General features: G+C 44.8%; 1 protein-coding gene across 2 annotated transcripts; it reads left to right on the top strand.

The window, feature by feature from the left end:
- The first annotated feature begins 9976 nt into the window (after positions 1-9976).
- On the top strand, positions 9977-37807 carry RPS9 (ribosomal protein S9). 2 transcript variants are annotated; one of them, XM_040327600.1, is made up of 4 exons: positions 9977-10122; positions 10211-10333; positions 17278-17464; positions 37574-37807. In XM_040327600.1, the coding sequence occupies exons 1-4, from the start codon at positions 10026-10028 to the stop codon at positions 37749-37751; spliced, it is 585 nt and encodes a 194-aa protein (XP_040183534.1). In that variant the 5' UTR covers positions 9977-10025; the 3' UTR covers positions 37752-37807. The 2 variants fall into 2 exon arrangements, with proteins under 2 accessions (XP_040183534.1, XP_040183535.1); XM_040327601.1 differs by lacking the exon at positions 37574-37807 and adding an exon at positions 21332-21438.
- The last annotated feature ends 34282 nt before the right edge of the window (positions 37808-72089 follow it).

Below are 72089 nucleotides of genomic sequence, written 5' to 3' on the forward strand. Positions count from 1 at the left end.
AAAAAATCCTTTACAAACCCTTTAAAGCGGAGGTTCACCCAAAAATCAACTTTCTGCCATTAGATCCAGCATACTGCTGACATCTGCAGTGTGCTGTTTTTTTTTTTTTGTACTTATCGTTTTATCAGCCGTTGTTATCCGGCTCCGAGCAGAGATTTCTGCGGGGAATAGGCGTTCCTAAGCCCAGCGGATTTGATTGACGGGCTGCTAAAGCGCGTCACGCCTTCCGAAAATACCCGAAGTGACACTCGGGTGTTTAGGGCGCTATACGGCGCCTGCCGTGTAGCGCTGACTGCGCAGGCGCAGTAAACACCCGAGTGTCACTTCGGGTATTTTCAGAAGGCGTGACGCACTTTAGCAGCCCGTCAATCAACTCTGCTTGGCTTAGGAACGCCTATACCCAGAAGGAATCCCCGCTCGGAGCCGGATAACAACGGCTGATAAAACGATAAGTACAAAAAAAACCCAGCATACTGCAGATGTCATCAGTATGCTGGATCTAATGGCAGAAAGTTGATTTTTGGGTGAACCTCCTCTTTAAGATCCCAGGTTCCACTTTCTGTAGTATTGTCTATTTGTTTTTTGTTACATTAAAGTTAATTTCAAAATTAAAAAGGTAGAGATTGTGGAGGCCACATGTTTCCTGTGACAGTGGAGGTCCAGCTGAAGAGATTCACAATAAAGTTCAGTAAAAAAAAAAAAAAGTGGAATGGAGGCCACGTGCTTCCTGTCATCAAATGAGCTCCACTCTGCAGCCAGACTCCCTTGCTCCTGTTCCACCAGATTAGGCGACCCGTCAGAATTGGTAACGGAAGTGACATTCCGTCCCCGCCATCTTCGTACACCCTGCACTACTCCACAGTAATGATACACTAAAGAAGGGAGCAAGCAGACATCTTTTTACACCCACTGGAGTTTTGCATTCCAGTTATTTTTAACAGGAAACGGAGCATATATGATTAAATACTGTTTTTGGAATTCCGACGGACTGTTTAGATGTTACATTTTAAAAGCAGCGGCAAACCTTGCTGACCTCACATGTTGCTAATGTGATAGAACACCTCTGATTTTAAAATTCAACATCTAAACAGTCCGTCCGATTTACAAATACTCTATTTAATCATATAAGCTCTGTTTTGTGTTAAAAATAACTGTGAAATGCACCACTCTGGTGGGTGTAACAAGATGACCGCTTGCCCTCTTCTCGGTGTAGCGTTACTATGGAGGAGTGCGGGGTGTAGCAAGATGGCGGCGACAAACGTCACTTCCGTAACTAATTTTGACGGGTCGCTTAATCTGACGAAACCTCTTGGGAAAAACATTGCTGAGCTGCATAGGAAGTGACAAACCATAAGGCGTGGCCTCTTGTACATTATATTAAGCGAAGTTGCCGTCTTGCGCTTCCTTTTTCCTCGCCGTGGCTCGGTAGGTTTGGAGCATTGTGGCGGGTTTTGTTTGTGAGGGATTTCGCATTACGTAAAAAAAAAAATTGTGGTTCACTTCAACATATGCAGGCTGTTTCCAAACGTCTTTTTAGTGCCGTAAGCGTGAAGATTTTTTTTAGGCTGTTTCTGCCTGATGTTGAGCGTGCGGTCGCCATATTGGGGCCACTGCTTTCTGCACGCTGCGGCATGGAAGCTTATTATATCGTGTGTGTGTGTGTGAAAGCTGCTCTTGGTTGTCTGTCCCAGTTTTCCTTGTCTCAAGTGGCTCTGGCTCACTCCTATCTGCCAACTAACGGTAGATTTTCATGCTGGTTAGCTGCTGTAGCTTTTGGATACACTGTTTCTGGCCATATACTGACGACCCATTTGCTGCTGGACAGGTTTTATTTCTGCAGTATGAATGTTAATTTTTTTTATATTTCTTCAGGAAAAACCTTTTTAAAGCTTTGCAACACCTTTTTAAGCCGTCTGTCCTATTGCAGAGATTTCCCTCTCCTTCCTTTCCAGAAGCCAAACCATAAGTGAGGAAATCCTTGCAAATTAATGTCATTCCTTGGATGACCATATCTAGTGTGCCCCCCCCTTTTTTTTTTTTTAATGGTATTTTAACCATTTAAGGACCGGACCAATATGCTGCTACATGACCCAAGGGGTTTTTACAATTCGACTCTGCATCGCTTTAACAGACAATTGCGCGGTCGTGCGACGTGGCTCCCCAACAAAATTGGCGTCCTTTTTTCCCCACAAATAGAGCTTTCTTTTGGTGGTAACCTTTGTGATTTTTATTTTTTGCGCTATAAACAAAAATAGTGACAATTTTGAAAAAAAATGCAGTATTTTTTGCTATAATAAATATCCCCCAAAAAAATTATTTATATATATATATATATATTTTGACACATTTTTGGGACTATTGTCATTTTCACAGCAAAAAATGCATTTAAATTGCATTCTTTATTGTGAAAGTTGCAGTTCGGGAGTTAACCACAGGGGGCGCTTTAGGATTTGGTGTTCACTTATTTATTTTTTTCAACTGTAGGGGGGGTGTGGCTGTAGGAATGACGTCATCGATCGAGTCTCCCTATATAAGGATCACTCGATCGATGCAGCACCATAGTGAAGCATGGGGAAGCCGCGTTTGCATACGGCTCTCCCCGACGGAGCGGCTATAATCAAATAGTCGCGCAGTCGTCCCGGATCGCTCCCAGAGGGAACCCGACCCACGTCTAGGCAGGGACGTACAGGTACGCCAATGTGCCTGTACGTGCCATTCTGCCGATGTATATGTACATGCGGCGGTCGGGAAGTGGTTAAAATGTAGTTTATTTTTATTTTACTTTCAATGGTAAAATTGAGAAGTGTCAATCTCCCCAATGAGGATACAGACGGCAATACAAGCTTGACAGGTGTTCTAATCCCTCTCTACTTGATCGATTTTTAGTCAGCCACAAACACTGACTTTTAATAAGGACTCTTGCCTGTCCTAGGTACCTGCGATGTCGGCCCTTCCGAGGCCGCCTTCCTTACAATGTGTACATACCATTTTAGGGCTATTTTCACCCCGGTTTCCCCGCGGGAGTAGGCGTTCCTAATCACAGGCTGTGATTGACGTGCTTCCGACCGGCGCATACTGTGCGTCACGAGTTGCCGAACGTCGGTGCGGCTCTATACGGCGCCTGCGCACCGACGGTCGGTGACGGGCAGTATGCGCCGGTGTAGTGTCACCGTTTGCTCCCTATCGCAGAATGCAGCCTAAGTCACGTGGCTTCGAACTGCGCATGCGCAATGCGTTCCAACGCCAAATGCGATGTGTTTCAGGGGATTCACGACACTACCGTTCAGTGAACCCATCACAATTTGTGACGGAAGTGACGAAGCATACACAAAGCGGGGGAGGGGGGGGGCCGGAGAGAAAGACATACAGATGTAATGAGAACCATACAACCAGCGGGGAAAAGAGACATGCAGCTATAATGAGAACAATACACGGAGCGGGGGGAGAGATAGAGACATGCAGATACAGTATGGTTCTCATTACATCTGTATGTCTTTCTCTCCCCCCCCTCGTCATGGTTCCTCGTCACTTCCGTGACAAATTGTGATGGTTCACTGAAGGGTAGTGTCGTAAATCCCCTGGAACGCATCGCATTTTGCCGTTGGAACGTATTGCGCATGCGCAGTTCGACGCCACGTGACTTAGGCTGCATTCTGCGATAGGGAGCAGAATATGACACTGCACCGGTCGGAAGCACGTCAATCACAGCCTGTGATTAGGAACTCCCGCGGGAAAGGCGGGGGTGAAAATAGCCCTAAAATGGTATGTACGCAAGAAAAAAACAGCATACTGACGGTCTCATAGGTCGGCTCCATGCAATGTTAGAATTTTTTTTTTTAGGGTGAACACCCGCTTTAAAGAGGAAGCAAACTCAGAAGAAATATTCTCAGTAATCACATGACCACTATGTATAGAGTTTCTAAACTCGCCAGGATAAGAATTGGCATTCTAGGATCTTTCCTGCTGTTTCTGCAGCTTGGGGTGTGTGTATATATGTGTTGCAGTTGCCTTCTGATTCCAGCCTCATCTGTACTTCCACCATTTTTCTCTCTGAACAAGCCAGCATTTTGGGCATGCTCAGTAAAGATTAACCAAGCCTCGCTTTAGTATACTGTTACCATGATGTAGCTGGTCACATGGGGAGTTTCAAGAGCACTGATCTCGTGGGATTGTGATGCCGTGGAGCTCTACTATCAGACACGGCACATAGATGAATAGACTGGTGTCTTGCTGAGTGTGGTGTAAATAAGGGACAAAATGCGATTGCGCGAGTGACGTCACTAAAACGTATATATCAGCAATATCTCCCAAAAAGATCCGTTTGTGACACTTTTAAGCCTCCTACAAGTGATTGCTGGCAGCAGTGTCAGGTAAGCCAGCTGTGGAAGGGGCGTGTGTGCAGCTGCTAGGGTGTTTTGTCAGAATCGGTGACCCGGCCTTCGTATTCGGTAATGAAAGTGATGTTTCATCAGGACACCCCGATGCCCATCTTGGTACACCCTGCAGTCAGAATGTGGCAGTGCACATCTTGTTACACCCAGCCCATATAGCTTGGGCTGAGTGTAACAAGATGTCCGCAGTCGCTTACTGCGGTCGGGTGTATCAAGATGGGCGTCGCCGTGTTCTGATGACCTGCTGATTCTAACAGACCATGCACAGGCATTTGTCTTGCTAGCAATTGAATGATAATGTCTCTTATATGCCAATTGCCCATCAGTTCAGTATAATGGTGCTGCCTCATCAGTGCCACCCCGTCGGTGAGCCTTTTATAATGTCTTGAGTGAGTTCTTCATAATTATAAAAAGCCATCATTAGTCTGACAGAAGCTGGCCGTTCTGTCAGTGGCATGACTGAAAAGGTCTTCCGACTGGCACCCAATCGGCGCTCTCGGCCAATGGCTGAAATTGCTGACCAGTGTGTTCAGGGGGTGGTAGGTAGAAGAGCATAATAGTTCAGCAGGGAGATCGCTGTACTAACATCGGATCGTTGGTTTCTTTCAGCCCGCGTGGTTAAACAAAAGCTAGTGTACCAGGCTTTAGTCTGCTAGTGCATCTAACACTAACATCCCCAGAATGACTATGCTGCTGAGACTGATTGGCCATACAGTAGTAGTTTTTTTTTTTTTTTCTAAACCCTAACAGTGCTATAAATATGCATTGATTACTGTATAAATGTGACTGGCAGGGAAGGGGTTAACCACTAGGGGGCGGGGAAGGGGTTGAATGTGTAGCCTAGTGAGTGTTCTAACTGTAGGGAGGGGGGTGACTGGGGGAGGTGACCGATTTTGTCCCTATGTACAAGGGACACAGCATCGGTCTCCACTCCCTGACAGGACGTGGATCTCTGTTTACGCACAGAGATTACGGTCCTGCTCAGTTACTGGGCAATTGCCCGGCGGCCACCGGGCACACGCATTGTGTTCCCAGTAACGGGTATGGGTGCCCACGGCCTGCTGCGTGTGCCCCTAGTGGCTTTAAATGACAGGACATCATATGACGTCCTGTCAGAACAATGGAGTCTTCCGTCTGATGGCGTGCGGTTGACAAGTGGTTAATGGATGTGGTGGTTGTATTGGTTTTTATGTAACATGAGGAAATATCCAAAAAACGTGCAAACCATTGCACCTGTACAGTATGATTGCAGCCCAACTGCTACTTTGGACAGCTTAGTCTGTTAACCACTTAAGGACCAGCCCATGTACATATACGTCCACAATATGGCACGTACAGGCACATGGGCGTATAGGTACGTCCTCCCCTATTAGCGGGTGGGGGGTCCGATCGGGACCCCCCCCGCTACATGCGGAGGTCGGGTCCGCTCGGGGAGCGATCCGGGACCACGGCGCGGCTATTTGTTTATAGCCGCTCCGTCGCGATCGCTCCCCGGAGCTGAAGAACGAGGAGAGCCGTGTGTAAACACGGCTTCCCCGTCCTTCACTATGGCGGCGCATCGATCGCGTCATTCCCTTTATAGGGAAGACACGATCGATGACGTCATTCCTACAGCCACACCCCCAAACAGTTGTAAACACATACTAGGTGCACCCTAACTCCTACAGCGCCACCTGTGGTTAACTCCCAAACTGCAACTGTCATTTTCACAATAAAGAATGCAATTTAAATGCATTTTTTGCTGTGAAAATGACAATGGTCCCAAAAATGTGTCAAAATTGTCCGAAGTGTCCGCCATAATGTCGCAGTCACGAAAAAAATTGCTGATCGCCGCCATTAGTAGTAAAAAAAAAATAAAAAATAAAAATGCAATAAAACTATCCCCTATTTTGTAAACACTATAAATTTTGCGCAAACCAATCGATAAACGCTTATTGCGATTTTTTTTACTAAAAATAGGTAGAAGAATACGTATCGGCCTAAACTGAGGAAAAAAAATGTTTTTATATATGTTTTTGGGGGATATTTATTACAGCAAAAAGTAAAAAATATTGCTTTTTTTTCAAAATTGTCGCTCTATTTTTGTTTATAGCGCAAAAACTAAAAACCGCAGATGTGATCAAATACCACCAAAAGAAAGCTCTATTTGTGGGGAAAAAAGGACGCCAATTTTGTTTGGGAGCCACGTCGCACGACCGCGCAATTGTCTGTTAAAGCGACGCAGTCCCGAACTGTAAAAACACCTTGGGTCTTTAGGCTGCATATTGGTCCGGGGCTTAAGTGGTTAAAAGTAAGTTTGAAAATAGCAAGACTTTCTAGTTGGATCACCAGGTGAAAAATTGAATGAAACCAATGTGGCCAACACATCTAAGAATTGGTGAGCTGCAGTTTAACGACTTCCGGCTGACCGTCATATGACGTCCTTGACTTTGAGCGGCGATATCTGAACAATGCCTGCAGCTACAGGCATTCAGACTGTAGAGATTTCCAGCACTCCAGCTGGTCCCCAGAGTCTATGATCAGAGGCCCGGTGCAATTTTATGACGTTGCATCTGACCTCTGCGTTCAAATGGCGCTGCCTCAGCTGGGAAGCTGAGATCCATCTTTTTTTTTTTTTTTTTTTTAAGACTTCCCAGCCTAGAGGTGAGATGTGGGGGTCTTATTGACCCATATCTCACTGTAAAGAGGACCTGTCATGCTTATTCATATTACAAAGGATGTTTAAATCCCCCCTATGGGGATTTAAGTACTGAAGTTTGGTAAAGGAAGAGAAAGTAGTGGGATTATAACGGTGCTAAATTATTGAGATATCAACATAACTTTAATTATTTATAAAAATATCATGAAATATGAGACAAATTATTTAAAAACTTGTATATTGTTACAAACCTATTGGTTTTTCTGGGCAGTTGGAAATCCCAACTTGGAATATGCTGATGGTTGGGTAAGATGTTATTTCCCAATATATTTTGCCAAACATGGCTTCATCAGGGGTTACACTGACCAGAAATTAGACAGCCAGCTCTGTCGCCCCAGATAGGAACCACTTTGGTCCTGCCAAAATTGAAGGAATCAACATTCGACCCTACACAAGAGGTGCAGAGCCTCAATCCTGAATTCCAGAGCTGTGTAAGGGCAAAGCTCAGCCGTAGGGGGAGAAAAGAGGCCCAGTATGTCTGATAATGCAAACACTTGCGGAGACAGCCAGATAACCTGCGGTTTGAATCTCAAACCGCAGGTTTTTAACAGGAGTCTAGCGTGTCAAGTCAGCAAACCTATGTGCAAGGCAACTAGAGCTGTCCCAACAGGGACAGCTATACTCTAGTTGCCTTACACAGGTTTGCTGACTTGACACGCTAGACTCCTGTTAATAACCTGCGGTTTGAGTTTCAAACCCACAGGTTATCTGGCTGTCTCCGCGTGTTTGCAGTTGTAAAACATACTGGGCCGAAACCCCCCCCCCCCCCCCATGGCTGAGCTTTGCCCTTGCACAGCTCTGTAATTCTGGATTGGGGCTCTGCACCCACGACCATCCGCTTGGAAGAAAACCATCGGGCATTCAGGAAAAAGCTAAAGATCCACCTCTTCTGAAAGACCTGTACAACTCTGGATGCCAAGCGCCTTGAGGCGATTAAGTTCGCATTTGCTGCGCTATACAAGTTACTCACTCACCTCTTGTGTAGGGTCGTATGTTGATTCCTTCAATTTTGGCAGGACCAAGGTGGTTCCTATCTGGGTCGACAGAGCTGGCTGTCTAATTTCTGGTCAGTGTAACTTCTGATGAAGCCATGTTTGGCGAAATATATTGGGAAATAACATCTTGCCTGATATCAGCATATTCAAAGTTGTGATTTCCAGCAACCCAGAAAAACCAATATTAAATAATTTGTCATGAGATTTATACATTTCATGATATTTTTTTAAATTAAAATTGTTTCTCAATTTAGCACCGTTATAATCCCACTACTTTCTCTTCCTTTACATTATTTAATTGGGATGAGGTGCGCTTTTTCTTTCTCGAAACGACATGGATCCTCCACCTTTTGAGTACTGAAGTTTGGTGCCATGCAGCGAGCGTTTGCAATTTTGAAGCATGACATGTATCTAGTTACTTGGCGTAACATTTACATTATGCAACATAATTTGGGTGACTTTACAGTTTAAAACAATAAATAATGCTGTTGAAAAATTTCTGCACAAATACCATGCAAGTTGGTTGCAACGGGTGCCATTGTATTCTCTAGGGCCCGCGGACCAGTTATAAATGGCCCGCAGGGCAGAAGTAGGGGGAGCTGGCGCCATCTGGTGGTGAGCCGTTGGTATTACAAGTTATTACCACCAGATGTGAGCTGGCGCCATCTGGTGGTGGCGTTGGTATTACAAGTTGAGCATTACAAGTTAAACAGCAATTCTAATGTAATTTTACACTATTTTCACTGCCATCTTCTTCCCTCTAATTAGAACCCCCAAACATTATATATATTTTTTTATCCTAACACCCTAGAGAATAAAATGGCGATCGTTGCAATACTTTCTGTTACGCCGTATTTGCGCAGCGGTCTTACAAGCGCACTTTTTTTAATTAAAAAATAAGACAACAGTAAAGTTATCCCCATTTTTTTTTTTAATATTATGAAAGATAATGTTACGCCGAGTAAATTCATACCCAACATGTCAAAATTGCGTCCACTTGTGAAATGCCGACAAACTTTTTTACCCTTTAAAATCTTCATAGGCGATGTTTAAAAAAAAATCTACAGGTTGCATGTTTTAAGTTAGAGGAGGTCTAGTGCTAGAGGGTGTAACATGTTACAAATGCATCGGTCCCTATGATTTTTTTTTTTACATGTTTTAAAAAAATAAAAATACATTTCTTATACTGGTCTGTGCAGTGGATTTGCAGCCCAGATCCTCCTTCAGTCCCTCACTGGCTCTCCTGGCCCCTCCTGTCGAGTGCCCCCACAGCAAGCAGCTTGTTATGAGGGGCATTAGGGCTGGCTGCCCTGAGCACTGTGATATGTGGGGGGGGGGGGATTTGATTTTTAAGGGGGAATTGGGGGGGGAGGGGGTTGTGCTAGAAAAGGTAATATGGTAGAGGTGGGGGGGGGGGGGGCGGAGCGTGTGCCCATTCAGAGCACTTGTTTGGCCCTGACCCTTTCTCTCCTGATTGGCTGACGGCAGCAGATGTCAATGGTATTGATGCTGCCTGGAGTATTCCAGATGTTCAAGGCACTCATGCTCAGGTAAGAGTGGGGCCGAGGGAGGCTGTTGACTTTACAACCACTTTATATCAGCAGCTACAGAATTTGTTAGCTGCTTACTTAATTTTTTGGGGCAGACTGGCGCTTTTCTTTAACTGTCCTATAGCCAAAACATGAAGTAAGGGGGAAACCCTTGGGGCTTCTCAGGTTACCATTTGCCCCTCTACTTTTTGGGGGGACAACCCATAATTTGGTATATTCTTTTACATTTTGTTTCAATAATGGTAAGCCGGACAAAGAGGATGAACTTCTCTAATGGGGGTACAGACCGTGATAACCTATTGGTTGCCTTTAGTTATACCTTAAAAGTGCAGAAATTTATTTTGTCAGGCTTACCTTTTGTGGCTTTATTTTAACAGGTGGATAGCCTAAAATGCCTGTTGCCAGAAGTTGGGTGTGTCGAAAGACCTATGTCACTCCGCGACGTCCTTTTGAAAAGTCGCGGTTGGACCAGGAGTTGAAATTAATTGGTAATATTTAGTCCAAATCCCAATTTTTTTATTTTCTAGATGGTTCTTTTCAACTTGTGTGCTGATATATCGTCTTGTTTGTTTCTAGGTGAATATGGTCTGCGTAACAAGCGCGAGGTTTGGCGGGTGAAGTTCACCCTTGCAAAGATCCGTAAGGCTGCCAGAGAACTGCTTACTCTAGATGAGAAAGATCCTAAACGTTTGTTTGAAGGTTTGTTTGTAGTTCTACTATTCGATGATCCGACTTAAAGGGTCACTAAAATTATTTTTTTTTTTTTTTTATCTAAATGGCTTCCTTTATCTTACTGCAGTCCTGGTTTCATGTCCTCAATGTTCGTTTTTGCTCCGATTTTGCTGTAATTCTGTTCTGGACACTTTCTGGTTGTATGTTTCCTGATAACCATAGTACTGGGCGATTCTAGTTTCATTTTCCAAACCATCACTGCTCTATGGCTCTGTCTAGCACAGAGGCGGGATAACAAGCAAAAATGAAACTAGATGCAAAAACGAAACTAGAGGTACATTATATGATTGATTTTTTTATCTATTTTTAATCAATTTTAAAAGGAATCGGTTAACTTATGTCTCTTTACCATGTAAACAGTCATTTCGGCAAAAAAAAAAATTCCTTTACAACTCCTTTAAATTTTCTTAAATGCTGTGAGTGTAAACATCTTGAGTCATTTGTGCACTCCGGTCTTCTGCTGTCAATTTACTTTACGTCGTGGACTCTTATGCCTCATACACATGGTATGATTCAAATAAACAGTGTATAAATAAAATCCATAAAATATGTTCATCTATGAAATTGAAGATATAGGACCTCCACCGAAGTTTCAGTGTGCAGACACAGAAAAAAAACACGTTATTTGATATGTAATCAATGTAACGATATTTGTTCTGGTAAGCGGATTGTTTGCACGGTGGTGTGGTGTTTGTTCTTTGTCTGCACACTGAAACTTCAGTGGAGGTCCTATATCTTCAATTTCATTGAACATATATTTTATGGACTTTATTTATACAGTGTTTATTTGAATATACACTTTGTGGACTTTTATCACATATATTGTTTGGATTAATTTTCCATCTTATATTGAGCGCTGCACTATTGGATTATAATTTTGTTTGCTTATCTACATACTGCTAGCTTCTTTGTACTACGAGGAATTTTAGCTCTTGAACGCCACCCTTTGGGCTTATTCTGCAAATTTTGTGTTGGAGCATTGATTACAAACATGCGTGTTTGTACTTTCAACTTTTGTGTGAAGGATTTGTGTACTGATCATATGAAAATCTGATGTGTAGCTGTTGTCTGCCAAAAATCTATTGGCCTGTCATCCTTCATGGCTGAAAATTAAATAACAATTGTCTAAAGGAGCAATAAGAATTTAGGACAACAATCGGACCATGTACAAGGTTTAACCACTAGCCGACCAGCCACCGTCATTATACGGCGGCAGGTCGGCTCTCCTGGGCGAAAGGACGTATAGCTACGGGCTATCGTATAGCCGCCACTAGGGGGTGCGCGCCGCCGGAGGCGCGCGCGCTCGCCCCCGACTCCCGTGCGTGTGCCCGGCGGGCACACGCGATCGCTCGTTAGAGCGGGGACCGGGAGCTGTGTGTGTAAACACACAGCTCTCGGTCCTGTCAGCGGGGGAAATGCTGATTTTCTGTTCATACAATGTATGAACAGAAGATCAGTGTTTCCCCTAGTGAGGCCACCCCCCCCCCCCCCCCACAGTAAGAACACACAAGGGACCCCTTCCCCGCCCCCTAGTGTTAACCCCTTCACTGCCGGTGGCATTTTTATAGTAATCTAATGCATTTTTATAGCACTGATCACTATAAAAATGCCAATGGTCCCAAAAATTTGTCAGAAGTGTCCGCCATAATGTCGCAGTAACGAAAAAAAATCGCCGATCACCGCCATTACTAGTAAAAAAAATATATTAAAAATGCCATAAAAATACCCCCTATTTTGTAAACGCTATAACTTTTGCGCAAACCAATCAATAAACGCTTATTGCGATTTTTTTTTTACGAAAAATATGTAGAAGAATACGTATCGGCCTAAACTAAGGAGAAAATTTTTTTTTATATATTTTTGGGGGATATTTATTACAGCAAAATGTAAAAAATATTTTTTTTTTTTCAAAATTGTCGCTCTATTTTTGTTTATGGCGCAAAAAATAAAAACCGCAGAGGTGATCAAATACCACCAAAAGAAAGCTCTATTTGTGGGAAAAAAAGGACGCCAATTTTGTTTGGGAGCCACGTCGCACGACCGCGCAATTGTCAGTTAAAGCGTCGCAGTCCCGAATCGCAAAAAGTGCTCTGGTCTTTGACCAGCAATATGGTCCGGGGGTTAAGTAGTTAAGGAAACGCAGGACATAAGTTTTTTTTTTTTTTTTTTTTTTTTTTTTAACATTGGTTCCTATGGACCATGTTCACATCAATGCCTTTCTGTGCCTCTGCGTTTTTGGAAAGGGTCAGGGAATTTTTAAATGCAAAACACTGCTTTTTTTGGTACAATAGACTTCAAAGATGCTGCAGAACAGCATGTAGTGCTTTTTAGCGGGTCCCACTTCCAGGGCTCTGTGGTGCAGGAAGAAAGTTCCTCTTGGCAATCATCTGGGACATGTCACAGATCCCAGATGATTGCCCAGCTAGTGAGTGCACGGCTTTCGCATGTGCAGTGTGCCCAGCTGTGAAGCCACAGTGATCATGCCGGCGCAGCGAAAGGGAGTGGGGGTGGCACAGGGCATCGTCCGCCCCCCGCGGGTCGCTGGACCTTGGGACAGGTTGGTGTCTGATTAAAAAAAGTGGTTGTAAATTCTCCTAAGGCACTTTCACCTACAGGTAAGCCTAGATTAAGGCTTACCTGTTTGCAATATCTCCTTAAACCTACACGGTTTACGAGATATATGCAGAAAGGAATGCACAGTTGTCTATGGCACATGCACACTGTAGACAACTGCACAGGCGCACTAACCGTGCAGGGCTTGTGTGCTGTAGATGCCGGGAATAATGCCGCAAATCCGCACATGCGTGGGGATCTGCTGGTCCCGCGCACATGTGCGGGAGTGACATCATCGCCGCTCCTGCCAGCCACAATGGCGATAACGGGAAGAAATCTCAGAGGCTACACGGACGGGACCAAGGAGGACTTCTGGGGCTTTGTTCTCAGGTAAGTGACACATAATGAGCTAGTATGCTGTGCATACTAGCTCATTATGCCTTTCTCTTGCAGGGGCTTTTTAGAATAAAAACATTTAAGGGTTTGCTTCCTCTCCAAGTCAGCAGCTGCAGTACTTGTAGCTCAGCAGCTGCAGTACTTGTAGCTGCTGACTTTTATTTTTTTATTATTGGAACTCTGCTTTAATCTGCCCAACAAATCTGTCCAAATAAAGAAAAACGTGTTCAAAAGCACTGCAAAAATGCTCAAAACCAACATGCATGGGTGTGAATGGAGCCTTATCTTTAAACCTCTGGAAGGTTTTACCCCCTTATGACCAGACCTGTTTTTGCTACATGGCACGGCGCTACGCTAACTGACAATTGTGCAATTCTGTACGCAAATTAAATTTGTTTTTTCGCCACAAATGTATCTTTCTTTTGGTGCTATTTAATCACCTCTGCAGGGTTTTTTTTTTACGCTATAAACAGTGACAATTTGGGATTTTTTTTCCTGCTAATACATCCAATAAAAGTTAAAGCGGAGTTCCACGCTCTTTCACAACATAGCTTCATCCCCTGTACGTCTGTCCCCTTATGTTTTGGCATACATAAATTTTTTAAACTCACTGTTATGTTGTATTTCCTTTTTTATTCCCGCCGCGGCGGCAGCTGCCTCGGCGTCACCCACAGACCGCTATGCCTCCTGGGAGAATACATTGCAGAATTGCAGAGGAATCAGCGCGATGGCGGGGGGCGGCACCAGCCCAGCAGCTAAAAACAAACACCACCCAATGGTATGGGATCTGGGTGGGCTGCTACATGTATGTAGCCCCACCCACTTAAGCAGCCCATTCATTGGCTGATTGATATCTGCATGGCCCCCCCACGGGTCCCGCCCACCCCCGACATCACACTGACAGCTGGTCTCTGCATTCAGTTACATATAGTGTAACTGAAGCAGACCAATCAGCTGTGTGAAACTGCCAATCAGTGACACCAGCCAGTACCCGGGAGCACAGCACAGGGATGGTGGGAACCCCTCATAATGAGCACAGCAGGTGTACAGCCCCAGGAAGTCAGCACACTACAGGGATGGTGGGAACCCCTCGTAATGAGCACAGCATGTGTACAGCCCCAGGAAGTTGGCACAGTACAGGGATGGTGAGAACCCCTCATAATGAGCACAGCAGATACTATTCGTCTTTAAGCGTCCATCTTTTTAAAAATTTATCATAACGAATGTTGGTTATTGTTACGAAAAGTGAACGAAAATTCGTATTTCGTACGAATCCGTCAAAATGCGAAAATAACGGCTAATGCAAAACGGAACTAAACATGTCTAGTGTATAGATATAGATATAGATATAGATATAGATATAGATATAGATATAGATATAGATATAGATATAGATATAGATATATATATATATATATATATATATATATATATATATATATATATATATATATATTCTCTGCACATAAACAAATGATTTATATTTACTGGTTCCTGGAGGGAGGAGGAAAGGTTTGCATAGATAAGGGGCAGAAAGTTCCTCTTACCTCTGAAACCTATTGCATTGCTTGTGCAGCACTGAGCATGTGCGAGATCTGCAAGGCTGAAATCCAGGAAGTCATACAGTCTGGCTTCATGATGCCCACAGTCTATTTCTAGATTATAAACTATCTAAATGCTGTAACAACCTAACAAAACGGACCTTAGTTTACAGGCTAACTTTACTAGAATACATTAAGCTTGTGTATTACTGGGGTATTTATATTTAAAACATGAAATTGTGGCCGGAGCTCCACTTTAAAGCGAGTTCACCCTAAAAAAAAAAATTTAACATTAGATTGATGCTCATTTTGTCTAGGGGAATCGGCTAGTTTTTTTAAAAACAAAGCAGTACTTACCGTTTTTAGAGAGCCATCTTTTCCGCCGCGGATATGGGCTGCGGGACTGGGCGTTCCTATCTGATTGACAGTCTTCCGAAAGGCTTCAGACGGTCGCATACATCGCGTCACGAGTAGCCGAACGTCGGTGCGGCTCTATACGGCGCCTGCGCACCGACGTTCGGCTACTTTCGGAAAATCGTTACGCGATGGATGCGACCGTCGGAAGCCTGTCGGAAGACTGTCAATCAAATAGGAACGCCCAGTCCCGCAGCCCATACCCGGAAGCGGCGGAGTAGATTGCTCTAAAATGGTAAGTACTGCTTCGTTTTTAAAAAAACTAGCTGATTCCCATAGACAAAACGAGCATGAATCTAATGTTAAAAATTTACATTTCTGGGTGAACCTCCACTTTAAGTCAGATTTCTTCATTGCCATTCTGCCTCTCATTGGGAACTATCAGCGGGTCCTGGTGGATCCACTGACTGGCTCACACTGTCCAAACACAGTGGGAGCGAGTGTGCTGCAGACCCAGAAGGGCTGAATGACACACAGGTACTTTCTGCTCAAGACATGTACATGGGGTGGTTGGCAAGCAGTTAAGTAGTTCTAGTGGCTGTGAAATGATGTGGTTACATAATTGGTCTCAGCCAAGTTGTTGTAAAGGTGAAAATAGAGATTTTCCTCTCCTGGCTTCTAATGTTGCTCTTAAGCAATTGTAAGAAACATAGAAAAGTGAATACAGACAGTGAAGTCTGCCCTCTTTTTGTTAAAGGAGTTGTAAAGGCAAAAGGTTTGTTTTATCTTGATGCATTCTAAAAAAAACTGTAACCGCCTCCTGAACACATGCCAGAGGTCCCTCTGTCCAGCAATGTTCAAGTGTCTGCAATCCAAGATGCAATCCAAGATTCCCCCTTTCTCATTGGTTGAGACAGCAGCGGTCAGCCAATCAAAGGCGAGGGCTGGGTCGGGGCTCTGTCTGAATGTACAGAGCTATGACTGGATCTAGGCTGCTCTGTGCAGTCAGCAGCTACAAACACCTTAAAAAGGACACTTGCCTGTTCTAGGCGCCTGTGATCTCGACCCCCCCCCCCCCCCCCCCCCCCCCCCCGAGACTGATCGCTCGATAGTGGCAGGTCCCGGTGCTGCCATCCTCACGGAAACGGGGCAGTGGAGCCTTGCGGCTTCACTGCCAGTTTCCAACTGCACATGCGCGAGTCGCCCAGCGCTTTATGAATGGGCGGCTGTTCTCTGGGATACAGTTCAGCGAGCCCCATTCCCCAGAAAACGAGAGGACAAGAATGAAGACCAGCCGCAGACTAGAAAGAGGCAGTTTAGAAAGATCTGCCATTTCTGGTAAGTAAATTTGTTTTTTTCATCTTGGAGCATTTTTTGGTTGTTTGGGGTGGACCTCCGCTTGAAGTGTAGTATTGAGTATGTATTCCATAAGGTTAAAGTGGTTGTAAACCCTAAAAAAAGCCCTGCAACACAAAGGCATAATAAGCTAATATGTATAGCATACTATTTTATGTATTACTTGCCTCAGATCGAAGCCCCCTTCTCCCCCGGCCGCCAACATCTCTCCCGGGGCTTCTGGGTATCGCGGCTCTGGGTAGCTACTGGTAAGTCTTAATATAGGCTTACCTGTAGCATAAAGTGGTTGTAAAGGGTTTACAACCACTGTAAAAACACAAGATGTGAGACAAATCGCGCTTTCACAAATCTGTAAGCCCCTCGCTGCAGCTGTCCTGCCGGCTCGTCTAGCAGTCTGAATGGCTATAAACTAGGATGTCTAGAAGTGACCAGGAAGTCTGTAACTATGCATGGACCGCATGGGTGGAAATTGGGTTACCAGAGGCAGCAGGTCTGGGATTGTGATGACAAGTGCAGGGTACATGCTCAGATCCAACAGCTTTCTATTGGCCAATTTAATAGAAAGGGAGCTGCATTAGGCAGAAGTCATGCATTTTGTTGCTTTACAGGTTCCTGCTCGGTGAGAACTTTAATTGAGGAATGTATATCCTAAACTTGTGTTGACTGTTTCTGCTCTATTCAAGACATTGGCTAAGGATTTTTCATTTTTAGGAAATGCCCTGCTAAGACGACTGGTGCGTATTGGTGTGTTGGATGAGGGAAAGATGAAGCTTGATTACATTCTGGGCTTAAAAATTGAAGATTTCTTGGAAAGGCGTCTCCAAACACAGGTCTTCAAGTTAGGTTTGGCAAAGTCAATTCACCATGCTCGTGTCCTAATCAGACAGAGGCATATCCGGTAAGTGTTTTATTTATTTTATCTTAATTTTTAATTTTTTTAACTAGACCTTTTAAACTGCTAATTTGTAGAATCCATAGTCAAATCTGCCCAAACAGGCAAGTTTGGCATAGTGTCCTTGATGCCCAAGACAAATGGGTGCTCCACCTCATTCTATACAGTCAAGTGACCGCATTATCTCACAGCTGGCAGTATGCACAAACCATAATGTGCCAAAATGTGTAAAAGTGAGGATGATTTAAAAAAAAAAAGCCATGTATATATTGACCTACAAGGCAAGTAACAGAATGAAATCCACATTTAATATGTCAAACTTTTTTTACTAGTGGTTGTAAAGGCTGATGGACACCCTAATGCATTCTATGGTTAAAAACCTTCAGTGGCCACCTCAGCCCCCCAATTAAGCCAGACCTGGGTCTCTCCCTCCTATCGGCTCAGATGCAGGAGAAATAGTCTCCCACTGCAGTCAATCACAGCCAGTAGGGCGGGAGCGTGGCTGAGCCAGTCTCATGGACACCTGAGCTGGCTTGGGAGCAAGCATGTACAAGTGCTCTGGGGGCACTTGGCAAGAAAGGGGGCCCTGAGAAGAGGCTGGGGCACTGCTACGTGCAAAACAATTGCAGAGTGGGCAAGTATAACATGTTTAAAAAAAAATCCTTTACAATTTGAGCTATAAATTCAAGGTACACTTGCACACTGTTAATGCTAAAAGTTGCTTGTTTTGACAAAGTGCACTTGTCCGCTCTGCAACAATAATTGCACAGCTGCCCCTTCACATCTTTGGTCCCCTGACAGCACTGTCTGCTCCTTCCTCTGAGTACACACGAAGCTGGCAGAACTCGGGGTAAGGGTTTAGAGAATATGGGCTTGAACAGGTAGTTTGAGCGGCTTTTGCCATAAAGCCTTAACATTTTTACTTTGCATTCCTTGCATATTAAGGTAAACACATGGGTGTTTTTTTTTGAGCCCTCATTCAATACAGTATTGTGCCTATCTTCAGCGACTCTCCCTTCACTTCCTTGTCTTGCAGGCTTTGTTGCGATATCCACACCACCCTTGTCTTTCAAACGCGACGCCTACTAGAGTCACTTTGAAACAAAAGTGGTGTGGATCTCGTTTGCACTAATAAGCTTGGGGCTCGTCTGGAATATTTCTGTGTAATTGTCATTTTAAAGAGGGAAAATTGCAGAACAAAATATGCACTTATCTGCTGTAACACTATGGTTTTTAAACTAACACTGGCCGAACTAGATTTTGCATTTCCTTAACGGGGTTGTAAAGGTACAATTTTTTTTTTTTTTTTTTTTTTTTCTCCCCTAAATGGCTTCCTTTACCTTAGTGCAGTCTTTTGCTTTTATATGTCTTTATTTTTCTAAGAAATCCTCACTTCCTGTTCTAACTCCACACAGTAATGTGAACAGGAAGTGAGGATTTCTCAGAAGAAATAAGGACATTTATAAGACAAATCGAAGGATGAGGTAAGTGAAGGACTGCACTAAGGTAAAGGAAGCTATTTAAAAAATATTTTTTACCTTTACAACCCCTTTAAGGATTGCAGTGCAATATTTTAAAAAGCCTTGTCCAAAAAAAATGTCTAAGGTTCTATTTCTTCCTTGTTCTGAAATGCTAAAAAATGCTCCACTGCCTGTCCTTGCCTAAAAACGTTACATGAGTTCTCTCGCCAATCGGTGCTATACCAGATATAGCTCTTCTCCCTTCATTCCTCTTCAAACAGCAGACTGAGAGCAGCAGGAGCCAAAGCCTGTTTGTCAAATTCTGTAAGGAGATAATGGGGAGGCATGATCGAGTCCTGCATTGTCCATGTATGCACACGGCCCATAACCCCCTAGCAGCTGGTTTATTGAAGTGACACTTGGATGCAACACAGTGCCATCACAAAGCAGTTCCTTACCTGATCTTCTGATGTCAATCAGAAGATCAGGTAAGGAACTGCTCTGTGCAAAAAAATTGCAGAGCCATTCAGTAGAACATCAAAGTTGTCTTTGAAGTAATGAGAAAATTGCTGAATAAAATTGATATTTGGCAGAATTTAAAAAAAAATAATTGCTTTGGTCAAAGGGTCAACAAATAAGGGAAGTGGTGGTAAAGGGGTTGTAAAAGTGTATATATATATATATATATATATATATATATATATATATATATATATATATATATATATATATATATATATATATATATATATATATATATATATATTTTTCACCTTAATGCATTCTATGCCAGTGTTTCTCAACTCCAGTCCTTAAGGCTCCCCAACAAGTCATGTTTTCAGGATTTCCCTCAGATGAAACTGCTGTGGTAATTACCTAGGCCGGGGATATGCAATTAGCGGACCTCCAGATGTTGCACAACTACAAATCCCATGAGGCATAGCAAGACTCTGACAGCCACAAACATAACACCCAGAGGCAGAAGCATGATGGGACTAGTTTTGCAACAGCTGGAGGTCCGCTAATTGTATATCCCTGACCTAGGCAGTGAAACTGATCAAATCACCTGTGCAAAATAATGGAAAGCCTGAAAACATGACCTGTTGGGGCGCCTTGAGGACTGAAGTTGAGAAACGCTGTTCTATGCATTAAGGTGAAAAAACATCTGTGGATTAGCGCCCCCCCTTTACTTATCTGACCCCTCAGAAGCACACCCGCAAGAACTCTTCACCATGCGAGCTCGCTTGCATTAAGGTGATGAGTTCTTGCGAGGGGGAGCCGAGACAGCTGCTGAGGGACCTCAGAAGACCAGGATCAGGGCCACACTTGGCAAAATGAGCTGTACCGTGGAAGCAAGTAGAACATGTTGTTAAAAAAAAAAAAAATCTTTACATACCCTTTTTTTACCCCCGATACCGGGGAATGGGCGTGCCTATGGAGACGGAGGATGATTGACGGCCGGCTCTGGCGCGTCACGCTTCTCCGGAAATAGCCGGAATAGGCATGGCTCTTCACGGCACCTGCGCATAGCCTGTGCGCAGGCGCCGAGAAGAGCCGAGACCTACTCCGGCTGTCTTCGGGGAGAGTGACGTGCCAGGGCCAGCCGTCAATCATCCTCCCTCTCCCTAGGCACGCCCATTCCCCGCGGGAGCCGAAATCTTTATCGTACAGGTACACAGTGAGTACGGGTGTAAAAAAATCGGGACAGGCATACTGTAGCTCGCGCTACAATGCCTGTCTCGATGGAAAAATGATGCAAGTGAGGGTAAACTACCGCTTTAAAGCTAATCTCAGCCACTATATGGACTAATCTTGTACATCTAGCTATACTCCCTGGGTGACAGTTAATTTTACCCTTTTAAAGTGGGGATTACTTTCTGGTGCATATGTGGAATGACAAGTGCAGCACACGTTAAGGGATGCAGCCAGCATGTGTGCCAGTGATGACCCGATTTCTCTACTCCTGTCACCACCAGCATCTCCTTTACCAAGAGCCAGCTTTCAGGCTGTGTAGACTGAATGGAAGGGCTCTTGGTATATGGTATTGTTGATCAGTTGACACTGATTAAATGTAGAGGTAATGAATATAATTTGTTAAATGTGGAATGTATGTATAAAAAGTAAAACATTTCCATGTAGATTTGAAGAAAAGTAGGCATGTACTGCAGGCCAGTAGGTAACAGGAAGCCCTATTGTGACTTCACAGGGCAGAGCAGTAATCTGAAGGGAGGACAATATGTCCTGCTTGGCCATGCTTTCTGGAGTGAATTGGGTTTTGGGATTTGTATGTGCCTGGAGTCCTTTAATTGTTGGCAATGTCCTTGTATATAGCATGTGAACATACAATCCTATAATTACCAGACCCTTGCTGATGGGTTTTGTCACCTATATTCTATGCTTTGATGTTTTATAGCACATGGACCAGTCTCTTGAAAATGAAGCTTGATTTAGCAAGGTCAATTTGGCTTTACCATACACCTTGTGAACTGCTAACCCTTACCTAAGTTCCACCGGCTGAGTCTTGCACATTAATTGGCGTGAAGCTTTTTTTCAGCAAGGTCAATTTGGCTCTGTCCATACACCTTGTGAAGAACTTTGTTTCAAAGGAGACACTTTTTTCTGCTCCTGATCATTTTTAGAAGGTAATGAGACTAATGGGGTTTCTTAACCACTTGCTTACTGGGCACATAAACCCCCTTCGTTTCCAGGCAAAATTTCAGCTTCCGGCACTGCGTCGCTTTAACTGACATTTGCGCGGTCGTGCGACGTGGCTCCCAAACTTGACGTCCTTTTTTCCCCACAAATAGAGCTTTATTTTGGTGGTATTTGATCACCTCTGCGGTTTTTATTTTTTGCGCTATAAACAAAAAAAGCGACAATTAAAAAAAAAAAAATATATATATACTTTTTTTACTTGTTGCTATAATAAATATCCCAATTTAAAAAAAAAAACTTTTTTTTTCTCAGTTAAGGCGGATACGTATTTTTGTAAATCGAAATAAGCGACATTTGCGCAAAAGTTATAGCGCCTACAAAATAAGGAACAGAATTATGATTTATTTTTACTAGTAATGGCGGCGATCTGCGATTTTTTATTTTTTTATTTTTTTTTATTGTGACTGCGATATTGCGGCGGACGTATCGGACACTTTCGACACAAATTTGGGATCATTCATTTATACAGCGATCAGTGCTATAAAAATGCACTAATTACTGTATAAATGAGACTGGCAGGGAAGGGGTTAACACTAGGGGATGAGGAAGGGGTTAAATGTGTAGCCTGGGTGTGTTCTGTGTGGGGGGAGGGGGGTGACTGGGGGAGGTGACCGATGCTGTCTCTATGTACAAGAGACACAGATCGGTCTCCTCCTCTAACAGCACGTGGAGCTCTGTGTTTACACACAGAGCTCCACGTCCCTGCTGTTACCGGCTGTGTCACCGACTATCGCGTGTACCCGGCTGACATCGCGGCCGCCAGGTACACGCATCGGGTCCCCAGCGATGCGGCGGCACAGTGTTTACCCGCTGCGCGCGTGGGTAATGCTTTTAAAAAGACGTCCAGTTGGCACTTGAGAGCCGCGCTGTTGATGTCTTTTGTCAATAGCGCGGGTCTCAAGTGGTTAAACCCTTTTACTGCCAGAGCTGTCTTTGTACATGTTTAAAAAAAAAATTAGGCCTAAAGATTACACAAAACCCCCAAACATATATTTTCTGTAATGTATAGAGAATAAAATGATGGTAGTTCCAATTTTTTGTCACACGATATTACCACAAAGGTCTAGAAAATGCATACATTTTAGGGCAAACAAATGCAATAAATTACCCATTTTTTTGGTAATAAGAGGTTGTACTAAGTGAAAATGCCCAACATGCCAAACCTTAAAGTTAAAGGTTCACCCTAAAAAGGATATTTTTAAAATTAGAGGTAGCATAGTAAGGGCATATACTTTTGGCAAGGTTTTTTTTTTTTTTCTCTCCGTACTTACCTTTAGATCCTGATGTTGTCCAGGGCTTCCGCGTTCTGATGACTCCGGGACTGGGCGTTCCTATCTCTGGCTCAGGCTTCCAATGCTTGCGGGACTGGGCGTTCCTATCCTTTCGTTGGATGATTGACGGCTTGTGAAACAGGTGACCTGCCGCACAACGCGTCACCAGATTTCCAGATATACCCTAGCTAAGAGTCGGCACTATACGGCGCCTGCGCCCGCCGTGTAGAGCTGACTGCGCAGGTGCCATGTAGTCCCGACTTGCAGCTCAGCTATTTCCCGACATCTGGTGCGACAGGTCACCTGTTTCACAAGCCGTCAATCATCCAACAAAAGGATAGAAACGCCCAGGCCTGCAGTCATCGGAACCCGGAAGCCCTGTAGAAAAACAGATTATAAAGGTATGTACAGAGCAAAAAAAATACGCCAAATGTAAATGCCCTTACTATGCTGGATCTAATGTAAATTTTTTTTTTTTTTATGCGCCTGTGAAATGGTGTCAAACTACAGTATCATGTGTTTTCAATAGGCAACACTTCAAAAGCCCTCTATAGGTATCCATTTAATTTTTATGAGAAGGCTTTGTGTTATATCTGTGCGCAAGCCTGAGAGAGCAATAATTCTAACGTGTCGCAACATGTCGTGTGAGGGAGAGGGCCTCAAATTTATTTTGGGTGGGGTGTAATGTGCCTGTGTAATATTTTTTTGGGGATATGCAGGGTCTAGGACAGGGGTGCCCAACCAGGGGCCACATGTGGCCCGCGGCTTCCAGCTTAGATTGCCAGTCGCTGACCCCTCATCAGTTTTGTGAATAAAGCCAGTGGTAGAGCAAGAAAGTGGCTGCAGAGCTGCACAAGTTGATTCCTGTATAGAGCTGGCTCCTGTCATGGGCAGAGTGATACCAAATGCATTCTGCCTGGGGACAGCAACAGCTGGTGATGCCTGAATTCAAGACTGTTATTAAAGGGAAGCTTATTACTAAAATCTGTCGCCTTCATTGAATCGTAGACTTATTACCTGTGGATTTGGCGCACTTTCAGAACATGCACCACACTTGCAGGAAAAAATGGACATCTATAGCAAAGTTCAGCTAACCCGCAGGAAAGCCACAGGTGCACTGTGCGGCATCCAGGGTGTGGGTAAACCGCAGCACATCAGTGTGAATGCAGCCTTGGGGCCCCTTTCACACGATTGTTCCAGTCCATTCGGACCCTACATTCACCTCTATGGAGCTGCAGATGTAAACAGACTTGTCTTGATTACAACTGCCTACCTTCAATCTGATCTGCTAATAAAACAGAAGGGGATCCGTCCCCTTTCATCTGGGAGGATGAGGTCCTGTAGAGTGGGCTTTGCTCTGCATATGCAGAGTGGACACAGACCAGTCATCCGCCCACTCTGCTCATTGTGGCCTGCGACCGGTTAACAAGTCGCTTAAGTGGCCCTCAGTCTTCAAAAGGTTGGGCACCCCTGGTCTAGGATATGCATGTCTCTCCTGTGCTCCACCAAATGTTTTGCAATGCATTGCAAAACATTATTTCCCAGCTGAGTTAGCTGGGGACGCGTAGAAGGAACGTCGGATGTCGCTTTCCGGGTCAAAGGAGGGCTGATGTGTGGCTTGTCCCTTTCAGCTGCCAGCACTCGCCATGGATCTCCTGGACTTGCAGATGGACAAGCAGAGCCCGGTAGTACAGTGGCAGTACCGAGGGGCGTAAGCAGTTGGGCTGCAGTGCCGCTGCACAAATGCTCTCAGCTGAAAGGCAAAAGTCTGCCTATCGGTTTCACACACAAGTCCAGTGGCTGCAGTCACCAGATTGTGTGCAATACCCTTGCTGTCAGGTCTGTATGGAACTGGCAGCAAAAGGGTTAAAGGATGAACTTACACTAACCTTTAGTAAGCCGAAGTACTTGCACACGGGCATTTAACCGATGGGTGCCAAAGCCATTTCTGACACGCCTCATGCATGGAAAATCTGCCTTTTTCTCTTCCGTTCATGGATGGACACAGCAGCCTTTGACTTTAGGGTTATATCCGCTTCCTTCCAGGAGAGTTAGGCAGAACAAAAGCACTTTAAGTGTTAACACTTTCCTCAGTGCAGCTCCTCCCAGGGGGCGTGGTTCCCCGGGTATAACCCACACCCTGCTCTAGCAGCTCCAGATTTTTTTCTGCCTGACAGAGGTCAGGCACTCTGGAGTCCTGTACTCTGGAGATTTTTTTCTTGCGATTTTTCTTTCTTCTTTTTTTTTTTTTTTTTGTTACTGCATTTTTGAATCCTGTGATTCTTCTATCAACAGCCGACTGGGTGACAGGCTGGGTATTAGACTCTTGTAGTCCCCCCCCATGTTCGGCTATCGAGCGTGTGCCGGCCCTCAGCTCTGGGTTGTCCACGACAGGCCCCATTGCTCCAGGGGTGGCCCGGGGAACTTCTTGTTCCAGGGCACACATATGACCAGCCTTTATGGCTTTGTCAGTGTGTCTGGCCGACAGCCATGCCGTTCTATGCGGACGTTGGTTTTGTCCGGGATACCACCAGCCGGTGATCGCAGGGCGTGCAAGTAGTGGCCTCTTGCTCAGGTAAGGTGGTATGGCTGGAACTTTCCCCTGGGAGGCGACTGAGGGTTTACCCTGCTTTCCTCTCTCCCTTTTTTCCTCTCCCTCCTTCCCAGTTTCTGGGTGACGGCCGTGAGGTGGGGTCCGCTTGGGGGGGCTCAGTTTGACCCAGGGGCTGCGACTGCTGTGGGTGCTGTTTTTATGCCTCTGTGCTGCCATGTGGGGGTCCCGTGGGCCTATGTATTGCTGTGTCACTGGGGCTTTACTGTACCTTTAAAAAAAAAAAAAAAAAAAAAAAACTTGGTTTTCGGGCGCCATTTTGCCGCTGGCGGCTGTATTATATGGCGCAGTAGTAATTGCGGCGGCCATTTTCTCAGAGCCCGCAGGCTGTTTTTTTGCAAGTCGGCGGCCATCTTGGTACAGCTCTTGGCCTCTTGTGCCTAGGATGGCGACGCTGATGGCTCATGCACATTTTCCTATTGATGGTGTGGCACAGGCAGCGTTTTTGGCTCTCTGCAGCGGCGGTGTGGTCGGACAGTGAGTCCTCCGGGGGGGGGGGGGGTGTTTCCCTGCTCTGTGGCGGCTGGGGATGTCCTGTGGAGCCTGGCAGTACTAGGGTGGCTGTTGCAGTGATTCTCACTGACATGCTGGATGTTAACCCTTAGTGTCCCTATTCCTGTGGCCTCCAGGGATGCTGTGATGGCAGTCCCAGAGGCGTTTGGGTCAGGATGGAAGTGATGGGGGAATATGGGGGGTTGCAAAGCGTCCCCCCCTCTGCCTCCCTCTGGGATTTTTTTTTTTTCTGACAAGGAATCAGGCCTCGCTGTGGCGTCCGGCTCTGGTTCCGTTTCTTTGTCAGTTACTGCTGGCCAAAGTCCACACGGACTGTGAGGATGGCCCTGTTTCAGGGTCAGCACATGATTGTGCTTTTGTTGGGGCTCTTGACACTGCGGTGTGTTACTCAAGCTATTGAGGATTCGGCGGAGGCATCAGAGGTGTCGGTACCTTTTGGGTTCAGGAAGCCGCCCCTGAGTAAGTGTTTGCCTTGTGTTCCATGTCTGGAAAATGTTGTGCAGGGAATGGGATCGGTCGCAGGAAATTTTTGCATACTTTGCGGTCCGTTCCCCCTTTTTTGAGGAGGATTTCCTGTTACAGGGTGTCTTCCCCCCCCCCCCCCCCCCGTGTCCAGGCTGGGTAGCTTGTTTTGGAACAAGGCTGCCACATTGCCTGTGGAAGGGGCTCCGCAGATAGGGGAGCTGTGGTCGCTCCATATTCACAGCAGGGGGGGGGGGGGTGAGACCGGTTTTGGCCGGGTCTCTGGTGTCGCAGACATTTACCGGATGGGCTGAGTCCCTGGTGCGGGAGCTAGAGGCACAGAATGCTTAGGAGACCTGCGTGGACCTGACCGACCAGTTGGTACCGGTCTGATATTTGTCTGTCGGCCCTTGATAGGCTCCCCTTGCTCTCCAGGGCCTCCGCGGTGATACTGCCCTGCCTTGTATGGCTAGAGGTCTGCGGACGGTCCTCTCAGTAGTCCCTGGTGGAATTACCCTGTGAGGGTGAATGACTTTTTGGGGTGTCCCTGTATGTCATAAAAGATGCCACAGGCGGTGTGAGCACTCTGCTCCCGCAATCTGGGAAGGGTAAGGTGCCTCGCTGTAGGCAAGGGCCCTCATTTACTATCCCTAAGCGGTTTTGTTTTCGCCCGCCAAGTGCAGGAGGAAAACATTTTCAGGGGGCTAAGACGTCTACTGAAGGACACAGGCGCCCCTGGTACCGCAAGCCCAACGAGCCTGCGGACAAGCCTGCTTCCGCATGAAGGTTTGCCCCCGCTCAAATCTCGGGTGGGGGACACGCTCTGCGTCTCGGAGGTCTCTTCTTTCCGACCGTTGGGTCTGCAAAGTATTTAGAAAGGTTTATTGTTTCAGAAGAAATGGACTTTCTAGGCACCAGTGGTTAACACAGAATAGTTATTTATTGATACAATCCCAAACATATGGGTTATTGAACCAACATCACAGTACATATTTTTAAAAATACATTTAAAAAAACACATGGATATTCATAGAATATTTCTATGATACTAAGACAATGAGAATAGATTTACTAAAACCAATAGAGGTCCACTAAGGACAGCAACGTGAGTTGATGACCAATGTAATTGTTAGACGTATTTTTGCATGAGCTCTACATGTTTCGCAGTTGAGTGCTTCTTCAGGAGCTATAGATTTTCTATGAAGGAAAAGATAGTAGACTATTATTGGTTTCCAATTCAGTATATTGTTAGGCATTTGTAGGTAACAAAAAATTATATCCAGTGTGCAGTAACGCACTATAACAAAAGAACATGCATCAATGACCAGGGTTGCCATAGCGCCACCAAGGGGACGGCACGAAAAGGGACCACATGCAGGAAGTGTAGGGACATACCACGTAATCTTCATACTGATAGAAAAGGTGGATCCATATAAAGGACTGAGACCACCATTACAGACGTGTTCTAAATTACTAGAGGTGCCATATAGTAAAAAAAAGGAAGATAACCGTAGCAATGAGAACAGGAATAGAGGTTACGCTAACACCCATAAACACTGATACGTGGTAGGAAGGCTTGTGTATAGAAACAGCATAACAGATGGCCAGGGCCAAAGAAAGATAAAATAGATTAAACCTACCATCCACAGTGATGGATGGGGTTAAATTTTAGATTTTAATTACGTAGACTGGATCAGGAGGTAGAATGTCCAGGCATCAAGGACGGTTTGAGTAGATGAGTCTAGTGAGGCCAATAAAACAATACTAGTAAGGGCTTCATATAGAGAGTTTTTCCAATCAGGGTAAAGGGAGAAGTAATAAGGCAAGTGAATATCATAGTGGAAAAATACATACCCAAATATATGCTGCAGCAGACACTAAGCTGGTCAAATTTGTAGGCATGTGATAGGTTGCAGGTGTAACCTGCATGCATAAAGGTGAGGAACGAGTCCCATAAGAGTAGGGAATAAAATTCCTTACAGGGAGAGACCAGAGATGCTGCGGTAAAACAGGAGGGTATCTAGTCAGAAAAAGTAGATGAGCATGTATTAAATGTAAATTTACTGCCTGTTTAGGAAACATAGATAGCATAAGGGTAAGTGGGGAGAGACCATCAGTGTACTTGCCAATAACCAGCCGTCATGCTGTTTAACAGGCCCTTAGCGTTGGGGAGGTAGCCTCTAAATGTTTGGACTGTCTGTCCCATTAAATATGCATGCCTCCGATCACGTGTGCGGATGGGACTTCCGCATCATGTGACCCGGCCGGGATCCCCGCGGACCAATCACCCTGCTTCGGGGTACAAGATTGAGTTTTTCTCTTGTCCACCAAACAGATTTTTTCCTCCACCCTCCGGTTTCTTCTGGATAGCCTGAAGGATCTGTCAGGTGCTGTCCAGGATCTTCTGGTCAGGGGAGTGATCGTGCCAGTTCCTCGATGGAACGGTTTCAGGGGTTTTACTCCAATCTGTTTGTAGTCCCCAAGAAGAAAGGGGTCCGTCCAATCCTGGACCTCAAGGCCCTCAATTGTTTTGTCAAGGTGCTTGGCATCGGCACCACGGGTTTTCACCAAGGTGCTCGCCCCGATACTAGCCCTGCTGAGCGAGGGACCTTCTCCTGCAAGCTTCTTCAGGCTCGGAATTAGAAAAGGACGTGTCTAAGTACCTACCCCCACATGGACCCGAGCTTTAATCCGTGCCTCTTTATATTCATATATAAATCCCAACCCTGTAAAGCAGGGATAAGCAATTAGCGGACCTCCAGATGTTGCCAAACTACAAGTCCCATGAGGCATAGCGAGACTCTGACAGCATCAAGCATGACTCCCAGAGGCAGAGGCATGATGGGACTTGTAGTTTGGCAACAGCTGGAGGTCCGCTAATTGCTTATCCCTGCTGTAAAGTGTCGAGTGCCTGTGAGTTAAATCTAAAAAAAAGAGGGGGGGGGAAGATAAAACCTTTAACTGCCTATAGACCCCTATACTATCCATCAGTCTTCCTTCCTCTCTCTTTCCCCCTCTCCCCCTCCCTCCAACATATTATGCATCAATAGATCTCTAGTTAAAGAAGCAGAATGAGGCCAATCCCAAACCTAGATAAGAGGAAAGGAGGAAGAAGAAACTGCAAAGTAGAATAGGAGCCCAAGAACCTTGAGTCACTCTCAAGCTAAACTTAAGGGTGGATGAGACAGTTTTTTTTTTTTTTTAAATGGGGTAGGGTAATATATGTATTGTAAGGTTTATATTTATGTGAATTATGTTTTTGTAATGATGCTGAACTGAAAATCAATAAGAGAATTATAAAAAGACATGTCTGTCACATGTCAGACTCTCCAAGAGTTCGGCTGGCTTCTGAATGTCAATATACTGGAGCTCCAAGGGATCAAGCTGTGCCTTGCCAGGTGGTCCCTGGATCTGCAGGGCCCACCGGTCAGGATCCAGTCTGATAATGCCACGGCCGTGGCATACGTCATTCATCAGTTCAGCTGCAGCGACTGAGGTCGCGCACACCTTGGGTGGGCCGAAAAAGGTCCGTTCCGGCTCTATCAGCCGTGTACATTCCGGGAGTACAGAATTGACTAGCCGATTACCTAAGTCGCCAAACTCTGGACCAAGGGGAGTGGTCGCTCCACCCGGAGGTGTTTCAGAGTCTGTGCCGAAAGTGGGGTACTCCAGACGTGGACCTTCTAGCGTCCCGTCTCAATCGAAAAGGTGCCACGGTTCGTGGCCAAGTCGGAGGACCTGTGGGCAGATGCGTTGGTGGCACCTTGGAGTCGCTATCGCCTAATTTACACCTTCCCTCCTCTGAAGCTTCTTCCTCGCCTGCTGCACAGAATGGAATCCGAAGGGATTCCAACAATCCTGATCGCCCCAGACTGGCAGCACCGCGTCTGGTGGCGGACGCTCCCTGGCGTCTACCCCTGAGAGAAGATCTTCTGTCGCAGGGTCCGATCTTCCACCCTGTTTTACGGTCGCTGGCTTTAACGGCGTGGCTGTTGAGCCAGGTACTGAAGGACTATCAGGCTCGGTGGTCTCTGCCATGCTGCGTGCACGGAAGGCTACTCCAAGTAGGATTTGCCATCATACGTGGAGGGCCTACATCTCTATGTGAGGAGATGGAGTGACACTCTCGTACTTGCGTGGTGTCCCGGGTTCTGCTGTTTTTACGGTCAGGGAGTGGATCAGGCTCTCGCCTTGAGTACAATTTAAGAGTCAGATTTCGCATCTCATTTTTTTTTTTTTTAAGGCCATTATCCGATTAGTTGATTAATCGAAACAATAATCGGCCAACTAATCGATTATGAAAATAATCGTTAGTTGCAGCCCTAGTCTGTACTGGCGGCCTTGTCCTGCAAGGCTCCCTACTTGGTCATCCATAAGGATAAGGTGGTGCTGCGTAAGCAGCCTTTTTTTCTCCCAAAGGTCGTTTCGGTCTTTCACATTAATAAGGACATTATGTTGCCATCTTCATGTCCTCAGCCGTAGAACCCGGAGGAGCTCTCTTTACATTCCCTGGATGTGGTTCGGGCCCTTGTGCTTTTCGGCTACGGCTCCGTTCCGGAAGTCAAGCTCACTGTTCGTGTCGGTGGCTGGTCCGAAGTAAGGTCTGGCAGTCCCGACAGGTTGTGCTTCAGGCCTATGCCCCGAAGGGGCGGGCGCCTCCCTTTCGGGTTACAGCGCATTCGACCAGGGCGATCGTTGCCTCTTGGGCTTTCCGGCATCAAGCCTCTGTACTACAAGTGTGTGTGTGGCAGCGACCTGGTCGTCAGTCCACACGTTTTCAAGATTTCACAAGGTTGATGTGAGTATCTTCTGATTGGTGTTGCAGGCGGCAGTTTAAGGTTGGAGTTCCTCCGTTGAGTAACTCCGGTTTTGTTAGGGGTGTAAGCTTGATTGCTGTGTTTTTCCCACCCCTCGACATTTTTGACACTGCTTGGGGACGTCCCTAAGGTCAAAGGCTGCTGTGTCGTCCATGAACAGAAGAGAAAATAGGATTTTTGTACTCGCCGTAAAATCCAATTCTCTGAGTTCATGGACGGACACAGCACCCACCCCTCCTTTGGTTTGTACTGCTTGTTACGAACTGGAGCTGCTAGAGCAGGGTGTGGGTTATACTTGGGGAACCACGCCCCCTGGGAGGAGCTGCACTGAGGAAAGTGTTAACACTTAAAGTGCTTTTGTTCTGCCTAAGGCTTTTTTTTCACACCTAGGCGTATATACGCCTGAAGCGCGACGCCGCAGCAGCCCCTAAGATGCTGGAGGGATGATTTTACATTGCCCTCTATGGAGATGGTTCACATCTCCACGCCGTACGCCTGCCGCCTGAAAACAAGTCCCGGACCTTTTTTTCAGGCGGCGTTCGGCATAGGAGATGTGGACCTGGGGGTAAGCTGCATTCACAATCGCAGCGTTTTGTCGCCGCAAATCGGGGTACAAAGCGCTGCAATTCGCGGGACAAAACGCCGCGATTAGGTACGCCAAGGTGTGAATGCAGCCTAACTCTCCTGGAAGGAAGCGGATATAACCCTAAGGTCAAAGGCTGCTGTTTTTACGGTGAGTACAAAAATCCTATTTTTTTTGCTAGAGAATTAGAACCTTTAAGCAGAAGTCCTAGAGCAGGGGTGTCAAACTGGCAGCCCTCCAGCTGTTGCAAAACTACAAGTCCCATGAGGCATTGCAAGGCTAACAGTTACAAGCATGACTCTCACCGGCAGAGGCATGATGGGACTTGTAGTTTCGGAACAGCTGGAGGGCCGCCAGTTTGACACCCCTGCCCTAGAGAATAAAACGGTGGATGTTGCAATTCTTTTCATACAATATTTGCGTGGCAGTTTTTCAAATACAATTTTTTTTTTTTTAAATACGTTCATGCACAAAAACATTTGGTAAAATGTTACACCGAATGCCTATGGAATAGTGACGCACTACAGTACTTGACAAATCTACATGGGTGACACTTTTAAAAAAGCCAGAGGGTACAGTTCAGAATTACAGGAGCTCTGGTGCTCTTCCTATGTTTGCAGCAGTACCTTGCATGTGGTTACGATCAACATTCACATATGCTCATGGGACCTATGTATGCGTTGGCAAATAAGGCACAGGTGCTTTTACTTTTCTCTGATCATCCATGGATGGACACGGCTCCTTAAATCTTGACAAGTGGGTTATGTTCCTGTTCAGAGTCCTCTCCTGTGAATAGGAACATGACCCACTTGTCAAGATTTAACCACTTAACCCCCGGACCATATTGCTGGTCAAAGACCAGAGCACTTTTTGCGATTCAGGACTGCGACGCTTTAACTGACAATTGCGCGGTCGTGCGACGTGGCTCCCAAACAAAATTGCCGTCCTTTTTTTCCCACAAATAGAGCTTTCTTTTGGTGGTATTTGATCACCTCTGCGGTTTTTATTTTTTGCGCTATAAACAAAAATAGAGCGACAATTTTGAAAAAAATTAATATTTTTTACTTTTTGCTATAATAAATATCCCCCAAAAATATATAAACCTTTTTTTTTCCTTAGTTTAGGCCGATACGTATTCTTCATATTTTTCGTAAAAAAAAATCGCAATAAGCGTTTATTGATTGGTTTGCGCAAAAGTTATAGCGTTTACAAAATAGGGGGTATTTTTATGGCATTTTTATTAATATATTTTTTTTACTAGTAATGGCGGCGATCAGCGATTTTTCTTTTTTATTATTTTTTTTTGTACTGCGACATTATGGCGGACACTTTTGACACATTTTTGGGACCATTGGCATTTTTATAGCGATCAGTGCTATAAAAATGCATTGGATTACTATAAAAATGCCACTGGCAGTGAAGGGGTTAAGTGTGTCCCTGTGTGTTATCTTACTGTGGGGGGGGGGGGGGGGCCTCACTAGGGGGAACACTGATCCTCTGTTCATACATTGTATGAACAGAAGATCAGCATTTCCCCTGCTGACAGGATCGAGAGCTGTGTGTTTACACACACAGCTCCCGGTCCCCGCTCTGTAACGAGCGATCGCGTTAATAAAAATACAACTTTTGCTTTTGCATAGGATGAACATCCCTTTTTGATGGCGGTGACGGGTACTCTTAAGCCCCAGATACCTCCTGCCCTTAAAGCATCTGATCAGATGCTGGTAATGGGCTTTATTGGAGCATTCCTCACTCAGTTCTGCCAGCTGATCATTGATATAAGTCCCAGGTGAAACAGGAGGAACGGCTTTCGTTGCATGGAAAGTGATCCAGTGGCTATATTGTCCCGGATTACTTAAAACAATTGCACATTGCTGGCTAAAAAGGATACTAGGTCATAACTGCAACTGTATAACCACTAAAAACTGATGTATGGGTACATCCTAAGGGGCAGAAAATGGTCAAACCTAATGTAAAATTTAGTGATTTAGTGATAAAAGTCCAGGCTACACCTAAATTTTCCCCAAAGGTGAAATTGTTGGGAATAGCCCATTCATTCCTTATGTATACAAACTGTAGAGCATAGGTGTCCGGCCCTCCAGGCTATTTCATGTGGCCCTCACACAGCTGCAGGAGAGCTCCAGTCCTTCTCGTCCTACTCCCGACCCTTACTGTCTGCTTTCAAGAAATGCATCCAGCTTCTTCCCAGCAGCATAAGGAGAGGGGGGGTGCACTGTGATGTAAGGGAGAGTGGGGGACTCCACTTCTGATGGTGGGGTGGCTCTTGACATCTAATGTAAAGGGGAGGGAATGCGCTAGACATCTAATCTTACAGATACAACCGGCCCTTTTAAGGGCAATCACAATGCTAATGCGGCCCACCATGAAATTTGAGTTCGACACCCCTGCTGTAGAGGCTATTCTAGAAGATATAGAAGGTGTCTTCCATCAAAGCCATAATGCACAGGCATATATTGCAATTTTTATACAGTGCAGCCTAAAAGTATTCACAGCGCTTTACTTTCCCACATTTTGTTACAGCCTTATTCCAAAATCTATTAATGTCTTCCATACCGCCTATTCTGGCACCTCCATGTAAAAATCATAATTTTTTTGCTAGAGAATTACTTGGAACCCTCAAACATTATAAATGTTTTAGCACACACCCTAGGGAAAAAAATGGCAGTCATTGCAACTTTTTATTGCACGATATTTGTTTTCATAAAATAAAACGGTAAAGTTGGCCCAATTTTTTTTTTTTTGTTTTTTTTGTGTGAAAGATGTTACGACAAGTAGATGCCTAAAATGTCAAGCTTTAAAATTGCGCACTTTAATGGAATGGGGCTAAAATTCAGTACTTAAAAAAAATCTCCATAGTCAACGCTTTTTTTCAGGTTACCAGTTTGGAGATGGATATCTGATGCCTGTAGAATTGTTGTGCACGCTCTAATACACGTGGCGATACCTCACATGTGTGGTTTGAACAATGTTCAAACCACACACACACTTGCGTGCGTGTTTGCTTCTTAGCGTGAGCTACTGGGGACAGGGGCATCTTAAAAAATAAACACTTTTTTTAAACTTTTATTCCTATTCCCTTGTAATAGGAATTGTTAGGGACAGGTCCTCTTTTTGGAGAGATGGACGGTCAAAACCCCCCCATCTCAAGCTGGAAAGCATGAGATCGGTAAAATTCACCAATCTCATGCTGACGGCTGCAGCTTGGTTTACTTAAGGGAACGTCACGCCTAGGCCATAGAGATGACTTGTGACCATATGGTCAGTGGAAATCTCTATCGTTGTGAACTAGTGCCGGACGATTCTTTCTCCGGGCCCCCGATGGCACGAGAGCTCAGAAGCATCGGGGGGGGGGCATCTCCCCTCCTGCCGCTCATAAAAACGATCAAGCGGCAGAACTGCCCATATGATCATTATCGTGCACAGAGTTACCGGCTAAAAAGATGGATATCTGTTGCCTGTATCAGATATTACACCCCCCCAAAAGTCCACCAGGGCATCGGCAGTAGGGAAGTGGTTAAATTCATTATTTTTCTCAAATACCCCATCACAAAGTTTGTTAAAATTATTAAAAATGGAAATTCTCATGTACATAAGTATTTACAGCCTTTCCATGACACAAAATTGAGCTGAGGTGCATCCTGTTTCCACTGATCATTCTTGATGATTCTACAACTTGGGAGTCCACCTGTGGGTTAATTCAGTTGATTAAACATGATTTGGAAAGGCACACAGCTGTCTATAGGCCCCACAGTCAACAGTGCATGTTGGAGCACAAACCATGCCACGAAGTCTAAGGAATTGTCTAACGCCATAACAGGATTGTATGGAGGCACATGTGGGGAAGGACACAGAAAAGCATTGAAGGTCCCACTGAGCACAGTGGCTTCCATCAGTAAATGAAATGAGTTTGGAACCACAAGGACTTCTAGAGTGGGCCACTTGGCCCAAATGAGTGATCGAGGGAGAAGGGCCTTGGTCAGGGAGGTGACAGAGCTCCTTTCAGAACAATCATCTCTGCAGCACTCCCACCAATCAGGCCTGTATAATAGAGTGGCCAGGCTGAAGCCACTCCTCAGTAAAAGACACTTGACAGCCTGTAAAGAAAATTTGGAGACAACTGCGCTAAGGTGAATCAAAATCGGATTAATAAGCGGCAATTAATTTGTGTATAAACAAAATAGTAATGGATAAAGGAGGATAATTGCGCTAAACCAAATCATAAAATTATATCAAACAAACAATTTAGGCATCTGCCCAAGTGCATGTGCTAAACATCTAAATTAACACTCTAAGATATAAACAATTATGTAAATCGCATAGAGTCAGGGGGCCCAAAGCCACCTAGCCCTACTAGGAAGTAGTATGTGAAAAACCCAGTGATAAATGCCACAAGTTACTGTGCAACAAAACACCACGGCCACAATAGTACTAATAAAAATAAACCACTGAAGTGGTAAGTGAAGTCCAAAACGAATAAATGAAAAATAAGTGGTAAGTCCAAATAGCAGAGAAGACACCCGTGTAAACTGCAGAAATGATGTTAGGCACCAGACGTGAATCCACCACCAATCATGCAGCTGCTTACCAGAAATCAAGGTCCTGCCGGACCACTATCGGCATATCTCTCAACCATAGATTTTAGATCAGCAGTGAATCCTCCACTGGCGCTAGAACCATGCCAGGCTCAACGATGGGTATAAAAGACAAAACAGAGCTCCACATAGCATAAAATCCAGGTGATTTATTTAAAACCAAAAATGTAACAGGTATACAACTCACATTTAGGTTGATAAAAACAGCATTTGGCCTGTAACGCCGGCCGGACGTATCCAGGAACAAAGCCACTCGTATGGAGTAATGAGGTGGATGGCATCCGCACGTCACTCGCTCCACCCGACACGTTTCGTGAAAGAATCACTTCGTCTCGGGGCACTTGACAGCCTGCCTGGTGTTTGCCAAAGGGCACCTGAAGGACATGTGCCATGAGAAAAAATTCTCTGTCTGATGAAACAAAGATTCAACTCTTTGGCCTTAATGGCAAGTGTCATATCTGGAGATAACCAGGCACTGCTCATCACCTGGCCCATACCATCCCTACAGTGAAGCATGGTCGTGGCAGCATCATGCTGTGTGGATAGGTTTTTCAGTGGCAGGAACTGGGAGACTATCCAGCGCACTCTGGAGCTCAAACTGAGGCAAAGGTTTGTCTTCTGACAGAACCCTAAGCCCACAGCCAAGATGACAAAGGATGAGGCCCCATTGGGGGATGAGGACTGAGGGGTCCGAGCCATTAGAGGAACCTTTTTGGCTATGGGACAACTCTGAACGACCTTGTGTGGCCCAGACTAACCCGATTGAACATTGGATAGATCTGAAAATGGCTGTGCAGACTTGTCCCATTCAACCTAATTGAGCTTGAGAGGTCCTGCAAAGAATGGGAGAAAGTGCCCAAAAATAGGTGTGCCAAGCTTGTAGCATCATACTCAGACTTGAGGCTATAATTGGCGCCAAAGCTTAATACATGTGTTTTATATAAAAAAAATGCAGTTTTCAAACATGTCATTATGCAGTATTTGTAGAATTTTGAGGTAAATAACTACCTTTTAATAAACCTAACTGGATCATGGACTATTTTGTGCTAAATTTTCGTTTATTTTTGTAGTGTTCGCAAGCAAGTAGTGAACATCCCATCGTTCATCGTGCGGCTGGATTCTCAGAAGCATATAGACTTCTCCCTACGTTCACCTTACGGTGGTGGACGTCCTGGCCGTGTGAAGAGAAAGAATGCCAAGAAAGGACAGGGAGGTGCTGGCGGAGGAGATGATGAGGAAGAAGATTAAACTTTGGCAATCCCTTTCATCTCGCTGAAAACCTTAATAAAACAGTTTTGAGTTAACAAGTGTCCAGTGATTTTATAGTTGCATAAAAAATAGGTAATGCTTCATAGAAATATTTCTTTATCTGAAACTAACTGCTTGGACTGCTTTAATGATTTGGTTATTTTGACAAGCACATTTTACCTGTTTGGGATTGTTTAAGTTTCATGCTTTGGGACACCTCAAGAGGGAGCAATGTATGATCTGAAATATGTTGGGTTTTAATAAATTTGGGACATTGGCTCAAGTGATAGGTTCACCTTTGGAACATGTTACAATTGCATGTTACATGGTCAGGTTGAAAAAAAGACAAGTCCATCCAGTTCAACCATAAAATAAATGAAAACAAATTGTACAATCCCATATACCCAATTCCAGCGGAAGGCAAAAACCCCAGCAGAGCATGATCTAATTTGCTACAGCAAAGCAAAAAATTCCTTTCTGATCTCTCTCCCCCCCCCCAAGAGGCAATCTGATTTATTTATTTTCCCGGATCAACTTTACATTATAAATGTTAGTACCCAGTTATATTATGTACATTTTAGGAAAGTATCCAAACCTTTCTTAAAGCAATCTACTGAGCTGGCCAGAACCACCTCTGGAGGGAGTCTGTTGCACATTTTCACAGATCTTACTGTGAAACCTTTCTGTATTTGGAGATAATTTGTTTTCCCTCTAGATTTAAACAGTGCCCCCTTGTGTTGACTGTAAAATGAATAACACCAAGTTCACTATATGGACCCCTTATATATTTGTACATGTTGATCATATCTCTATTATTGTCTTGAGAGTAAATTCAGTTCCTCCCTGATATCCTTTCTGAGAACTGGTGCCCAAAACTGAACTGCATATTCCAGATGAGGTCTTACTAATTTGTACAGGGGAAAATTATCTCAAGTCCATACCTCTAAATACAAGAAAGTACTTTGCTTGCTTTGGAAACCGCAGCTTGGCATTGCATGTTAAGCTTGTGATCTACCAAAACCCCCAGATCCTTCTCCACGGATTCCCCCAGTTGTACATCCCCCAGTATGTATGATGCAAACGGGTGGAATATGTAATGTTTCAGAATCTGCAGCCTTTGCCCCCCTCCCTGTGATGGCAGGCTAGGGATTTTCGCCCCTGCTTTTGCTTTTAAAACATGCCTGGTCCAGACGACAACATAATTCAATAGGTTTCTTGTGAATGAATGCCTACCATTGTAATGACAGCTTGTTTTTGGTGAGGTGCTTTCTTAATCTTTTTGATCTTGCTCTTCTCGGGTAACTGCCTGCCTGTACAAGCAGATGGCTATACTGAGTCTGTAGGAGCTGGACATTGATCCCATGATCTATTAATCATGGGTGCAATGCTGTCGGCCACCTTAACTTTTTTTTTTCTGCAGAATGCATTTATTTAAAAAAGTAAAAGTTCACCTCTTAACCTTGTCATCCACCTCCTTACTCGGCAGCATGTCTCGCCATTATACGACAGCGTTAAAGTGGTTGTAAACCCTTTACAACTACTTTAACCTACAGGTAAGCCTAGATTTAGGCTTGCCTGTAGGTGCAAGAAATATCTCCCAAAAGCGTGCTGCTACTAATGGCATCATGCGGTTAGTGGCGGCTCCCGCATGTATGGAAGTGACATCATTGCTGCTCCGGAGCAGCTATACCCGGAAGTCACGGGTATCATGGTGGCGTCGGAGGAGGTGAACGAGTGCTGCTGGGGGTTCGTTCTTGGGTAATGAGCTAGTATGCTATGCATACTAGCTCATTATGCCTTTGTCTTGCTGGTTGTCTTTGTTGTTTGACAAGAGGGTTTACTTCCTCTTTAACCATTTGACCACCAGGCACGTAAACCCCCTTAATGACCAGACCAATTTTCAGCTTTCGGTGCTCTCACATTTTGAATGACAATAACTCAGTCATACAACACTGTAACCAAATTTTTTCCCACAAATACAGCTTTCTTTTGGTGGTATTTGATCACCTCTGGTTTATTTTTTTCGCTATAAATGAAAGAACAAATTATAAAATGTTCTTCATTTCTATTATAACCTTTTGCAAAAATGTTTCTTCATAAATTTGGCCTAAAATGTATACTGCTACATATCTTTGGTAAAAAAAAAATATTGGTTGAGTGGGTGAAAGTTATAGGGTCTACAAGCTATGGTACCAATTACTGAAAATTGATCAATTTGATCACACCTGAAGTACTGACAGCCTCTCGTTTCTTGAGACCCTAACATGACAGAAAAGTACAAATACCCCCCAAATGACCCCTTTTTGGAAAGAAGACATTCCAATGTTTTTTGAAGTTGTCAATTCTTTCTTTGCAAAATCCCCAAGATTTTTTTTTTTGTTCACAAAATGTTGATATTAGCAGGTTATTTCTCAAACACAGCATATGCATACCAAAAATTACACCCCAAAACACATTCTGCTATTCCTCCCGAGTATGGCGATATCACATGTGTGAGACTTTTACATAATGTGGCCACATAGAGAGGCCTAACATGCAGGGAGCACCATCAGGCATTTTGGAACACCAGGCCAATTCTGACGTTCCTCTCCTACATGGAAAAATCATCATTTATTTGCTAGAAAATTACATAGAACCCCAAAACATTAAAAAAAAAAAAAAGCATATATAAAGCAAAGACCCTAGAGCAGGGGTGTCAAACTGGCGGCCCTCCAGCTGTTGCAAAACTACAAGTCCCATGAGGCATTGCAAGGCTAACAGTTACAAGCATGACTCTCACAGGCAGAGGCATGATGGGACTTGTAGTTTCGGAACAGCTGGAGGGCCGCCAGTTTGACACCCCTGCCCTAGAGAATACAGTGGCGGTCGTTGCAACTTTATATTGTGCACAGTATTTTCGCAGCAATTTTTTGAACGTGTTTTTTGGAAATAAAATGGTTTTGTGCTTTAAAAAAAAAAAATATATATTTAAGTTAGCCCAATGTTTTTGCATAATATGAAAGATGAAGTTACGCCGAGTCAATAGATACCCAACATGTCGCCCTTCAAAATTGCACACGCTTGTGGAATGGCGCCAAACTTCGCTACTTAAAAATCCCTATAGGTGACGCTTTAAATACTTTTGCAATAGTCACAGATCCAGCCACAGCGCTGCGGACACCCATGCTCCCCCCTCTTACACTGTACCGATTGGTACAGAGAGGAGGGAGGAACCGGCATCAAATGACGCTGTTTGTTTACATGTGATCGCTCCGTCATTGAACGGAGCGGTCACGTGGTAAATGGCCGCTATCAGCGGCCATTTACCGCGATCCGTGATGCGCTGGGTCCTCTGGACCCAGTGGTCGCGGACACTCCCGTGTGCGCGCTCTAAGGGGCGCGATTCTGGGAGGACGTCCCAGAGTTAAGGAAGCCGTATTTCGGCTACGAGGCGGTGGTTAAGTGTGGTACATCCAACTGTATTGGATGTGCAATACTCCTATAAATGACTCTGGCCTGATCCCTGCTACACACAGACCAGGGAGAGAACATTCATCATGTGCCTTGGGACTTTTTTGGTTAAAGATGAACTACACACTAACTGGCACTAATCCATCATTTATATTTTGACAACTAGAGCCAAGGTTCACACAGCAGCAGTACAGGAAACTGCATGTAAATTGGACAGGAATTGCACTGCATTCCTATTCAAATCACATGTGATTCTTTGCAGTGCAATTGGAATACATTCATTTGTATGAACTCAAATTGTACTGCGCAAACAAGTATTTGTAATTGGTATTGGCAAAACAAAGTATCAGTCCTCGTTCTAAAAATTCTAGTGTTGGTGCTTCCCCCCCCCCCCCTCTCTCTCTAAATACAGAAACGATGCTTTATTTCACATCATTATACAGTAGAAACAAAATGTATACAATTCCATCAAAAGAATCAACACAGGAGTGCACATAACGGCGTAATTATATCAGATTGTGGACATAACATGGAGCTGAAGCTCCTCGCCCAGACTAGCTGCCCCATCCTTGCCCCTTATGATGTGCATATATATATATATATATATATATATATATATATATATATACACAATTTTTTTTTTATTGCATCTTTTTTTTTTTTTACAAATTACATTTAAACAGGGCCGCCATCAGGGGGGTACAGGCAGTACACCTGTAAGGGGCCTGGAGGTCCACCCCCTTATATAAAAAAAATGTAATTTTTTATTAAAGGGACAATTTTTTTTTTTTGAAGACCCCGGATGGAAACCCCCCCCCCTTTTTTTTATTTTTTTATAAAAAAAAAAATTCTAATATTTTTTTTATTAAAGGGCCATTTTTTTTTTTTTTAAGGGTACGGGGACCTGGAGATCCCCAGGGCCCGGATGGAAACCCCCCTTTTTTTTATTTTTTTATAAAAAAAAATAATTCTAATATTTTTTTTATTGAAGGGCCAATTTTTTTTTATGGGTACGGGGGGCCCGGAGATCCCTGGGTGACAATCCCCCTTTTAAAAAAAAAAAAAATATATATATATATTATTATTATTAAAGGGCCCGGATGGCAACCCCCCCTTTTTTTTATAAAAAAAAAATATTTTTTTTATATTCTTTTTTTTTTTTATTAAAGGGCCCAGAGGTTTCTTTTTTTTTTTATTATTATTATTAAAGGTCCCAGATGGCAACCCCCCTTTTTTTGTAATTTTTTTTTTTTTTTATAAAAAAAATAATTGTGTGTGTGTGTATATATGTATGTGTGTATGTATATATATATATATATATATATATGTGTGTGTGTGTGTATATGTGTGTATATATATATATATATATATATATATAATTTATTTTTTAATAAAGGGCCCAGGATTCTATATATTTTTCTTTTTTTGTAACAATTTCAGGCGCAGCAGCACCCCGCCCCCCCCCCCCCCCCCCTGGTTCTCTGCTCCAGGGGGCCCATGCCAGAAGCTGTGTAAGGGGCCCCATAATTCCTGATGGCTGCCCTGCATTTAAAGACCAAAACCCAAACATAATGTTTTCACACTTATAGGAGGCAGCCCTCCCTGTATTTCAATCTCTACCCCGCATGTCTTCAAAGAAAAGGGATAAAAAAAATCTAAAGTGCTCTTCATGCTTACTTTCCATATTATATATGTCTACTGTTGTGAATATGTATTTAGTGATTTCAGAGTGAGAGGATATAAAGAAAAAAAACGGGGCATGGGGGAGGTAGTTTGAGAGGCTCCACCCTCCCCCCACCCCCCCCATAAGCCAACATACAATTTTTTTTTCATATATACACTCTTATAAATGTTTGTCCCGTATCACTTTTGGAGGTTGAGATCATGAGACATTTTTTTGATTTTTCCTTTTCTTATGCTTATTCCTCCTAATTTGATTGGAGGGTGGGATTGTATCTATCTGTTATCTATATATTTATATTTTTTATATTTTTATCTCCGGTGCATAATATTGCCATCTTGCCCATATTTTTCTGAATATCTCTTGTTGGTTTCTAATCTCATGCACCCATCTTTCTGCTTCCATTGTTACCTCCTACTTCCCTTTTCCATTGTTACCTCCTACTTCCCTTTTCCATTCCTCGAGCGTGGGGCATTTTACCTGTTTCCAGTACCTTGGTACTAGTTTCTTGGCTGCGTTTAATAAGTGTGGTACAACACTTCGTATAAGCTTTTAGTGATCCTGTAGTTCCATGGAACAAAAGATGCAGGGGTGTTGACTCTATAGGTATACTAGATATTTTTTGTAACTATGGGATGACTACTTCCGAAAAACCTCTTTTTTGGGCAGGACCACCAAATATGAATAAACAAGCCCCTATCTACATCCTCTCCAGCAGCGATTATCTGCTGTTGAGTATATTTGTTGATAGTCACATCGGGGTTCAGTACCAGCTACTCAAACTTTTATAACATTTCTTGTGTAGCTGAGCTTCTGTAAGTTAAATACTTTACAACAAAAACAAAAACTTCATAGAAGCAAAGTGAATGTATATTCCAGTTTTTTCCCTTTCTTTGAAAACAAATGTGGTGGTGTTCTGTCCACTAAGGACCAGTTTATACATTTGGGATAATAGATGGTTGGGTTTTGACATCTTCAGACAGTCTTAAATGTAGTGAGGGAGTTTACTGTTCTCACCTGGGGTTTTAGTTTATTGAAAAAAAAATCTCCATCCTGCTATTGCCATATCCCCTTGTGACATTACTAATTTAGACTGAGGCATTGGCACGCTCATTGGGGCATACCTTGAGCACATTGTATTCCCGTCTGTTTCCCATGGGCCCAACACTCCCCTTTCCTCACCTGGGGGGAACCATGGATACCCTCCTAATTGGGCCAATGGGGATGTTCTGGGCACATATTTACTGGTTTTATTCACTATCCCACACTGCCAGTATGTTTAATGTTAGAGGTGATGTCCGTTTCGATAGTCCCCTGGCCCTGGTTGGTATAAACTGCTCCCGCTAGATTCCTACCGGCCATGCTATCCTCTATTCATTGCAACCTAAGAATTTGTATGGGGAGTCATGACACCAATTTGTAATGCGTACCAGGGACATTGCTCTATAATACAGGCCTATATCTGGAAGCCCCATTTCCCCCCCTAATTTCTGTTCATTTGCTATTCTGGCATTTCCGTCTGCAAGTATTTGGCCAGTAACGGTGGTACATTTACTAGGTAATAATATGGATTTCTCCAAGTGTATTTTAAAGTTAGACATGTTCCCATACCTCTTTACTTCCTGCATTAATGCTGGTATTGATTCCTCTGGTTTTGAAAGGAAAAATAATAGATCATCTGCATATGCTGATACTTTATGCTCTCTAGTACCAATTCCCACCCCTGTTATTCCCTTATTTTTCCTTACTCTACATAATAATGGTTCCAGGGTAAGGGCAAATAATATAGGGGATAGGGTGCAACATTCAGAGCATTTCCTACCCTTCTAATTGACCTCACCCTTACCTACTCCCCACCGGCCTACTCTTACATAGCTATCGCCTCCTTCCCCCTTTTTTCAAATACATACCTCGATCAACACATATGACAACATAATATCAATCTACCATTCCAACATACACGTACTATAGTTCCATTAAATGGCCTTCACTTTGGGGGAGGACATTGATCTCAAAATTAGAGAAGCCTTCGATAAAAACGCCTCCCAACTCATTAACAAAGACGAAGAGATAAAAAACGGTTTCAAGGAGCACAAAAAACTAGTAACCAAGCACCTAAATAGGAAGTGAGATATCTCCTTAGAAACGTACATTGAACACAAAATTGTTCCTAGAGGCCTAAGAGACAGAATTGTCCCGGCAGAACATCTCCACAATGAAAGATTCCTTGTCAAGTGGAAAGACCTCTGTATCAACCATGGCCTTAATAGTTGAGGAGGAGAAAATCCAACTGGTTGAATTACGTGCCCAAATTGAAGAAAGTGCCAAGACTCTAGATCTATCAAAAGAGGAAGAAGAGTTCACTCGACAAAATGAAAATTTTAAAAAAGAGATAGAAAAGGCACAAAAAAATCTCAAAATAACCAAACAGTCTAAATATAGACGTGATCTTCTTGACTTCGAGAATGGCCAGGTATTTGACCTGACCATCCGAAGAGGTAGAAGCGGTTCGTCTAGAAGAGGTCGCGGCGCAGACTCTCGTAATAGAAGAGGCGGCTCTCCACCCGAACAAGGAGTAGAAAACCCACAACGTACAGTGACTTTTTAGAAAAGGAGGGGACATGTCCCCTTGCAGGGAGACCAGCAATCACAAAAAATATATGCAGAAACGAACCAAAGGGGGAAATCCCAAAAACGAGGGAAGACAGGCTACCGCACGAGGAGTCGGAATCAATGAACTCCAGAATCCCCAATATGACGTCTAGGGAGGACAGAAAGGTTGTTAACTTATCATCCTTTCCCCTTGAGCATAGGCACGTCCAACTATTACAACGGGGTCTATCTTTTTCTCCGACTTCAAATATGGAGGACTTCACGGTGTATAAGGACGTGGTCCTGTTCTTAAGGAAGGTTTTCTTTCGATCCCTGTATCAACAGGAGGATCTGGTAAACCCACAACTTGGACCAGATGACCAGCAGGCCTTGGAAATCCTCAACTCTCTGTTAGAGGAATCTGAGGATATTCAACCTGTCAGCCCTACATCTATACGACGTGTCAATCTCAACATTAGATCCACCAAAATGCCCCCACTTAACAAGAATCGCTGGCTAAACATCTTCCTTGAGGTAGTACAGAGAGATCTGGGGGAACTGCCCTGGCTAAACTATAGCCGGGACAACCTCTCCAAGATGGAACGTAAAGCCCTCTCGGAACTAAAGGAAGCCAAAAAGATAACTATTAAAAAGAGCGACAAGGGGGGTAACGTTGTCTTGATGGACAACGAGGATTATGAGATAGAAGTGAAACGTCTCTTGGGTGATCTTAATACCTACCGTAAACTGGAGCATGATCCCTTCCCGTGGGTAGTTGGAGAGCTCAACCACAAATTGGATAATGCCGTAGAGGCAGGACTCCTGCTGAAACGGGAATTTGACTATCTTTCGGTAGAAGATTATAATATCCCGACCTTCTACTGTATTCTAAAATTGCACAAGTCTCTCCAGAAACCCCCGGGGAGGCCTATCGTTTCGGCAATCAGGGGACCTATAGACAGAATTGGGGTGTATTTGGACTCTCTGTTGAAGGACATGGTCGGTAGTCTCGACTCATATGTCCAGGACACCGTGACGTTTTGTTTAAAATTGCCGACATCAAAGGAGATGAGGGGGCGTGGCTGATTGGAATCGATGTAGAGTCGCTCTACACCTCAATTCCTCATGACGTTGGAATCAATGCAGTGAGACTTTTTCTGGAGAAACATTTTCCACTTCTGGGGCCCCAGAACGAATTTCTCCTTGACCTCCTGGAGTTTGCCTTATCTCATAATTTGTTTCAATTTGCATCATCGTTTTACCAACAGATTAAAGGTACCTCCATGGGGGCGGCATGGGCTCCGGGGTATGCATGCCTTCACTTGGGCCTGTGGGAGGAGGAGGATGTATTCGTGTCCCCTATGTATCGCAGCCACGTACACACGTGGCTGCGATACATAGATGACGTGTTTGTCGTCTGGAAGGGTGACATTGAGAGCCTTCATCTGTTCATTGAATATTTAAATCTCAATGAACGTAACATCAGGCTTAAATACACGTTCAATAGATCCCAAATTTCCTTCCTAGACCTCAAAATTGGCCTAGAGGGTGGCAGGATTTCTACCTGTACCTTTAGGAAGGATACCGCTGCGAACACCCTGTTGCAGGCTGATAGCCACCATCCACAGTGGCAAAAAAACGGCATCCCAATGGGTGAGTTTGTCAGGATCAAGCGTAACTGTTCCGACCCTTCCATGTACTATAGGGAGGGCAGGGACCTTTATGCTAGATTCCGGGAAAGAGGCTACTCACACAAGCAAATTTGAAGCGCAAAAAAGAAAGTAGCCACACGCAGCAGGGAAAGCTTGCTCCTCAAACAAACACATAGAAGTAATGGGAGAAAAAACGGCGAACCTGGTTCAGTGAGGCTAATAACCACCTATGGGTCCCAATGGGACCAGGTCAGGAAAATTCTGGAAAACCATTGGGATATACTTACCAGCAACATAAATCTAGCTGCCATTGTAGGCAACAGGCCCAAAATGGTGGCCCGTAGAGCCAAAAACCTTGGGGGACCTGCTGGTCCAGTCAGAATACATAAGACAGCCTAATAAATCATGGCTGTCTGAGTACCCTCGTAGTCAGGGCATGTTTCCATGTAATGGGTGTCAAGTCTGCCCTTTTGTGGACAGAACACGCACCTTCATGGATGCCACCGGGACCAAAGAATACGAGATCAGAGATCTCATTAACTGTTCGTCTGAGTGGGTCATATATATGATTACCTGCCCTTGCCAGAAGATGTACATAGGCAAAACAAAAAGACAACTTAATGCGGAGTTCCGGCCACAATTTCACTTTTTAAATATAAATACCCCTGTAATACACAAGCTTAATTTATTCTAGTAAAGTTAGTCTGTAAACTAAGGTCCTTTTTGTTAGGTTGTTACAGCATTTAGACACTTTATAAAATATAAATTGACTGGGGCCATCTTAAGTGTGGGCATCATGAAGCCAGACTGTATGACTTCCTGGATTTCAGCCTTGCAGACCTCGCACATGCTCAGTGCTGCACAAGCAGTGTCAGATCAGGTTTCAGCACCTGTGCTGTCCAAGTCACATGATTCTTTGAGACTGGGGAGTGCACAGACTCCTGGAAAGTTACACCCACTACATTCCCAGGAGTCTGTGCGGTGTAGGTTAGGAAGCATTAAGCACCTAGGTGCAGGAAGTGGGAAGATTAACTATTCTGCCTAGCAACAACACTTTGAAGGCATCTAAAATTATTTATTTTTTTCGTAAAGGACTAATGACATTTTTTTAAAACTACTGATGTAATGTTATAATTATGGGTGGAACTCCACTTTAAAATCAGAATAGGAGAGCACTTGCGAGAGATAAGGAGAGAGAGGGACAGGGACAGAGAGGGGAAACAGGAAAGCCCAGTGGCACAACACTTCTTGGACTACATCTGCCCACTAGAAGAGGTGATTTTGACAGAATACTCCTCCAGAAAGAAAAATGGTGGATCTATACTCTCAAATCTCTCATGACACTGGGCATGAACACTGAACTTACCATGCAACCCTTTTTGGAGCAGTAGCTGTCACACCTACCGTTATTCCGTTATTCCTTAATTTTAATTTAATTTCATATTTAATTTTACCTTGAATCTAGTCTGCACGACTACATGTGGATGTCACCTGTCAATGTGACTGGTCCTGCCACTATGTGTAGGCTTACGGCTGCACCTGCATGCGGTAGATTCTTATGTAACTCACGTCTCAGGCAATTTATCCCCTCCTTTCCCCCTCCTCCTCTTTCCCTCTCCCCTTCCCTCTGTCCTGCTCTCTCTCCCCCCTCATTTCTCGTTGTTTACATTCCTATATTTGCATCATGTATTGAATTCAGGGTAATATCTGCCTGACACCATATGTATACACATAAATCTCCAGACAGATATATATATACATAATAATCTTTCTGACTTTATTACATGTTTTTTTCTGTGTTTTTTTCCGCTTATTCTGGCCTCCCTTTTCCAATTCTGTACATTTAACTTGGACCTACCCATTGTTAGGGTTTTCGTCTTCTTTAGGCAGTGAGACCCAAGTCTCTAGATTGGCATTTTACACTGACAGACATGTGTGTATATAGCTGCGTACCAACACACATATGTGGGAATTTTAAATATACAGGTGGTTCTCAAAAAATTAGCATATTGTGATAAAGTTCATTATTTTCTGTAATGTACTGATAAACATTAGACTTTCATATATTTTAGATTCATTACACACAACTGAAGTAGTTCAAGCCTTTTTATTGTTTTAATATTGATGATTTTGGCATACAGCTCATGAAAACCCAAAATTCCTATCTCAAAAAATTAGCATATTTCATCTGACCAATAAAAAGAAAAGTGTTTTTAATAAAAAAAAAGTCAACCTTCAAATAATTATGTTCAGTTATGCACTCAATACTTGGTCAGGAATCCTTTTGCAGAAATGACTGCTTCAATGCGGCGTGGCATGGAGGCAATCAGCCTGTGGCACTGCTGAGGTGTTATGGAGGCCCAGGATGCTTCGGTAGTGGCCTTAAGCTCATCCAGAGTGTTGGGTCTTGCGTCTCTCAACTTTCTCTTCCCAATATCCCACAGATTCTGGTCAGGAGAGTTGGCAGGCCAATTGAGCACAGTAATACCATTGTCAGTAAACCATTTACCAGTGGTTTTGGCATTGTGAGCAGGTGCCAGGTCGTGCTGAAAAATGAAATCTTCATCTCCATAAAGCTTTTCAGCAGATGGAAGCATTACGTGCTCCAAAATCTCCTGATAGCTAGCTGCATTCACCCTGCCCTTGATAAAACACAGTGGACCAACACCAGCAGCTGACATGGCACCCCAGACCATCACTGACTGTGGGTACTTGACACCGGACCTCAGGCATTTTGGCATTTCCCTCTCCCCAGTCTTCCTCCAGACTCTGGCACCTTGATTACCGAATGACATGCAAAATTAGCTTTCATCCGAAAAAAGTACTTTGGACCACTGAGCAACAGTCCAGTGTTGCTTCTCTGTAGCCCAGGTCAGGCGCTTCTGCCGCTGTTTCTGGTTCAAAAGTGGCTTGACCTGGGGAATGCGGCACCTGTAGCCCATTTTCTGCACACGCCTGTACACGGTGGCTCTGGATGTTTCTACTCCAGACTCAGTCCACTGCTTCCGCAGGTCCCCCAAGGTCTGGAATCGGTCCTTCTCCACAATCTTCCTCAGGGTCCGGTCACCTCTTCTTGTTGTGCAGCGTTTTCTGCCACACTTTTTCCTTCCCACAGACTTCCCACTGAGGTGCCTTGATACAGCACTCTGGGAACAGCCTATTCGTTCAGAAATTCCTTTCTGTGTCTTACCCTCTTGCTTGAGGGTGTCAATGATGGCCTTCTGGACAGCAGTCAGGTCGACAGTCTTACCCATGATTGCGGTTTGGAGTAATGAACCAGGCTGGGAGTTTTTAAAAGCCTCAGGAATCTTTTGCAGGTGTTTAGAGTTAATTAGTTGATTCAGATGATTAGGTTAAGAGCTCGTTTAGAGAACCTTTTCATGATATGCTAATTTTTTGAGATAGGAATTTGGGGTTTTCATGAGCTGTATGCCAAAATCATCAATATTAAAACAATAAAAAGGCTTGAACTACTTCAGTTGTGTGTAATGAATCTAAAATATATGAACGTCTAATGTTTATCAGTACATTACAGAAAATAATGAACTTTATCACAATATGCTAATTTTTTGAGAACCACCTGTACATATATTTTTCTCGTGTTGTCTATACTTTAACAGCTCTCATATATGCTTGTCCGTTGTCTGTAGCATTGTGCTCTGTGTTTTGTGTTGTTAAGAAATAGGGCCAGGTAACACATTCCAAGCACTATGGCCCAGATTCACAAAGCCTGGCATTTACTCTGCTCCGGCGCAGTGTAAATGAGTTACACTCTGCCAGAGTAAATGTGTCAGAGTTACCCTGATTCACAAAAGACCATGCACCTACTCCAGAGCGGTGCAGTGTGGTGTAAGTGCCATGGGGATGTGCACAATTTGCATAAAGCACGCCCTATTACTTAAGTCACAGCGTAAAGTTACGCCTGCCTGGAGTATCTCCACTGAGCATGTGCAGTACTACGCCAAGGCAGTGTAAATCTCCTGAGCATGCTCAGCAGTTAACTACATCAGTGTAAGTTACTCCGAGTCCGTTTAAGTGACTCTGAGTCGGCTTAAGTTATGCCGCGTCAGTGTAAAGTTACACCGAGTCAGCGTAAGTGGCAAATAGGATAGCGGGTGGGAAAACCTCTGGGTCTGACATGCCAAAGAGTTTTGAGCGAGGGGGATATTTTCACAAACTAGGCAGCTGTTGCACATCCCTCCTTATATGCTTTGCAACAATCACAGCAGCATTTGGCAAGATTGTAGCGATATGCAGTATTCAAATGTCAGGGTGCAGTCCTATGTTACATAGTGCACTGTCCCAGGTAGTGTGTGCCCAAAACACACATGGTTGTGCTAGAAATGACAAAAGTCTCACTTACGACATGACTTACCCCAGCTTTTGGTGGGGTATCTTTTGGGTGTAACTTTGACTTAAGTCATACTGGCGTAACTTACGTTGCTTTTGTGAATCAAGTGTAAGTCACAATTTGCATATTTGCATGTTAATATATGCCGGAATTTGCCAGTTACTCCGTGCCAGTGTAAGTCACTTACGCTGCACTTTTGGGGCCAGATTCACAAAGGTTAGCGGATCTTTAGATCCGTGTAACCTATGTGTTTTAAGATCCGCCCTCGCAAGTTTGTGAGGAAAGTGTCAAATTCACAACACACTTACCTCCAAACTTGCGACGGCGGATCCTAACTCCCCCGGCGGAATTCTAATTCCGCGGCTGGGGGAGTGTACTATTTAAATCAGGCGCGCTCCCGCGCCGATTTAAATACGCATGCGCCGTCCGGGGAATTTCCCAGCGTGCATTGCTCCCACTGACGTCAATAGGACGTCAGTGGTTGCGACGTGAGCGGGACTTGCGACGCGCGTGTTCGTGAATCGGCGTACGCAAACGACGTAGGAAATTTCAAATTCGACGCGGGAGCGACGGCCATACTTAACAATACTTACCCCTGCTTTTAGCAGGGGTAAGTATACGACGGGTACCGCGCTACGGAAACGACGTAAGAACACAGCGTCTGGTCCGCGTACGTTCGTGAATTTCGCGTATCTCGCTGATTTACATATTATTCAATGTAAATCAGCGGGAACGCCCCCTGCGCCATTTTTAAATCCAAAAAAAGATCCGACAGTGTAACACAGTGGGGTAGATTCAGGAACAATTTCCGCCGGTGTAGACTGAGATGCGCGGCGTAAATGCCAATTTGCGCCGGCGTATCTCCGCGCCGTATTCAGCAAACAATATTACGCCGTAACGTAGATTTTTTTTTTTCGTTTGGACCTTTCCACGCCGGTGCGGCGTGGGCGCCCATTTACGCTGGTCTGAACTAGCGCGGCCCTGGTTTTTCTATTTTAAATATGCAAATGAGGGAGTTGGTCCGATTCAGCAAATTACGAATTGCCGGCGCAGGCTACTCCCGGTGCGTGTAACTCTGGTTTGCAGCGGAAAGTTACCCTTTATAAAGCAGGGGTAACTTTACACCAAACTTGCACAGGTCAGCTGGAGAGCAGCTAAAGCAGCAGCGTTACAAACGAACTGAGCAACAACACTTGCTGGACAACACATCTGTGTGCCAACATGCCAGGGGCAGCCACTCTGTGGCCCATAGAGGCGGTCCCCATGTTGGGAGAGGCCCTCAATAATTACAGCCCTCTCCTCTGGACTGGTCATCCGCCCACCTGAGGATTCCTCATCAGCCATAACTGCCCCACCACAATGCAAACCACCTAGCTTAGAAAAAAAAAAGCTTCAGTACATTTGCACCTGCAGGGCGGAAGTCTGGGCTGATTCATGGACTGGGCGTTGGTAGTGGGTCGGCGTAGCTCAGGGATCACGCCGGGGCGCAGTTCTGAGCATGTGCAGATTGGGGCATTTACCCCTGGATGTCACTGAGCATGTGCGGTCTAAGATGCGCCCCGCCGTGACCCCTGCGCCACACTCCCCGCTTCATTAGCATAGGGAGCCACCCATTTTATTCTACCCCGCCTTACGCCGCCTTACGCCGTGTAAAATCCGCCACGCCGGGGCAAGAGACAGGAAAAAAGTTTCCTGAATCACTAGCATGCCTCTCTGCGCTGCTCCGGCGCAGTGTAAAAAAGATGCAATGGGCCGGACCAAAGATCCGCTGATGTTCCTGAATCTGGCCCAGTGTGACACTGTCGGATCTCAGCCCTATCTATGCGTAACTGGTTCTATGAATCAGGTGCATAGATAGGACCAGCAAAAATCAGAGATACGATGGTGTATCTGTAGATACACCGCCGTATCTCTTTGTGAATCTGGCCCTTGTAGTGTAAGTCTTGGAGTAACTGGGCCAGATTCATGAACAATGGTGCAGATTTGCACCGGCGTGGTGCATCATTTTTAGACTACACCGGTCCAGCGCGGAGAGGCAGTTAGGTGATTCAAGAAACTTTTTTTGTCTACGATGCCCCAGCGGAGCAGATTTTAGACGGCGTAAGGCGGGGTAAGGCCAACTGGGAGTCACCCTATGCTAATGAAGTGCCGACCGTGGCGCAGGGGTCACGCCGGGGCGCATCTTAGACCGCACATGCTCAGTGACATCCAGGGGTAAATGCCCCAATCTGCACATGCTCAGAACTGCGCCCCGGCGTGATCCCTGAGCTACGCCGACCCACTACCAAAGCCCAGTCCATGAATCAGCCCAGACTTCCACCCTGCAGGTGCAAATGTACTGAAGCTTTTTTTTTTCTAAGCTAGGTCGTTTGCATTGTGGTGGGGCAGTTATGGCTGATGAGGAATCCTCAGGTGGGCGGATGACAAATTTCAGCCCAGAGGAGAGGGCTGTAATTATTGAGGGCCTCTCCCAACATGGGGACCGCCTCTATGTGTTGTCCAGCAAGTGTTGTTGCTCAGTTCGTTTGTAACGCTGCTGCTTTAGCTGCTCTCCAGCTGACCTCTGCAAGTTTGGTGCAAAGTTACCCCTGCTTTTATGAGGTGTAACTTTGCACCGGAAATTTTCAGCTCCGCTCACCGGGAGTAGCCTGCGCCGGTCAAGCTTAAGTTGATGAATCGGCCCAAAAACCTCATTTGCATATTTAAAACACAAAAACCATAGCCGCGCCAGATCCGACCAGCGTAAATCTGCGCCAACGCCGCGCCGGCGTGGAAAGGTTACACCGAGGCGATGAAGTCTATTTGGAGGCGTAATCTGGTTCTCTGGGTAAGGCGCAGCGATCCGCCGGCGCAAATCTGCACTTACGCCGTGCATCTACCAAAAAAACGGTGTAAGTGCTTCATGAATCTGGCCCAGTGCCTTTGTGCATCAAGTGCATTTTTACGCCGGAGTAAATTGGAACTTACGCCGATGAGGAGTATCTTACGCCGGCGTAAGTGCTTTGTGAATCTGGGCCTATGAGTCTATTTTCCAAATACTAGATTTGTTTTTCTTTTTTATCACTGATTGGAGACAGACGTGCGCCGATAGCACATAAAGGAGCGGCGCACGCCCCTCTCCTCCTGTCCAGACGAAGCTACGCACTCACGTTGCGAAACGCGTTGACGTCACTGGGCGCCGGACGCCATCCTAACAACGCCCTCAACCGCAGCGGGAACTAAAGAACTTATTAAACTCAAGGATAAGAAGAAGGCGCGAGCGGATTGTAGCGAAAGTCTACCACCTCCGACCGCATCCGTGCACATGCAAGGCACCCATGCCCTCCGCTAACAAACAGACCCGATATTCCACGGAGGAAAAGTAAAGTGGAGGATACGATCTCACATACGCCGTGTTTTTTTTTCCACATACGCTGCTAACACAGACGCATCTGGAGGTTCGCAGATGCTGTCAGCAGCATACCTGCCATGCAGATGATGGGAGAATACATCAACACAGTGCCGTCCCGAATCTACTAATCCAGTAACTGGTAAGATCGTTCCACTTCTCCTATCGTGCACTTTTATCAGAAAATCGGGGGGGGGGGGGGGGGCTGTACATGTCCTGCTCTTGAACAATCAGCTGTACTGCCATCAAGCATGTCACTATATGAACGCTAAATATTGCCTCCATTAAAGCCCTTTCCTTCTTCCTTCCCCTCGTTTGAAACTACAGGAAACATCAAGGGAATTGCATTTGTTCTCTCCCCCTTTTTTTGTTTTTCCTTCCAGGACTGTCAAATTGACATAGAACTGTCACTTCAGTGGATCCATTGACCATTTTTTTGGTCTCTTTTTGCAAGACAGGACTATTTATATTATTGTATTTTCTCTTTTTGCAAACACCCTCACTGTACAGTGCAGCAATTTCCTGGTTCATTTAGTTTTTTTTTTTTTTTTCCCCGTAGGGCCACTTCTGCTGATCATTCCTCTTAATTTATACCCCCGGTCTCACACATGGTCAAATTTGGCCAGAATCTTCAGCAGAAGTTTTCTACTAGGCGTCCGGATCGCCATCACTGTTGTCTTTCATGTTTGTCCATGTTAGTGTTTATATGTGGTTTCTGTGTCACACCTTCATGAACTTCATTCATTGGTGTAGTACTGGCCGGCCTCTGTTTGTAGGTTTGTAATTAGAGCTTTTTAGCTCAGATGGTATTGATGTTTTTTGATATCTCAGCTAATTTATATTTTGTAAATTACATTTTTCCTATATCAAAATAAACTTTTTACTCATAATATTGTCCGTCACTGCCATAGTAGCCCCTTAGTCACCCTTAGGGATACCATTTCTTGGTTTTTCTGTGGGATGACACCCCCTTGTTTTGTATAGATAGGGTGCAACCCTGTCGGGTGCCATTACGTATATCCAAGCAACCCGATAGGGTTCCATTTACCTTTTACCCTTGCTCTCGGTCCCACATATAATGCTGATATCCAGCCCAACATCTGCTCCCCCAGACCTATTCCTTTAACCACTTAACCCCCGGACCATATTGCTGCCCAAAGACCAGAGCACTTTTTGCGATTCGGGACTGTGCCGCTTTAACTGACAATTGCACGGTCGTGTGACGTGGCTCCCAAACAAAATTGGCGTCCTTTTTTTCCCACAAATAGAGCTTTCTTTTGGTGGTATTTGATCACCTCTGCGGTTTTAATTTTTTGCGCTATAAACAAAAATAGAGCGACAATTTTGAAAAATAATAATATTTTTTACTTTTTGCTGTAATAAATATCCCCCAAAAATATATAAAAAAACACTTTTTTTCCTCAGTTTAGGGCGATATGTATTCTTCTACATATTTTTCGTAAAAGAAAATCGCAATAAGCGTTTATTGATTGGTTTGCGCAAAAGTTATAGCGTTTACAAAATGGGGTATTTTTATGGCATTTTTATTAATATATTTTTTTTACTAGTAATGGCGGCGATCAGCGTTTTTTTTTTTCCGGTACTGCGACATTATGGCGGACACTTCGGACACTTTTGACACATTTTTGGGACCATTGGCATTTTTATAGCGATCAGTGCTATAAAAATGCATTGGATTGCTATAAAAATGCCACTGGCAGTGAAGGGGTTAAGTATGTCCCTGGGTGTGTTCTTACTGTGGGGGGGGTGGCCTCACTAGGGGAAACACTGATCCTCTGTTCATACATTGTATGAACAGAAGATCAGCATTTTCCCCCCTGACAGGACCGAGAGCTGTGTGTTTACACACACAGCTCCCGGTCCCCGCTCTGTAACGAGCAATCGCAGGTGCTCGACGGCGATCGAGCCCGCCAGGCACACGCACGGCAGTCGGGGGCGAGCGGGGGGCGCGCACGCGCCTCCAGCGGCGCGCACGTGCCGTTAGTGGCCGCTCAAAGAGCCGCCGTATAGCTACGGGCTCTCGCCCAGGAGAGCCGACCTGCCGCCGTATAATGACGGTGCGCGGTCGGCAAGTAGTTAAGTACCTCCATCATATAGACCCAATTCACTCTTATCGAATGCCTTTTCGGCGTCCATTGATGGCACTATTCTTGGTATTTTATTGGGTTCCTTTCTGCATCCAATGGAGTAAATTTAATGGCCTGGATGGTGTCATCTTTAGTTTCCTGGCCCATCATAAAGCCCGTTTGGTCGAGATGAATTACTTGTGTTACCTTATCCTGTAATCTAGTTGCTAATATCTTTGCTAGTAATTTGGTGTCTGTATTGAGAAGGGAAATAAGTCTGTAGTTTGTGCAATATTGTGAATCTTTCCCAGGTTTTGGTATGACTGTCACGTATGCTAGGAGTGCTTCAGGGGGTAAGGGATTCATGGCCCTTATTTTGTTAAAATAATTTAATAATGGTGCTACCAAAATATTCCTAAATTTCTTATAGTATACATTTGTTAGACTGTCCGGTCCTGGAATTTTTCCCATCAGTAATTTTACAATTGCTTTTTTAATTTCCTCCTATAGTGATTGGTTCCTCCAATTTCTCGGCCACCTCAAAAGATAGGGATGGTAGTGCTGACTCCCTTTATATAATCTCTTATTTCTTCTACGTGTCCCTCTTTTTCCTCTCTTGGTTGTATTGATTGAATATCATATAGGCTAGTATAGAAGCGTTGGAATTCCCTGGGTATGGATTTTGTGTCAGGTACCTGTTTGTCATTCACTCGTAGGCTATGGACATGGGAAGATTCTTGTTGCCTTTTTAATTGCCTGGCCAATAATTTGCCACATTTGTTCCCATGCTCGTAGAATGTGTGTGCAAAAAAATCTATTTATCCTTTGCCCTTCTCTCCTTGCATATCGAGAGCCTCACTCTTACGGTCTCCAATTGTCTGTCGACTTCTGTGTCAAGGTTGCTTCTATGTTTAGTTTCCTATTCATGTATATTTTCCATTAGTCCTATTTCCTTCCTATTTTTTTTTCTTAATTCTGGATCCATGAGCTATTAATTCCCCTCCTGGATCCATGAGCTATTAATTCCCCTCCTAATAACTGCCTTATGGGCTTCCCATATCGAGCTGCTCTCTGTGCCATGAAATTTTAACCCCTTTTTGTGCTCGATGGATCTTGGATAATATTATTGCTGTATATTGCAGTTTATTCAATTTTATTTATTACTTGGACAATTATTTTATCTATGTCTGGATTGGATCTACTATATGCTTTTTTGGATCAATAAATGGATTTATTTCTACAAACTTTCTGGTATCAAGCGTACATATGTTTGAGAGCCATGAGCGCTGGTTCTAGTGTGGTTTTTTTCCATATAGTTTGTTCTGATGCCTCTCCTGATGTGTTTATTTCTAAATAACCTATAATTTTACCTTGTATATCCTCCTATCTCTTTATCATCTAACATGGATTCATTTAGTCTCCATGTTCGTTCATGGTGACCTGCTGCCACCAACACTAGTGTTAGCATGACTGGCGCATGGTCAGATATTGTTATTGGTTTTATAGTAACTCCTTTCACGTATTCCAGGTAATAGTGATCCACCAGATATAAGTCTAACCTGGAGTACACTCTATGGGTTTTGGAATAATAACTGTAATCTCTCGTCCACCAACTATCTACCAAGTGTAGAGAACGTAGATGTTTGAGGGCGCTAAATGATTTCGCTGTTTTTGTTGATGTAGTGTCTATGTTGGGATTCAAGATAATACTTGTCCAATAGTTTCAAAGTTTTCCGTATAAAATCTACTGTACAGGTATTGGGGGCATATATTGAGGCAAATCTGTAACGATGTTTGTACAGCATTCCCTTAATAAAGCGGTATCACCTTTCAGGATCTATTTGCTCTGCTATAACAGTTAAGGGGCATTTTTCTTTCCAAAAGACTGTGGGCCAGATTCACAAAAGGGATACGACGGCGTTTCTCCTGATACGCTGTCGTATCCCTGTTTCTATCTATGCGACTCATTCATAGAATCAGTTACGCATAGATTTCCCTAAGATCCGACAGGTGTAATAGTTTTACACTGTCGGATCTTAGGATGCAGTACCGCGGCCGCCACTGGGGGAAGTTTGCGTCGTAAACCAGCGTCGGGTATGCAAATTAGGAGTTACAGCGATCCACAAAGCTTTTTCCCGTCGTTACATCGCCGCAAGTGTTAGTTTGCCGTCGCAAAGATAGGGCACCTTTTACAAAGTGGAAAATTACTCCACCATGTAAAAGTATACCCGTCTTTCCCGCGTCGCTTTTGAATTTTTTTTTAATTTTTTCTTTTTCCCGGCGCAAGTCTTCTTCTTTTTTTCACGTCGCGATTCACAAAACGTTGGCGCGTCGTAATTTCACGCAAAGCACGTTGGGAAATTTGCGTCGGGAGCATGCGCAGTACGTCCGGCGCGGGAGCGCGCCTAATTTAAATGGTACCCGCCCCATTTGAATTGGCCCGCCTTGCGCCGGCCGGATTTACGATACACCGCCGCAAATTTCCAGGTGAGTGCTTTGTGGATCGGGCACTTAGACAGAAAATTTGCGGCGGTGTAACGTAAATCGGTTACGTTATGCTGCGCCCGGGCTATGTGAGTCTGGCCCATAGTTACTACCCTGGCCCTTGGTGATGGTGCATGAAACCATTGATTGATTGTATTAAGAAAGAGGTAGTTTTGATATAGAACTTGGCATGAAATGTGTCTCTTGCATGAACACTGTCCACAGCCTGATGACGCAGTTCATGCCATAAATGACTTTTTTTTTATTTTTTTGGTGAGTTATAACCCTCTTACATTATGTCCTTTTTAGTGAACTAGCCATTTCCTATTTCTTCAATAAATCTAAATATTTTGAACCTTTTTTTAAACATTTATCGTCTAATTTTCTTTCTCGTTTAGGGATCCTGCAAAAAAAAATAAAAAATAGTCCGGACCTACCACAACATAATTCTTTATTATATAGAGTGTACCAACTAGCAGGAGGGTGGGCCCGAGTGGGTACCACCTGACCATCCTGAGCCCTCCTGCCCATATGCAATATGCAGCTTAATCAGTCCCTTATAAAGACATTCCTAATTCTAAATATAAAAAAAAAACATAAAAACAAGCTTTTCTATTCTAGTAAGTAGCAAGCGGGCTTGAGTTTTCTAAATTTCTCTTATTCGGGAATATCTTTTACTTTAATTGTGCTTCCTTCTAAATGCTGTTCTGTCAGGGGGGAGGAAGAAAAAAAAAAAGGTCCCATGTGTTTTTTTTCCCCAGTGCGTTATCACCGCTTCCCTGAGATCCTCCACTGCCTGTTTGCATGATTGCTCTACTGTGGATATTAATTGCTGTATAGCTGCTTTTGTGGGGAGTGCCCTGATGAGACCTCTAATCTCCCTCATCACAGACTGCTCCTGTCTCATCTGCATCAGTTGTGGTATGCCTTTTTATAGGTGTTATGGCCGAATTCAGAGATGTTCGTGGTGTTACATCTTTTGATGTGATTTCTGTCTTTAAAGGGCTCTCCCCTGGTCTTTCGGCATTCCAGTCTGTTCCCATTGGGGCTGCTGAGACTTTAGGGGGCTGATTGTCTCACTAGGGGTCAGTAAATCCTCTCTCGGGGTCCTCCCGCCACTGCATGCCACTGTTCTTACTTTTTCCATTGGGGCTATTATGGGAGTTGTTAATATGTCCGTCCCGTGCTTTGTTGGGGTGTCTCCTAGATTTGGAAACCCATTTTTTCCCCTCCTAGGTTCACTACCCCTCTGGTCGTCGTCCTCCATACCTCTTGGAACCTGTGGTGTGTTCCTCCAGTCTCATGGATTCTCTGTCTCCAGCCTGCTCTCCGCCTCCCACGGGGCTCTGGTTCTGTCCATAGACACTGTGGCTTATGGTCGGTGAGCCTCGTCCCCCTCTCATATGAGCTGCAGCGGTCTCCAGACTCCTGTACTTCTTCCCTCAGTTCCATGCTGCAGCTCCGATACCGCTCTCTCCTCTTTGCAGCGTTCAATACGCCCTCAGCCTGCCTGCCACACTCCTGCGGCAGGCTGGAGCGCAGATCTCCATGTTGTCATCTCCACCTCTTCCTCTGCAGCCCCGCTCAATACTACTCCCCTTGGACCTGCTGGATCAGCTGTCGGCTATAGGCTATAGTTATAAAAAGAAAAATTTGCGCTAGGTGCAAAAATATGTGAATAAATGAATAGATGTATCTTTGACAGATGTCCTGCCACTAAACACCACAACCTTGATATAAGGCACAACAGAAATATATATACAATAAAAGTGTAGTGCTGAATGATGAACCATATGCAACCTGTAAATATATAGTGAAAAAAAGTATGAAAAACAAAAACATTTATATACCAAAACATTTTAAATAGTGAACAGTGAATCACTAAAGTTCATAAGTGAAAAAACACCTGAGGAGAAAGATGAAAGTTCAATATATTCATGTAGACCTCCAGTGATATGTGATAAATAAATGGAATCCAATGTGTGAAGAGACCCGCAACCAGGAGAAGAAATGAAGGCTTACCAACTAGCCAGTGACCACCCTTCTCAGGGGGGTCAAAACAGGCTCAGCAGAGTGATGGTCCTCACTGGAGCATAAGGGAATCCTTCAAATTACGACCGCTCACAAATAACACTTCCACAGTTCCCAGATGGGTGATCCATATAGCCATAGGCTATAGACTTCTAATTAGCCATACGCTGTCGTCTCGTTGTATAGGGCCCAGGTGTGTGAGGGAGCTCTCACCTCACGTCCGCTCCTCCCATCAGTTGGAGTGTTCATCGTTACCCCTTATGTTCACCTAATCAGGTCCCTAATTTTTCAAACTTTCATTGGCATCCCTGATGTCATTTTGTACATGGGGAGGGCAGCGTCTACAATATCCTCCCAGGAGTATAGTATGGGGGGGGGGGGGAGAGGCAAACAACAATCTCATAAAAATGTCTTACCCCTGTTGGAATATTAATATATATGTGTATGTATTTTACATATGGTGTTCTATGTGGGCATTTTAGGACAAGTCCATTCTACACATCAAAAGGGTGCTAAGGTTGTGCAGGCCACATTAGTATATGTTAATTTAATTACACATATCAAAGGGGACTTGATGTTAATATGCAACAATGCAAATTAGGGCAGTTGATGACAGCAGCTGTTTCCGGCTGGGGGTCATTATCTGTCACTCTGAAAGACAAAGTGTAGATCAAAGACGGCCAATCAAATTGCTCAGCCATTCAGTGTATAGGCAATATAATCTGGAGTCTTCTTGTCATTCTAAAATGATTATGAAGGCACAGGTCCAGGAAAAAAATGGAAAGACCCCAAAACTAGATGCTGCATTTTCCCAAGTCTCGAGGCAAACAGACTTGGCCTTTGAGGACATGGGGGTTCTGTCCAATGCAACGGACAAGAGGATGGACTCCCTCTTAAAAAGGTCATGGGACTCCACGGTGGGAAGCCTAAAACCAGCTATGGCAGTCACTGTAGTGTCCCGAAATGTAGTTTTGGTTTACTCAGATACAAGCCCACATTGAGGAGGGAACTGCAAACGAACAGGTTCTATCCTCTTTCCCCATGCTCCTGCGAGGCATCGCTTATATCTCAGATGCTTCAGCAGAATCGGTACGGATGGAAGCCATATCCTCCGTCTTATCCAATTCTACAAGAAGAGCCCTGTGGTTAAAGACATGTGGGGGGACTGCGCGTCTAAAGCCAAACTTTGTGGGATCCCATTCACAGGGGACTTGCTGTTTGGACCAGGGTTGAAAAAAGTGCTGGATTGCACAGCGGATAAAAAAAAGCATTTCTGCTGAAGCATAAACCAGCCTGGGGACAGCCGCAACAAAAATAAAAAGGCAAAGAGGGGAAACAAATTCCTGCTTCAGAGCACCCAAGGCCTAAAACCAAAAAGACCTTGGGTACAGAGAGGAAAGGGCAAAGGAGGGGCAATTTTTATTCCTTAACAAGCCTGCAACAAACAATGACAAAACATTCACGGTGGGAGGAAAACGGGGGACCTTCCTCTCACAAAAAGATATCCTCAAATTAGTTCATACTAAGAACGATAGGAAACGGGAAGTACTTGGAGTTCTCAAGATCACCACCAAACAGGTTTTACATCAACGAAAAAAAAAGAAAATAGCCAAATGATTAATGAAAGCCATAAAATAACAAAAAAAAAAAAACAGTCATTTCCAGAATACCAATAGAAGAAAGAGCTCAGGGTTTCTACTCCCATATGTTTGGAGTACAAAAACCCTAAGGGAAGGTCAGGCCTATACTCAACCTCTAAATCTATCCATAATCTATGAAAGATTCAGGATGGACTCCATATACTCCGTAAAAGCCTTATTACCTCCAAACTGCTATATGGCTTCCCTGGAATTAAAGGATGTGTACTTGCACATTCCGATAAATCGGAGTTGCCAAAAATCTCTAAGATTAGCAATAAGAACAAAGAAGTAGACCATGCACCTTCAATTTCAGGCTTTGGCCTTTCCTCCTTGCCTCAAATTTTTACAAAAACTCTGGTAGAGGCTGTAACGGCTACCCACTGGTAGTGAGGGGTATCGGCCGTTGGAGACGTCCTTTTTGCTGACAAGTTATGATATGCAGGTACCGCCGGTATATCCCATCGAACGCCCTTTCAAGAAACGAGATGGGCTACGTTTGTAGAGTCAAGCAGGACTGACTTTTAGCCTAGGTTCACACTGCTGCGAATTCAAAATCGCGGTAAAATGCGCGATTTTGCGCGATTTCGGCCGCAATTTAATGTAAATCGCGGCCCGAAATCGGAAAAAGTAGTACAGGAACTCGCAGATGCGGCGTCGCACTGATTAGGACAGTGCCATTGCCGCCGATTTGAGATGCGATTTGACATGTCAAATCGCATCTCAAATCGTTCCAAATCGTACCCAGTGTGAACCAGGGCTTAATGCCACATTTTCCTCCTTATATCTGGTTACAAACTGTACAGAAACAAATGACACTCCCCCCCCACCCAGGGGGGGCTTCAATACACATACTTTGAAATAATGACATTCCCTTAAGCCAATCAGTCGCTAGCCGTTTTGGCTCCTAAACTTAGCTTGATCAGACAATAGAATTCAATTAACCTTTAAAACAATTATCACTCACACATAATCCCCATCAGCATACACCTCACAGGGGGCTGTTACCTACACAAAAGAGAGTTCATTAGCTATGCAAAGGGTACATTAGCATTCAGCAGTGAAAGAGACCCTTGTCCAATTAACCCTTTGAGCTCAGAATACAATGTGGTACATCCAATTGTGACAAGCCATGCAGTTCCTTGTAGTCCTCCCTGCATGAAGATTATCGATGTCTCGGCAGCATGCATAGGTCCGTTACAGAGGCCCTGGCGACATTTCAAGTCAAGGGAATATCCATCATCTATCTAGACCAGGGATATGCAATTAGCGGACCTCCAGCTGTTGCAAAACTACAAGTCCCATCATGCCTCTGGGTGTTATGCTTGTGGCTGTCAGAGTCTTGCTATGCCTCATGGGACTTGTAGTTCTGCAACAGCTGGAGGTCCGCTAATTGCATATACCTGATCTAGACGATCCTGAACCTGAAGTACACACAAGCATTTCTAGAAAATCTAGTTTGGTTGGTAAAGAGATAAATCCAACCCAAACCCCACTCAGAAAATAATATACTTGGGGTATATACTAGACTCGGCTCAACAAAAGGTGTTTCTACCCGGGGAAAAGATCCAAGAGGCGATGAAAGAATTACAGGCCAATCAACCATGCTCCATAAGACGAATAATGTCAACATTAGGGTTACTAACATCGGCAATCCCAGCAGTACAATAGGCGGGTTTACATTTTCTGCCCCTACAGATGTTTATATTACAGTTTTTCTTTATTGTTTTGGCTCATTTCTTGAAACCGAAATGACATTCTCAAAACTAAGATCATTTGGCAAAACAGTCTTACAGTTACAGCACAACACTATAACTCACGTGCAAAAGCTCATATCTCTCCCAAAACTGTTCACTCAAAACCATATTCAAAACCATATTCCTTTCCCATATAAAGAGTCAGTGTCCCCAAAATGGCAAATATTGTTCTCAATTGCTTTGGCTCATTTCTTGATACAGACCAGACATTCTCAGCTCTCTTGGTGCTTTTGCCAAAATAACCTGGATGGTTCAGCACAACACCATGGTGCACCTTCAAAAGTTCATATCTTTCCCAAAACAGTTCACTTGTGTCAAAACTAAATGTCTTTCTCATTCAAATAGTCTGTGCCCACAAAATGTTTCATCCCTTTGGCATTGTGTAAGCACTGCAAGTCAAAATGTTTAGATGTTTTGTCTATGGCAGAGGACCATTGAAATATCCCTCATGTCCCCCTTTCAGTCTTAGCCCAGTCCTTCATTGACAATGGTTACTGTATAGTTTTTGTCTAGCTAATTGAATACAATTGTGTATAAAACTGGAAAAAAAAAAAAAAGATTTTAGGGTAAGAGTAGCCTCCAAGGTTTGACATCACACATTGCACTCATACTGCCAAGGAAAAATTACTTTATTGTATTGTAACCGTTATTATTCACAGACAAAGTAACTTCCATACATCAGAGTAAAAAGAAAATGTATACAGCATAATATACAGAAATATAAACAAACAAACAAAAAACAAGAAAAATTACATTTAGCCTACAATGCTGTAAATAAAGCTGGAGTTTCACAACTACTGTAACATCTCTTCACTGGTCGCTGTCCCCACCCTCCCTCTCCTGGCCACCGTCCTCACCCTCCTGCCCATCCACACGATGCTGTCTGTCTGGCCACAGAATCTCGTCAACATCGCAGCGTATATCCTCCCTTGCGATGCAACGAGGGAAGAAACGGCGTGCATGTCCCAACTATCCCCTACACTGATCTCCTGTAATATCCTCACAGGCAGCATCCATTGCATGGAGCAGGGACCTCTGATCTTGAGCCCGATGCTCATACACTCTCCACCTCCAAGCAGAGAAAAACTCCTCAATAGGATTGAGGAAAGGAGAGTAAGGTGGTAGGAACACCATATCCATCCTTGGATGACCAGTGAACCAGGCCCTGATAAGTGCGCCACGGTGGAAATTCACATTGTCCCATACAATTATATATTGTGGTAGGTGAGGCCCTATGAGACCTCTCTCATTTTCAGGGATCAAATCCAAATGAAGGCGGTCCAAGAAGATAAGGAGTTTCTGTGTATTGTATGGGCCAAGACTGGGGATGTGAGTGGCCACACCATTCTCACAAATGGCTGCACACATAGTTATATTGCCCCCTCGCTGGCCTGGGACATCCACTGTGGCCCGGTGGCCAATAAAATTACGGCCACGTCTTTGGCCCTTGGCCAGGTTTAAGCCAGCCTCATCCACATACACGAGTATGTGAGAGGTCTCATTTCCTTCTGTTGTAAAATTAATATAGATGTGTAGGTATTTAAAATATTGTGTTATATGTATGGCATGGTATATCTGTGTTACATACAGGCATTCAAAATTACACATCAAAAGGGTGTTTGCTGACCAAAAGGGTTAGTGGCCAAACACAGATCAAGAGGTACAGAGGACCCTTTGATGTGTTAATCTTATCTAAGACTAGGTGTGTGAGATGGCCTGGTACTTCCTTACATACATAAGGAAGTATTTATTGATGGTAATTAGACTTGGGGGTTTTCATTCAGGGAAACAGTTGGTTGACCTGGAAGAACCACTCCCTCCAGTGTGAGGCCAGCTTTTGAGGCAGTCAAGCTGGCATTCAGTCGGTCTTGTCACTGAGAAACATGGCACAGGACTAGAAGTGGAGAGAATATACCCCTATGTATTCTCTGCATGGACATATGTTGTTCTGGAAGTGATCAGAACATGTATTCTCTGGGGGCGTGGCCTGGACGGGCATGTGAGCGGTCGCACTGCACGGAGCTCCCACTAATAATCCTGCATCGATCCTGTTCCCGGCGATCGGCTTAATCGCACTATCACACTGCACTGACCATAGCGGAGGGTGACTGGGTGGTCGGCAAGGCCTCGGATGAACCGTAAACCGGAGAAGGGAGCTGCAGCAGCGGCGGCCATGGAATTCCAAGATGGCGCTGGAGCCTCTCAGCAGCAGAAGGCAGCGCGTGGGGACGACAAACAACCTGAGGCTTGCGGTAAGGCGTCCAAGGCGCACAAACAACACGGGAAAGAGCCCCCTAAGGACATGTTATATTACACGCAGAAACTGTAAGGCCCCACTAGTTCCACCGCTCCGCCACCGCTGACATGGGCACAGAGAGTTTAGGGGCAAAATGGCGACTCAGCCATGGATGACACGCTGCCGCAGGAGAACTCCTCGGGCACCATACATGATTTATTTGGGGAGATGCAGGAAGATGCCCCACAGCCTACCCTTAGTGAAATCCTCCCGGCTGTGCAGAAATGCACGACCATGGTTACTGCCTCGGTGGACGGCCTGAAAGTGCAATTTGGGGAGCTCACTGAGACGGTGTCCCTTATGCGCCATGACATCCAGAAGATCAGGGAGAGGACCACGGCTGTGGAGGGCCGCATCAGTGAGGTGAAGGACTTGCTGCCACCCCTCACTAGGGACACCAGATCTGCATTACAGCAATCTGCACAGGTCAATGTAAAGACAGACGACATCCAGAACCGCCTGAGAAGGAATAATGTCCGCATAGTGGGTCTCCCAGAGAAGGTGGAGGGCAGGGATCCCACGACCTTCATAGAGACTTGGCTTCAGGACATTTTTGGCAAGGAGGAATTCACCACACTGTTTGCGGTGGAGAGGGCACATCACACGCCTCCCAGACCCCTTCCCCCTGGCAGTCCACCCAGATCCATGCTGGCCAGACTCTTAAACTACCGGGACAGGGAAATAATCCTGCGACTGGCCAGGGAAAGGGGAGCGGTCCACTATAATGGAGCCAAGATATCGTTCTACCCTGACTTCTCGGCTGAGGTGCAGCGCAAGAGAGGCAAGTTTGCTGAGATAAAGAAACGCCTGCAGAGGATCCAAGTAACGTACACTATGCTGTACCCGGCCAAGCTGCGGGTCACAATGAGAGGCCAAGCTACCTTTTTTTAATCCGCCGCGGAGGCAGCAGAGTGGCTTGATCACAATGAACAGGACCTGAGGAGACGCCGCGAGGCAAATAGAGGAGATTTAGTCCCTGCGGTCGCTCCCGCACGGCCGTCGTGTTCGCCGCAGACCAGATAAGTTTGTTTCCTGCAAGCCGGGATTTTACTTGTTCATAATGTGTTAGCATTTGATGAGAGCTTCAGAAGTTGAAGTATACCCCCTCTGGAATCTATGCTACAGCGGGGGGTTTGCACCTACATGATGGGACTACGATGTGGACACCTAAAGTTAGTCCTAGAATGTTTGCAGTTTTTTCTACATTGCTCACAAGAATACACTACTTGATGCACTTTTGTATTCTGGACCCCTGGCGGCCACGTCGGTGGCCTTGCCTGCTTGAGGTGACCCTGAGGCCTCGGGCTCTTGTCAGTGATTACTGTTTGATTCAGCCATGGCCACCACCCCGATAGTGACTTGGAATGTGCGAGGTGTACATGATCCGCTAAAACGCACCATTTTGGGGTTTCAAGACACTCACCTCACGAGAGACACAGTCGAGTGTCTGGGATTTTCCTGGGTGGGCAAGGCATACCACTCCACTCATACCTCATACTCACGGGGGGTGAGTGTGCTGGTGCATAAATCCTTGGCCTACCAGGAAATAGACGCAGCAGTGGACACTCTCGGAAGATATGTATTTTTATATTGCAAGGTGTTTACAGTGACTATGGTAATAGCTTTTGTGTATATACCCCCCCTTTCTCGATGGAGGTTTTGCAGATGCTCCTGTCCTACCTGGTTAATAAACCTGATGTCCCTTTTATGGTTATGGGGGACTTTAATGCATGCATGGATCCTAGGGTGGACAGGCACCCTCCGGCCCAGGTGCCCCAAGGGGGCAGGGGGACAATACTGAGCAGATTACTGGGGGAGGTGGGCTGGATAGATGTTTGGAGAGCTAGGTACCCCACAACTAAGCAATTCTCATGTTTTTCTAAGACACACGGGTCCCTGTCCCTTATAGATATGTGTATGGGGTCCTCTCAGGTTCTCCATATGGTCCCCAGGGTGGAATATTTCCCCAGGGGGGTATCTGACCACTCTCCGTTGGTAGCTCACCTGGTTACCCGCCCGGTGTCCTCCCTGCCAAAAGCCCCGTGGAAATTAAATGCCTTTTGGCTGAAGTTGTTCACTTCCCCTGACCGTGTTGTGCGTCGGATAGATCAGTACTTCCTAGAAAATTGGGGTGGGGTGGACCGGGCCCTGGGTTGGGATGCCTTCAAGGCCTGTCTGAGGGGAACATTTATTGAGGAGATTGCGTCCATAAAACACAACTCGTCTGCTCTCTTAGAGATCAGGTGAGGCAATTGGAACTTACTTACATTGTAGACCCCTCGGAATCCGTGAGGGAGGCATGGATGTCGGGCCAGGACTCCCTGGACCGGCTGAGATCCTCCGCCGCGGAACAAAAGCGTTTCTTCACCAAGCAGGCCTACTATGAGGAGGGGGAGAAGACTGGCTGCCTTTTGGCCAGAATTGCCAGGTTGCAGCAGGCGTCCCCTGCCATAGGAGCGATCCGTGGTGCTCAGGGGCGACTGGTGAACGATCCAGAGTTGATTATAACAGAGTTAGCTGCTTTTTATTCCGAGCTGTACAAGTCGTGGGATGACTTCACGGATGAGGAGCTGCAGCGCTATATTGGTGCTGTGGCTCTCCCGACTTTGAGTGACGGGGCGAGGACTGAGATGGAGAAGCCGCTCACCCTGGAGGAGCTCTGGGAGGTGGCCGCCTCCTTTCCCACGTGTAAAGCCCCGGGGGATGATGGGATCCCCATGGAGGTGTATACTCAATACGGGGAGGTGATGCTGCCCAAGTTACTTGAGGTGTTCAACTCCTCTTTTGACTCGGGTGACCTGCCTCCATCCATGACGAGGGCGAACCTTATTTTGCTACTGAAGGCGGGCAAGGATTCCCTGGATGCCGGCTCGTATAGGCCTATATCACTCTACAAAGCGACGTTAAAATTCTGGCGAAGGTACTGGCCTTACGGGTAAACAAAATTATCCTGTCCATCACCCACCCCGACCAGGCAGGATTTATGCCACGCAAATCCACCGCGACTAACCTCCAGCGGTTGTACTTAAATATGCAGACCCCCTCGGACTCCGCCGGCAGTAGTGCACTGTTGTCGATTGATGCCAACAAGGCCTGGGCAGTACTGGCTAGGTTTGGCTTTGGCCCTAATTTCCTGAGATGGGTCAAGCTTCTGTATGCTACGCCACAGGCGGCCATACGCATGTCTGATAGGATGTCCCACGCTTTCACTCTGGGCAGGGGGACCAGGCAGGGTTGTCCCCCCTGCTCTTTGCCTTGGCTATCGAGCCCCTTGCGGCTCTGGTAAGAGACTGCTGGGCGGTTCGGGGTATTGGATACGGCGACATGCATGAGAAAATCATGCTGTACGCTGACGACATGCTCCTTTTTTTGGAGGACGCGGAGGACTCTCTTGCGGTAGGTCATGGCCCTATCACTGACTTCGGCAGAGCTTCTCAGGCCTTACCATCAACTGGACAAAGTCAGCCCTAATGTTCCCTAGATGGGGCGCCCGCGCCCGGGGGTAGCCTTTCTTGCCCCGTCCCTTGGTGTCATCTTTTAAATATCTAGGGGTCTGGGTATCCCCCACAATAACGGATTACTGTAAATTAAACGTGTACCCCTTGCTGTCCAGATTCAGAGACAAGATTCACATTTGGAACAGACTGAAAATGTCCCTTGCGGGTAAAACAAACCTCATTAAAATGATATTGATGCCGCAACTGCTATATTTTCTCCATAACACGCCTATAGTTATCACCCTCAAAATATTTCACTGGAAGTCGAGGGAGCCCCCCACGGCCAAGACATGGATACAACACGTGGGTAGAACACTCTTAATGGAAAAATACATATATCAACACAGAGGGAACACAGGGAAATTTCTTAAACTATGGGATCCATGGCTTGCGTCACCTGGTTTGAGCCCCTTGGAATTGGTACAGGCAAGACTACTTGGGGGAGTGTAGGGGCAGAGGCTAACAGCAGGGATTCTCAGTTGGTCACTTGGTGGGATTTCTATATGGGGGGGAGGGAGGAGGGGTGGAAGGGCGGGCGGGGCAGGGGGTTCAGTAGACTATGTTACACTGGTAGTGGTTCTAAGCAGAATATCTGTTATTTTGATTATGTGACATATTTTTTGACCTGCAATTTTGCTGTCTTGACTGATGGAATACAGTGTGTAGGATGTCATTCTTTCATTGTTTGTATGTTTTGTGAGCAATAAAAACCTTTTTGATAAAAAAAAAAAAAAAAAAAAGAACATGTATTCTCTAAGATGAGACTTTGAATTACTCTGTTGGATTTTCTAACCCTCTGTGGACTTTTGGAACTTTGTTCTGTATGGGAAGATCCATTAAATGCCTTCTCTGGATATGAGATCATTACATTGGTGCCGTTCAAGTGACCAGAAGCGCATTTTCAGAACTTAGTAACAGAAGTCGGTGGTGACAGCAATCCTGTGAGTTGGACAGAAGTCTGATGGAGACCCAATAGCTGTGCTGTGACTCTAATGTCTGGTTGTGACATAAGAGAGTCTGATATACAAGATTAAACAAGTTTGGAACCCCAGAATTATTCTCTGGAGACTGGAAACTGAAGAAAGAAAAGACTGCCGTGTACTAGAAGACCGGAACTGGCAAGGTGAAGCCTCAAATGCGGTGAGTAAAATATTTCCTTTTTTTAATTATTAATAATATAGTCAAAATGCTTACTCAGTGTGAAGCTAGTGTCAGTTCTGATAAAGTTAACAGATGGGTATTAAAATGTATTAAGCGTCCTTATGAAATTCCAGAAAAATGTAAGCAGACGTGGACTATGATGAAGGAATTTTTAGAGAAAAGTGTTTTTGATAGCAAAATTTCAGAAAGTTAAAGAAAAGGTTGTATTGTGCAGGGCTTGTTGTCTTGCTGTTTAAAAATGGAAAGTTCTTTGAATGATAAGGTTGAGGAAATT

Source organism: Rana temporaria, chromosome 10 (assembly GCF_905171775.1).
Source record: "Rana temporaria chromosome 10, aRanTem1.1, whole genome shotgun sequence".
Classification (NCBI taxonomy): domain Eukaryota; kingdom Metazoa; phylum Chordata; class Amphibia; order Anura; family Ranidae; genus Rana; species Rana temporaria.

What these genes read in the sequence shown, in the direction of transcription:
- RPS9 (XM_040327600.1), top strand. Translation starts at nt 10,026, where the DNA reads ATGCCTGTTGCCAGAAGTTGGGTGTGTCGAAAGACCTATGTCACTCCG. An exon ending in CCAGGAGTTGAAATTAATTG is followed by an intron (nt 10,123 to 10,210) that starts GTAATATTTAGT and finishes GTTTGTTTCTAG; the next exon opens with GTGAATATGGTCTGCGTAAC. An exon ending in TCCTAAACGTTTGTTTGAAG is followed by an intron (nt 10,334 to 17,277) that starts GTTTGTTTGTAG and finishes TTTCATTTTTAG; the next exon opens with GAAATGCCCTGCTAAGACGA.